This window comes from Populus alba, chromosome 10, assembly GCF_005239225.2.
Source record: "Populus alba chromosome 10, ASM523922v2, whole genome shotgun sequence".
In the NCBI taxonomy this organism is placed as follows: Eukaryota; Viridiplantae; Streptophyta; class Magnoliopsida; order Malpighiales; family Salicaceae; genus Populus; species Populus alba.
In genome coordinates, this window is record NC_133293.1 from 8,233,579 (window position 1) to 8,288,123 (window position 54,545).

Sequence of the window (54,545 nt, forward strand, 5' to 3'; positions counted from 1 at the left end):
CAGTGCAACATAGGAAAGATAAACCTTTTCATGCAACTTTCCGGATTTTGTATTTTTCACATGAACCTATTTTTGTTTTGCAATTCTCTAATATCATAATCTTTTTCACTATTCTTCTACATCTTATAGACTTTCTTTTTGTCTATATATATATATATATAATCTCAAATAAAGTTAAAACCAATCCAAAAATACTTCATTAAATATAAAAAAAGAGAATATTTCTACATTTGTAGAAATGAGTGCATGCAGAAGTTTAAATTAAACACCACTGGAAAAAAAAAAGAAACAAAAAGAAATTTCATGAATTATTAAATTCCATTGCAATTAGGGGCGGAAGCAAGGAGGGCAAGCAGAGCCTGAGTTCCTGCAAGATATATATTTTTTATTATTACGTAATTGAGTTTAAGAAAAAGTTATATATTTTATTTTAAAGAAGGTGGGCCTTAGATTAAGTGTGACATTTTCTTTGAATTTATTCTTGATCTACATGAAAAGAAAACAATATAAAAATATTACTTTGTGAAATAAAAAACAGAAGAACCAATTTACTCTAATATAAATCTAGCAACCAATCAAAAACAAAAATAAAAATACAAATAATGAGCAAAATTTTTCTACAAAAAAATTGAATTAGGGCTACCAATTAATTTATCTTTCATCAAACAAAACAAAGTAATTTAAATTTAAAATCTATTTTTGTTTTATTTTAAAATGTTTGTTAATAATTTGATGAGATTTTTTTTATATAATTCTACCATTTTTGCTTTTTTTTTCTCAGATCTGCTAATTCTACCCATTGTTTTTTTGAATTCTTATTATAGTGATTTTTTTTCTTTTAATTAATTAAATATATTTTATTAGTTTGTTTTGATTATGTTTTGATTTTTTTATGTTGTTTTTAGCAGAGCCACTAAAATTATCATTTTTTTTCTTATGATATATGTTTTGATTTTAAGTTGAACCATGAACAAAATAAAAAGAATTGATATGATAATCGATGATTTTTATTTTATGAAAAAACGCAGTGAGCACAATTAAAATAAATATGTAAGAATCATTCTTTATTATTTTTTATTTATTTTAAACTTTATCAAACATAAATAATTCTTCGTTGTAGCTAATGTTTTTTATATACTTTTTATGTTTATATTTGATAGGTATAATGACCAACAACATTAAAGTGATGAATGCATTATAAAGATTAAATTAATTTTATTGCTTTGATTAAATTTGGTATTGCTCTAAATCTTTTACTTTATACAAAAAATGATTATATGTTTATAGTAAGTTATTTGAATAAAATTAAATTATGCAGGCTTTAATAACTCATATTCAATAAATTAAAACAAATATTATATCTTATTATATTAATTTTAATTTTTTTAATAAATAATTCTAAGCTTCATTCCTGATTGCAATGAATGTAGGACCAACTGATGATGTCGAGCATGAATGTTGGAAATTGGATTCTGAAATCAATGAAAATAATACATGTGAATTAGCTAGCCAGGGCAGCGTATCTCCGTTACATTTGCATATTTTTCTCGAGTGTCTTGTCGTATCTAATTTTATATAAATTGGACATCAGACATATAGGCAGCCCTCTTCACGGGCTTTTTTATAGCCCTATCAACCACATAATTCAAAGAGAGCTGGCCTAGCTAAATACTGCCACAGAGTGGAATTTGATGGCTTTGGCAGGTTCAACTCATTGATGGAGGAGCCTCTGGTACTGTAAGGGAATTTATTTCATTCACACACCTTCCTTCTAACTCAACCCCCACCATATCTTTATCAAACAAGATTATATATCAGAAAAGGAGCTGCCACTTGTAGTCCCGAGCAACAAATTAGGCAAAGGAAACACGCCATGGATTGTTTTGTCGGCAAGAAAAAGAGCGACCAGTGTGAGAAAGGCCTCAGAGGGCTGACAGAGAAGGTGAGGCTTTTCCAAGAGGAAATGAAAGCTATGATGCACGAGAGAGAGAAAGAGGCCAGAGCTTATGAGATAGACATGATGGTTTTCGCATTTAAAGAGGCAGAGTGGAAGCAAGAGAGGAAGAAGCTCAAAGAGGAACTGAAGAGATTGAGAAAGGCAGTGGAAGAGAAAGATGAGAGGATCAGGGTAATGGAGGATAGGTCAGTAGGAGAGAAAAGTGAGAAAAATGGAGAATTCTTCGGGACTCCGAGCTTCCTGGTGGAGCAAATGAGGGAGGAGAGAGTGTGGCGCGACGAGGCTGTGGATAAGTGGAAGAAGCTTTACCTCGCCATCAAGGCCGAGCTTGATGATCTCATTCTGAGGACTCATCGTGGTGCATCTCTCTCCTCTTCTGGACTCGCACGCACACTCACACACACGCACTCACACTCACACACACGCACGCACGCTCATGCACATATATTATTGCATCGGTGTCGGTGTTTTTCGGTGTCTATTAACACTGCTAGATTTTGATTTAACGATCAATTTTACAGTTTCATTTGAATCCAGTTATTTAAGAGTTTATGTCAATTACCGTCATTAGACTATTAGAATTAAATTTAACGATGGGTTTTTCTACTTTATTTAAATTAAACTTATGTCGATGCCGGCGTTTTAGACAGCCTTTGCACGATTGCATGCACTGTGCAAATCTTGGAGATTCAGACATTGACAAACCCTCTAGATTCCCTTTATTTCATGTCATGTTGTCGTAAGAGTGATTCTTGAGGGGTGAACTATATCGTCTTCCTAAGCTCACTCTACATCTAGTGCATGCATGCTCACATACTAATTATTTGTGCTTTTATGCAATTTCTTTCAAATATTCTAGTTTTATCGTTCAATGTAGCAGAAACCTGAAAGTTTAGCGCATAGCATACGCTGCTAGAATTGGCATGCTCCACCAGTTCCTTTTGTCAAACATCCTAAAAAGTTGATTGGAGTTATCCAGCAATGGGCCCAAATTTATGTTTTTGATTCTCTTGATGATAAAGTATTACTGTGTATATGTGGTGACAAGTGGCTGGCATCTTTTCACTTATAAAGTCGTTACTGTTTTGGCACGTCACTGTGATAAAACTTATGGGACTTCCTTTTTCGAAAAAAGAAGTCGAACACTTTCTTTTGCCATCCATAAATACGTGGAAACGTCAAAATCATGCTAGTATACACTAATTAAGAAACTACGACAGCACAGAGAGTATAATCAATGAATGACACTAATTTATGGCTGCAACTCTGTTTTGCAGGAGATGGATTGTACCGGAGAGCAGAGGAAGAGATGATTGAGGAGCTAAAGATGGAAGTGAAGGCCAAGGAGGGATGTATTAAGGAGCTGAAAGCACGATTAGTTTTTGTGGAGAATGAAGAATACAGCAGGGCAAGAGAGGTCGATATTCTGCGGCAAAGCTTGAAGATCATGAGCAGTAGGAAGGCATCCAGCTTCTCTCTTAGCAAACCCAATTCAGCACTTTTGAAACAGGCTAAAAAAGCATAACTAGCTTTGCTAGTACAAACATATAGTCTAATATTGTAAGATTGTGTAATTTTATTTAGTCAACCCAAGTAAAAACCGACCAAACTTTGCATTAGTAAGGAAGTGTTTAAAAATGATAGTAGTAATTTTCAAATGATAGTAGTAATTACTTTTTAAATTTTTGCTTGTAAAAATATATTTTTTATTTTTTAAAAATTATTTTTGACACTAACACATTAAAATAATTTGAAAAAGATTAAAAATATTTTAATATATTAATTTAAAGTAAAAAAAAATTAAAAATTTTCAATTTTTTTTTAATATTTTTAAAACATAGAAGCAAACATGCTCTAAAAAAACTACTATACATTGGATGGCCTACCATCCTCTTCAATTTGGACAATGGAATTCAAATTGGACGATGAAATTCATTTTGTTTAGGACCTCCAGCTGAGGATTAGCCTTGATGAAAAGATCAAAGAATTTGGAGGTAAACCAGGAAAAAAGACGTTGCTGCTGAATAGTATTTTGAAATTTAGATGCACGACATCCAATCAGATATGTTGCCATGAAATGTGATTTGAATTTGAAATAAATCTTTGCTGTACAGGTACATTATTCCCTACCCCACCCCGGATTAAGTCTGTCCATGTATTCTTTTGATGGGTTTCCTATAACACTAGCAGACTGCTAAATGATGCATCCAGACACAATGACCGATATCTGCCGAAGAATTATTTCGGCACTGATTAAAGTAAGGAACGTACATGAATATACTTTGGCTGCTAGCGTTCAGATGTTACTGCCATCTTGGTTGGTTGGGATGCTATCTCTTCCACTGCTTTCTACCCTTTCAAGAGGCTGGTAGTTTGATCTCACGTTCTGGAAAAGCAAAACATAAACAGATGAATATCTGAGCAAGCATGGAGACTGGTGATTATGTAAAGCCTGTGGGAATACTCAACACTAGCAGTTTAATAAATGGACAAAAGACTAAAGAGTGAATCACTCCAACAATGTTGTACTGAATATTTGGAGGATTACAGCTACTGATTGTGTAAAAGCTTTCAGGGGCACAGATACGTGCAACTTTTAATAAGGAGAGAGAATTAATTGGCCACATTTACCACATGTAACCATCAAGGAAATCAAATATATTATTTACTCTAATCAACTGGATGAAAATAATCATTTGACAAAATGGTATGTACCTCAAGCAGTGTGATGTAATAGAAATCCTCCATATGCTGCATAAGCCCACTTCCATCTCGAATTGAACGGAATATATTTATTTCAGTCTGCAGTATTTTCTCAATGAGCTCCTTCTCGCCTTTCATCTGCTCAAAATAATCACAGTCAATGCTCACTAACCATATTGGTATTTCAGACGACTATAAAAATGAGAAACTGAATGCTGCCTGCATGGACGTTGTTTTAGAAACAACTCTTATTATAATTATCACTGTTCTAACAAGATCCTAAAACTCTTTCATCAATATTCAAAACGTATATTCTTCCTCTCAACATGCACTGGGAACCCTTTTGCTAATGAATAGTCAGTTTAGGAACCACTAGTTCAACTTGGGATCCACTATCTTGCATTCAAACAATATAGAAGGGACCAATAATTTGGATTAAACTGCATGTACAAACTAATTAGAGAGGTAGATTTAATAGCCAAAATACTACAACTAATATATAATTTTTTGTAGGTTCTCACAGCAACCAGTTTCTCTTTGTTAATATGAGTTAGATAGATTTCGGTTTCCTACACCTTCACATCGAGGTCAACCATACAAATGATTAAGATGTGGAGCAAAAAAAATGGAGCAAGATTAAGAACAAGAAACATACAAATTCACTGACAACAACATCTGGTGTGGACTCCCCAATGAAATCACCTTGGTAGCCATCTTTCAAAAGCTCCAAATTTACCTGAACAACACATTTTAAACTTGTATATAGCGGTACTCATAAGCTAATCTTAAAAGAAAAATAATCAATAATGGAAACTGTCATGCGTTCGTAACATCCCTTCCATAAGTAATGTCAACCACGGTCGAAGAGTTAGTATTGTCAACTACATGGACATCTTTCATATATATTTGCTTCTTTCTTTTTCTAAAAAAAGAAAAATTAAGAACTCTACTTTTGAGTCAGTGAGAGAGTTTTGAGTCCTGGCCTTTTTTATCAGTTGTGAAGAATTAACTTACAAAGGAGTAAACAATAAGAGTTTAAGGAGAAACTACAACTTTAATCAAATACATCAAACATGCAAATTCACTAATTCCACTTGAGCTAAATTATGAAAGTCTCATCAATAGCTTCCCTTGCATGCCTGAAGCAATCAATCCGCAGTTTTCTAAGGAATGCCTGTTGGGCAACAGCAATGGTAAAGCTGCAGAAAGTTCTCAAGCACGCAAGGGAAATTGGGTCACTGAAAAACTCAAATTAGTATATCTGTGACAAATTCGGTGTTATGAGATGAATTAGGTCCAATGAAAGGAATTGGAATTCAAAAGACAAATCTTGAATTTAAAGAGGATGCCATCTATTCCATTATGGAAGATAACACACTATAGCTATATAAAATGCATATCCAGAGACCAGAGGTTAATTTCACAGCATGCAGCAACTTCCATATGATTTCAGGGAAAGTGTAAAAAAAAAAAATTACCCACCAAAGCATCTTCTAGTTCTCCAGTTGCTAGATACACAGGTTGAGCTACATGGCAATAACCCATCAAGCGAGGAACAGTAGGGACAATGTCTCTGTGGTTCACAACCCTCCAGCTATCTTTAACTTTCTGCAAATGTAAGCATGACCATTTCAAACACTAACCATGGTTTTTTAGTGTCCAAGACAAAAAACAGGAGTAAAAAGACGTATCTTTATAAGTACACTCTTCTTACACGCACATTATGTATCAATGTCACATATGTATATGTTTCACACTTTCCCAAGCATCATGAGCACACAAGTATTATGTCCCAGGCCATGAGACCCAAAGGATATGAATGACACAGCCAGCAATGCATCATTTTTTCCCAGCTTAAATTCAGAAAATATAAAAGCAAGGGAAGGGATTTCTAACGGATAAGCAATTGGGTGAAAAAATTAAACATGTATGTGCATTGAGTTTAAACTGAAGCAGACTAATAACATTAAGAGAGTAAGAAACCAAGAAGAAGCAGGGCCAATTCTCATCAACGTAACCTACCAGATGAATGAGAAGCAATTGGGTGAACAAATTAAACATATATGTGCATTGAGTTTAAACTGAAGCAGAATGTAAAATTGTTCTCTCTTTGATTTTGGAAGGAAGAATTCAGTCCTCTAAATACATGTAATAATCCCTAATTTACTGTCTCTAATCCCTGATTTGTAGTCTATAATAAATACAATAAATACAAGATATTCTGTTACAATTTGGTTGCCATATATTGTTGATATTCTTGCCATAATATACACTGACAATAATATTGAGAGAGTAAGAAACCGAGATGTAGGGCCAGTTCTCATCAATGAGATGAGAAGGCTTTTCTTTTAAGAGCGTCCCAGAATAACAAATAAGGGAGACATATAAATTGATGAGCCTCATCAATTAAGGCTATAGATATCAAGTCAGGAAAAACTCAGTAAGAATAGTGACTGCGACAAAAACAGAAGAATGAGAAAAATACTAGAAGCAAACATAAGGTACATTTCACAGAGCTCTCTTGCAGTTGAGAAAATTGAAAGACCACCCTTGAATGTCAGACATGACACGATAACCTTATGGACAAGTAACTCGACAATTAAACCAAGTCATGAGATGCATCAAAGGGGACGTTGAAGCCACTTGCACATTTTTCTATTTGTGATTTTTTGGAGCTAGAGAGGAGATCCATGCAATTTCTTTGAACTGAAGGGAGATTCATAAAACTTACCCCAGAACATTTGTAACTTAAAACCTACAGTACTTGTCATGAGATCTATGCACTGTATCATGGGAGCTCACAGTCACAGGATAGTAAAGATATCTTATAGAAACCAGCTATAATTGGAAGTCCAACATTCTTCCCGGGTTTTCGTATAATTTTGCTGTAGTTTAAAAAAAAAAAAAAACATCTTCATGCAATAGTTGCCAGAAGATCAATATTAACTCAACTAAGTCTCAATTCCAATCTATTAGGGTCACTACATGGATCTGTCTCCTCCATTCATCTCTGTTATGGAGTCAGTAATCATGGACTAACTTTTTACAAGTTCTTGTGACTCCAGAACATCTTATATCAATTCAGCCCATTCCCCACATGCACAGTGGCAAAAAATTGATGTGAAATAAGAAAAAACAGTTTCCTTTTCAATATGTCATGAAATTACAGGAACATGAAAAGATTATAAAAAAAAAAAATCATATCCTTTCATAGAAGCAGAGAACAAAAGGAAAGACATGCACCAAAGACCAATTTGTAGTAAATATGTCTAATTGAACAAAGAAATCCAGAAAAACAAAATTTGAAAGAAGGAACCAGGTGCAGCTTTTAAGAAATGTGAGCTAGTGTCGTGAACAAGCAAGCAAGCGATATACCCACATGTAAATTATATGAGAAAAAGCGCACGCCCATCATGGTTTGACTTTAAGTTGTGCCAACAGGAAAAGGGAGAACTGCAACCCACCCATAAAAGAAATGTCTTGTGATTGAAAACAATTTTAGCTACAATTAAAAATTTACAGTTACCTGATTATAAACTTCTGCAAACTTTTTGTTACCAACTCTAGGAGATCCAAAGTTATACATAGTCACAGAAATCGCACCACGCCTAACAAAAGTAGAATTCAATGTGTAATTGCATAATCTGTCAAAAGTGTCCATGTGCAAATGCAATGGACTCACCAGGCACTAGTAAGTAAAAGAAGGATGAACTTACTTTACTAGTTGACTCGATGAAAGTTCAAGAGCAAGCAAAGTAGCCAATGCACCGCCCAAACTATGACCAGTTACATAGACATGCCATTTAAATGGTGGCTCAGCTCCATTATCTCTGTCAACAACGATTTAACATTTCAAAGAACAAATCTATAGAAATTTGCAAAGCTATTTTAAACATTACTCTGCTTTGAATGTAATGGGAAAAAAAGAACAGCTAGTGACTACCAGATGATAGATCTGCAAACGTTATCTCACAGACACAAGACAAAATATTGCAAAAATTTGAACCAAATTTCAAGACAAGAAGAATGAAAATCGATTCATTTAAGAGATACAAGGTACAAAATATCAAGAATGTATTTAAGATTACATGTTTAAGTTTTTAATCATACAAGCATATTAAAAAGCATCACCTATTCATGTATAATTTAATTGTGCACAAGCCAAAAACTATGACTTGAAAATACAGTTAAATGCACCTATAAAGATGCATGAACTTGTGCGCTAATGAATCCCCGATGGCAAGAATCCCAGAAAGTTCACTTTAGAAAAAAATCCACACTGGTCACATATGGACTATATTAATTAGCAAAAGGACCTAGTGAAACCAACACTAAATGACTAAAAAATATATTAAGTTTAGTCAGCCTATATTTGTTATTAAAAATGTGAATGCACTCATATCTTAAGCATGATATAACACTGGTTGTTGCCCTAGAAGATTCTTTAGGATTTTAAAAGAGAAGCATAAGATAGTTAAATAGGATTAAAAGCACAACTTACACGTAGCTAATTAATAGTTTAATGATAGAGATGATTCGTATCCTGACTGAATCATAAGCACTTAAAAAACCACTATGAACCTGAAAAATTTGTAGCACAATCAAATACATCATAATCATTGACAGTAGTAAGAGAGAAATTGCACACGTTACTGGATGTATTCCGAATAATTACCAAATATACATATCATTTGCGTACCTGAACTTCTTGTTTAAAATCTCCACCAATCCTTTCAGGATTTAGCCTACAGAAGTAGAATGATGGTTAGCACAGAACTTATGTATAATAATGATAAATAAATTGAGAAATGATAGAGAAACATAGTTCATGCAAATCAATTCTAGAGGCTCATGGATGATATAGTCACATTACAAGATTTTAAAAATAAAAAAAATGCTTCAATAAAATGCGACTAGCAAGTTGAATTTGATTATGCATTGAGGAAATACAATAAAAGTATGCACCATTTAGTCATGGAATTACTGTGCAATCACTTTGTCATTTATCACTCACTCTCCCATTCCCAATGTCTCTTTCTTTTAAAAGTAAAAGAAATTTTGCTGCAAGCAACGGGATTCATCACATGCACAGATCCATGTCCACCAAATAAGTGCAGTGCACTATTCTCACAAAATGCAACTGCAACATAAGTTACACATACAAACAAACTGACCAGAAAGGATTACCAAAGTGAACCAAACAAATCCATGCATTTCTCTGGGTATGTGTGTGAACAAGGCATAATATGCGTAGGTATTTGACATTACCCTGTAGGAACTACCATTAAATCAGTTCGCAAATCCTTCCATCTTACCTGAAGAAATTAACAAAAATAAGCAATTTAAATAGAAAGCTAGATGACCCAACAGCACTGAGAGAAGTATAAAATTTAACATACTTGTTCTGTGCCCCTGAAAGCAACAATTAATCTTTTCCTTGCATTGTCACGCCAAATTGCCACCTGCACTTTCCAACAACTTAGTGATAAATGAAATGTAACCTCGTGGTGTTTCATCACAAATAATGAATCACAAGATTATCACAAGGAAGATGGCTTGTGTCAACGATATAAAAATATCACCTGTGTATCTGTGGATGAGTTGTCTAGAAAGCATATCTTCTCAAATTCAGACTTGATAAAACTTGAATGGCCCAGTGAAGTAGCAAGCATTGCCCAAGCCTCCATAGCACTTTCAGCAGTAGAAAAGAGTACTCTCATTTCCTCAGATTTCTTGTCTTCCAATGCGGTTCCATTCGAAGAGCTAATTAGCTTCTCACCATCAGAAGAACTCTTTCCTGAAACATTTTCTTCCTTATTTAATTTAGAAACAGCAGTAGTCAAAACCATCCATGCTCCCAGAACAGAATCAGTTTGCCTTAACAAATCCTGTGTCGCCTTCTTTATTTCTGGAAGTGAAGATTGAATCTTGCTTATGGTAAGTGGGGCACTTGCTTCATCACTGTCCACCTTCTGACCCTCTGGAATTGCAAGCCCTGACTCAACATAACCCGCTTCGGCAATCTTTTGTGACTGCAATCCAATTCTGTTCAATAAGTCAAACTCATCCCACTTTAATTCCAGAGAAACAGAGAAACCAAGTTTCTGAGCAACAGTTTGGCTGATAACATCAGCAAAGTTCTTCCAAAATTGTTTATCTGATTGCGTAGCTTCCCCAGCTTCTGTGGCACCCAAATTATGTAAGCAGTCATTATCATCCTGGGATAATACCAAGTTACTGTCTCCATCACGGTTCGTGTCAAACACAGGGACTTCTGTGGTACTCTTTATTTCTGAAGGCAAAGGCATGTCCGACACAACAGCAAGGTTGGAATTCGCTGCACCCAAGTCCTTACTGTTTGAAACTTGATCCGTCCAAACGTATGGAACATTAAATGACTTCAACTGCCCAAAAGCATATTCTACAAACTGACGTGCTGGCATGGTTTCTGAGCCAGCAACCATTTTTAGAGCTGATTCAAAACCATTTTTGCGAAGAAAATCTGACACAAAGGGGAGCCTCCACGGCCTTTTTTCTTCATTAATTTCATCAAAAGTCTTGTATTTAACCTGAAACCTTACAAGTAGCAAGCGTCAGTGATACAAATTCAACAACAACAAAAAAAAGTCCATCTTGGCAATAGATGGAATACAAATTAACAAGTGCAACTATAAAGCTCAAGAAAAAACAAGAAGAAAAGAATTTTATTGACTTAAACCACTGAGAAATTTTGGCACAGGAGAGAATCTTGACATGACTTAAAAGCATCAATCTACGTCAACAATGTTTCATTTGTTTTGTTTATTAACCAACAATAGGCTGCCAAGTCTCTGAATAAGGAGAAACAGTACAGAAAAGCTACCTGACTGTTTCTTTTGTTTTGTTTATTTATTTATTGCAGAACTTTCAACAATGTTTCTGTGACTCAAGGAATTCTTTCAAGATTTGGATTTCAAAGTGGAAAACTAAAAAAAGAAGAGAAACAAAAGAAGAACAAGCAAGATTGGGGAAAAAATGCGAGCCACTAACCCAACTCCAAATATATCAGAAATTGTCTCACAGCAAAACCCAAGAAAATATACAAATAGGTGATCAACATATTGCATTAGATAACAACTATCTTGAGTATTACATTGCAACATTGAATACTATGGAGTATTTCATTATTAACCTAGTTGACTAAAAGTTTCTTTCTAGTAACAGTTGAACTGCATTGTCATTATACAAGCGACTGGCAGTCTGCATCAGCAATAACCACCAATTACTAGAATTACAAGCAGAAAGCAGGCAGGCCTTACAGTAAAGAATATCCCCAAATATACCAATGCATTAAATCCATAAAAAAAAAATCTTGGTAGAAAAGTGGCATGCCAAGAACCTCCAATGATTAAGAAAAAAGAATGAGAAGCTCAACAAAAATCTTGCATTTTCAAATTATGCAGAGACTTTATTTGAGTTGTCCTAAGTGCTCAAAGAGAAACCAACACCTTACCCGAAGTAATGGTCCATATATCGATGTCAAACAAAAGGTTCACTGAAAGAAAGTTTAATATCCTCTCAAATGCATTTGAGACAATCCTGTATACTTGATTCAAAGAAATAACTTAGACTGTGATTCAATGCCTCGACAAAAGATTGAGAAATTATGTTGCAAGACACTCTAATTTAAGAAACTATAACAGGCCAAATCATGATATTACTGGCCTAACCTACCAAGAGCATCACGATTAACAAACATGAGTGTGTTGATACTTGATGCCCAACTACCACATGGAGCCATTTTCAGTTGACTAGGTTTTGACCAAACAAAATCAGATCAATTACAGAACACAGCATGAGCAAACATAAGCCATTACCCACACAAAATAAATGCTGAAAGACTGGAATGTTAATACACTTTGGGACTTTGGTTTACATAAACCCAATGGTTTACCAAGACTTGATGGGCAAAGCCAGCAAGGATTAACAACGCATCATTTCAAAGAGCATCAGTCTTTACTCTTGTTATACTGTTTTCACTCTTCCATTTTTTGTCTGTGATACCTTCTATTATACTCTTTCTAGACCTTTACGACCAAGCTTGTAGATATTGCTCACGATCCATAAGGCCTTTTTTAAGCTTGCAACAACCTTCACACTGATTAACTTCTCATTAAATCCATCTTCCATAAAACTGAGTTGAGGGAAAAAAAACACAACAGTGGTCATAGCAACGGCAGTCGTCAAACATTAGATTTCGGAGAAACTTGCAATCCAGAAATGCCTGTTTGTTCAATATGCTTTCATCCGAAGGATTTACCTCCACTGTTTCACCGAACGTAGATTTAGTTAGTGCCCTTTGCCCTACACTATATTTCTTTTTCCCCCTTAAGGACTTTATTTCCTTTTTAAGGACCTCATCTCTTCCAATGCCTTCCTATCATGTTTGACATATTTTCTGCAAAATTATCAGGTGAATAAATTAGCTAGGGTCCCAGACACATGATAGGATGGAAATCAAAGAACAACTTGAAGGAGAACAAGAGATGACATTTTAACCAAATGGCAACACCTAGACAGAAATTATAAATCGAAAGCAAGAAAAGTGAAAAATAAAATGTTAATTTAATGGGAAATGAAACACAACAGGCAGCATTATTACCCTGAACTTGGTGGACCTCCTAGCATCACATAGCAATGGTTGTACACTTTTAAGGTAGATACTCCTTTATCCACGTTGAAACACCATGCATTAAATGATAAATGGTATTATCAAAGTGAAAAGAGGAAGAAATATGAAAGAAAAAAAATAGCAGCAGGAAGACATGTTATATACTCTAAGAGCATGCAGATTCCAAGGAATTGTGTTTTTATGATATAACAAGCAGCAATATAAAAGCATTTTCCCCCACAGAATACACATCGAAGTGCAATTCATGTATAACATAGCTGAAAGGAGGCTGAAGTACTCCAACCTATTGAAAAATTCCAAGATGATTCTTATGTTTGGTCCCATGTTTGGACGTGAGCTTAAATCACTATAATCATAGTCCTTCATGATGTCGGATAAGTAAAATCTATTTTCAATACCCAATTAACTGAAAAACATCATATAGAGTCTTTGGGCTTAGATATTCAAAAACTTCCTTGCATTGACCCATGTTAGGGAAATTCCCATCAAACAAAGATGCAATGGTAGATGGCAACATGACCAAACTCTGAAAAAAAGGAAAATATTTCTATGCCGATTCTCTAGGCACTTCTGCATTGAAATTTAAATTCAGAACGTGATTCCAGATTTGATGCTTTAAAATTTAGTATAGTTGAGCACACTGCTGTCATCAGACTCAGTGCATCAATAAGCTGATAGCTGTTTGAGCCAGATCAAAATGTTTAGGATGTGAAAAGCTGATATGTTTAGAACTAAAGACCACCAGTCTCATAACTAATTGACTAAAAAGCAACACCTGGGACCCAAAGATGGATATTTCCAGGAGTTCCTTTCATAAGGACACTGGAACTCTTATATGCAGCCACGAACCAAATAAGTTATGCGATAATCCTATTATTTTTTAAAAATACTAAAAACATGTTAAATTTCCCAATAACATCAGAGTATTAGGTGAAATAAGTTGTCATGCCTGCATGAATTTTTCCACTGCTAATTGTCTTAAATTTAAACCAGAGCTTGATGAGCCAGCCATGTCGAGGTGGAAGACACATAACAGGCTCAAAAGGGGGGAAATTTCATACAATTCCTTGAAGATTTAAACCGTACTAAAAAAATTCCTTCACTGCATGAACTTACCTCCAACTGCAACTTTCCGCCACCGCCCATCCCTTCCAGTTCAACCACCACCTCATGCAAGTTTCCTGGAAAGGCACAAGCCATTTAATTATTTTGGTAGAAAAAGGTATGCAGTCCATATATCCAACCTTCATCTGCTTACTGCTTTCATACACATCGAATGAACTTGTACTTGTGGAATTAAACTAGCACACTTCAGTTCATGCAATGAAATATCTTTTAGTAAGTCCAATCATCAATCTAACAACAAAAAAGTCATGCTAATTATTATTAAAATTTTACTTGCAGAAAATCACTGATCCAAGTATAATGAAAAGCACGACACCTTTTCCCAAACAGTTCAGTGCATGCACAAGTTTTATTGAATCCTCACCGTCACAGAGGCTTTCCAGACCAATGCTTGTGTTCCCCATGCGCTTGTGTGGAGTTACAAGGTTTGCATCCCAAGCTGCAATCTGAAGCTCAAAAACACATTCAAAAGAATTACTTGTGAGTTGCAACTAAATATAAAAATGATAACTTCCTATTCTGAGCACATCCTTCAATTGTATGCCTCAGATCATGTATTTGTATTGCACAAGATACTTCTGTCCTAATTGGTATGAACAAAATTAGCACCAAAAATGTCATTAATACCAAACCAGTAGTGGAGGTAGCAGACTAAAAACAGGAATAAGATATGATAATTAAAGGAGATAATTGATCATAAGGCACAATCCTTAATAGTATACCCTACTGGAACAAAGAGATCCTGCAAACCAATTATTTAAAAAGAATACCCCAAACAAGGATGACTGTAAGGCATGTTGATAGATGTACGTGAGAAGGTAAATTTAAAGATGCCAAGTCATAATTGGCTGGAAGGGCAACCAATGTAAAGGCACCTGCTGTAAGCCCTCTGTTGAGTGATGAAAGCCATTGGAGAACATTAACTATTTAAGCAAAAGAAGAACCCACGCATTCAATACTGCATGCACCTGACCATTTGGGCAATTTAAACAATGATACCATATACTTTCTAACTAACTATAACCGTGTCAATTATACAGAGAATGTTTTCCCGAAGATCATTGCACTTTGAATACAGCTATCCTTTCCAAGCCATCCTCAACAAGTAACAGGCCTCACATCCACAACAATACAATGTGAAGTACATCCTAGATCTAGAAGCCAGTCTTTACATTCACATAGAAGAGAAAATTAGTTTAAGAGATATCAGACACCTTGTAAAGCCATGTCTTCAAACTATGTACATGTATAGATGGTAGAGATTAGTATTTAACTGCACAAAAAAAGTTGAGGAGCCAGTAATCTAAATTGTAGTACTGGAAGCATTAACTTTTATTTAGGGACAATAAATGGTCAAAGATTTTAGATTTAAAATGAATGAGAATTACTAAAGGACAGATTTCTTTCAATAACTAAAATATAATTATTAAAGAGCAGAAAGGGAGCAACACTCGTACATGGGAAGTATAGAAGAGGGGGGAAAAACTTAAAAATAATAAAGAAAACTCTCTTATTTGAGACAGGTGAAAAATAAGTGGAAGAATCAAAAAACAAATTAACAAGTTAAAAATGTGATCTCAATTAAAAAGCGCTGGTCCTTGATCCATAAGCTTGATCCCTTTAAATGCTGGGTTGTTCCTCTCCTTCCACTCCAATTGCCATATTTTCCTTTCTTATAGGGATCTAGAGATGATTTGTTGTGTAAATTCAGAAACTTGTAAGTGATATTCATGCTCACTTTCAGAGTGACTATAATAAGCATTAGAATTTCAGAGTGACTATAATAAGCATTAGAATTTTTTAGACAAGTATGCTATTGGAATTTGCTCATTTCTGTACTTAAGTCAAAACAGCAGCTAGAAAGAATGATAAAAAGGGTATAGGAACTTGAAATGTGCCCCCAGCACACTCCCAAATGAGAAACAAACTTATAAATTCAGAAGGAATAAGAATTTACCTGAAGATTTTTGGTCGGAGGCAGCTTAATGTTAACGGTGAAGTCCTCGTTCCAAGTTGGCTTCTTTTTCCTGCCATCATTGAATGATTACTTGTATCAAATTGTTTTTAAATTGTTAATAGTTCAAGAGCAAACTTGTAAGATTTTGCTGCTTCTGCTAGATTGCAACTAGCACAGAACCCATAATATGATTGAGAAAGTATATCCTATGGAACAACCTAATGGTTAAAATTTTAGATTTTCAACATGGAGGTCTCAGGTGTAAATCATAGGATGAGTTGGTAGGAATTCGGGCTAACCTGCATCATGTAGTTGAAGGTCCAATGGGCCTTCCAATAAAATGAAAAGGAATAAAAGTGATTGAGAAAGAAAACAACTATTAGTGGCATGATAGCTGTCTCCCAATAGAAATGGACAAAACATAGACCTAATTTTGGGCTTGAGTTTTAAAACAGTTCAGGAAAAATTTCCAGTCCATAAGACTATTCTGCAGTCCTAGCACAAGCATCCTCACAAAACTCAATATAAGCAATGGCTATCACTCTAGCAGACCATAATAGCAAATATAGTACCACCTGGAACCACATTTCTCTGTGTTCCTTCTCCAATAGGGAAGGTATAGCTGCATTAAGTAAGGAGCAAAAAGCCATTTCAATGTGAAAATCAAGGATTGACCAAAATTTTGAAGAAAAAAGGCAATAGGATTGTGAGGCTAACACCAATATGTCATTTACCTCAGTAAATTGTGTTTCTTTTACAGAGGAGATTGTGATTACTGGATTCAGTAAGGCATAAAAAAATTTCAAGACGCAAGTGGTATCAGAGGTTGATGAAAAATCAAAACAATGGCAGATAGGGGTAGTAAACACTAGAACAACACTTCCATTCATCTCAGCAACAAATACCGGACACCAAAAATTAAAACAAGTGCATTAAAAGAAATAAAAATCAAATTGGAATGAAATTCCTAGCAAGTTTAAGCAGACAAAGCGGGGTTCATAAAGATGAAGTAAAACAGAAGAAAATATAGAAAATGGGGCATATACCATATGAAATTTTTTTTCTAACTTTACACTTCAGAGCAGGATTTCTAATAAAATAAGAGCATTAAACGAAATTCAGGTAAATGTTTCCTTTCAAATATTTCCTGCAGAGTTAATGAAATTTATCGTTCATTCTCATTTCCATTAGAATCTCACATCCCCATGAATGCTGCTATGAAAAGTTGTAATTTATACTAATTATTGCCTGGTCTTAAGCAAAGGAGCTCCAGCTCCAATTGCTTAGTTCAAAGGAGAAAGAAGAAAGCATATGCTATAAAGTGCATAAAATTTTCAACATAATGAAAATTTTGAGAAGGATAAAGATTCAGTTTGTGTGTGAGAGAGAGATATGGAAATATCAACAGCTTACCCCCATTTGACCTTGCTTTTGACAACCTGACCATCCAGTTCCATAACCACATAAGGATCACTTGTTCCCTGGAAATACACCCGCAGTTTGATAAGTAAAGCTCTATATATGAAAATCAGAATGTGACTTTGTCAGTTCCTACATATAAACCTTGAATTCAAGGGAGGGGGGAACCAACAGAAAACACCAACTGGTTAGGGCCGTGCTTGTGTGTTTCCAGTTGCAGATGCTTTCCATGTAGGCAAGCATAAAAACTTGCACATAAATCCTATTTCTCAATGCAAAAAGGATAAATTCAATGACGCACCCATGGATCCATGGCTGGCAAATCAAAGCCCTTTTTCAATTTTATGAACAACTGGCCATCATATATCTCGCGTACAAACGACCTGCAGACATATCAATCAGATTTCAAGAAGAAAAAAATAGTATTCTATTTGATTCTATTATTTGCTGCTAAAATAATTTCCAGAAAAAAAAAGGTCTGGCTAGACATAATAGCAAGATGCATCTTCTCTGCAAACAACCAAGTAATGAATGTTTAAGCCTCTAGTATTACTAAAAACAGATGATCACATACTCTGAAAGATACACAGTCTTACAATCTGCAGCATCAACCTCGCGCTTCCCTACGTTTTCCTGATTAAAACAAAACAAACACACCAAATGAACATCAAATTACTCTGATTTTGTTACCCTGAATAGCAAGAGAGCAAAACGAGTGCCTATTGAATTTCAAATTCTTTTTTTTTTCATGTGATTTTGCGGAAATTTTTATATTCAATTAAGACTTAAAATTGAAATTAAAAATGAATTAAGTATTAATTACAGGGAGGCTAGTGTAGGCTTCGAAAGCGAAACCAGCAAGAACTACAGCTAGATTGATATCAAAAGGAGGCCGTTCCATCTCGTTCTCTTTCTCTTCTTGAACGGAAACCTCGTCAATCTCCGTATTATTTGTATTGTTCGCTTTAATAATACTCGACGAGAAAAATCCATGTCCGGTACCTCGGTAATGCTTCTTCTTCAAAGTTAAAACCCTAGCTTTCCAGGAAAATGAAGACGAAAACCGCCGGAAAAAGTTCAAATTTCGACTCATATGCGAAGTAGGAGTGAAACGGTGATAAAATGTGTGGTTTAGGTGGAGAGAAGTTGCCATGGCCATTGGCCAGTGTCTTCTTTTGAGTGACGATGAAAGAAAGAAGAGGTCCGGCGGTAAATTTGGTTTTTGATAGTGGAAGGGCGTCATGATATTTTTCTTTTTTGGTTTGGGTGCATTACCGTGAAGACACGTGTACATAGTTAGACAAGGCAAGAGCAAGAAGGATCGAGAAGAGAAAATTGTGGAACCAAGCTGGCAAACGGTCGTTTTTTCAGCGACCTTCCATTCACACACCAAAATAATTTTTTTATTTTTTTATTTTTATATTCAAAAAGTATTTTTCAAAAAATTTTACTTTTTTCAAATTAAATTTATTTTTATGATTTTAAATTTTTATGATAAAATAATTTTTTAAAAAAACGTATTTTTAAATAAAAAAAATTTATAAAACAAACATTACCATAATTTTAAACATTACATTAATAATTTTACTAAAAATAATAAATACAAGATAATGGATTAATTGCTATACAGGATTGCATTAATACATGTCATCTATGGATTTATTATATGCCATATCATGGTAACTTGGCATCGAGTACCATGTATTTATTAAAAAGATGCACTCATCCATAAGATTTTATATTTTTTTTCAATATATTTTTATTCATTACATCAGTTCGATATAATGTTTTTAAAAAAAAAAATCTAATCGAGCCCAAATTCACTTTAGTATAATATACCATTCGTAGTTTAAGATCTTTTTTATTTGACAATAAGAGGTATTTTGTTTTTGAATCAATTTACATATCAAATAAAAAATTCATATTAATTTTTTTGCAATGACACTGTTAGAAAAATTGATAAATATAAATAGAAAATATTAAGAGAATATTCTTATCGGTATTTACCCAGAAAATTACAATGAAAAAATAATAATTAAAACAAAGCAAAAACAAAATACATATTATTTTTTTACATCAACGGAAGGTTTACTGTGTGTATGTGTGTATTCATAAGAAGAACACCGGTTTTAGATTGTGAATGTGGCCGGTTTAGAGGAGCTTAAATTAAAAAATAATGATCAACCTGCCTGTCAATTCTTGCATTTGCTTCATCGCATCGATGTCTACTTCTAATAAGAAAATTGAAGGAAAAGCAAGAAAGAAGAGAGAACTTTTATTACATCTGAGAGGGGTCCCAAAACAAATGCAAAAGGAACAAAACATTATACTTGTCGACCATGCAAAAAGAAGAGCAATTGCATCAGCAGCATATCAATAACTCGGAATCCGGTTGCTCGGCAGAAAATGTATAACAGAGGTTTTTCTTTCATTTCTTATTCTGACCTATACCAAGCGTGTTCTTCACAGAGTCCATTGCATCCTCAGCCACATGCTTCACCTGCTCTCCAGTCTGTGTACACAAGAAGAAAAATAGATGCGAACAAAATTAATTGATTTTTTTGAAATCACCCTAAAGCCTAAAGGATACAAGGCATGCTCAAGGGTTAAGAGAGAAGATATATATATATATATATATAGTTACCTGCTGCAGGAAACCAGCACTCTGATCCTTCTCTAGCTGGGCAGAATCCCCGGTCGACGGAGCACCAGCTGACGTACTGTCTCTACAGGCTGCATTTGCTGTATCCTGGATGGTTTCAGTCCACTGTTCTACCTTAGCCTGCACCAAAGTCAACGAACAAAATTATATTCCTAGCTACCTTGATAATATTATTCCCTGTGTGCATGCTTCATGTGTTTCTCCTACCTGGGTGTTGCCTTTGGTTTGGCCTGCATTGAAGCTTTGCTGCATGTTAGACATATTTCCTTGGGTAATATGAAAACTTGATTTTCTGATCTGGGATTCAAATGTATCAGTACTGCGCTTGTATACTCACTGTTCTTGCACTCAGTGCATATGTATAGTGACAGGGGAATGAGGAAGAGGAGGTGGTAATTCTCTTAGAGCGGGTTTTCCTGCTTTTGAAGTGGAATTTGAGGGCCTCTCTGCTGGTTTGCTCGGTCAATTGATCCATATGATCCTCTATGAAGAGAGAAATACGGATCTTCACACTTCGGATGGCTATCTGCCATCCATTTTTCACATCCTTAATTTGTCCCCGAGGGGATAGTATCGTAAGATGTTAGATGTTATTTGTTTGATTCCGTGTTTGAAATAATATTTTTAAAAAATTTAAATTTTTTTATTAAAGTTTTTTTTATGTTTTTGAATTGATTTGATATGATGATGTTAAAATTAATTTTTTATAAATTAAAAATATATATTATTTTATATATTTTTTAAAAAAATATATTAAGATGTCTCATAGCAGGAGTGAAGTGGGATTTGTGAAGCAGAAAGGTTTCTATCATTAGCATTCCAATTTGAACTTTCAAATTATATGCGAGCAATTCCTTACTTTTTATATTTCTGGTTATGTCTCTACTTTTCTTAACAAAATTACCTACAAGCAAATAAAATGTATTAAAATATTGATTAATTTCAATTTACAAATGCATCTGCTCATATGATAAAAAGAAAACAAGAAATTAAGGAAAAATTAAACATTAAATATAAAGAAATATTAGATAATAAGATTATGCATCTCTTGTGTTTTTTTTTTTTTCTTTTCTTTTCTCCTATAACATGATCAATAAGGTAGTACCAAAATGAATTGCATTGGATGCATATTTAAAATCTTATAATTCTTTTATTTGGAATCATTTCATTTGTTTAGACAATCCCTACATCTCGTTTTTAGTCCTACGTTGGTTTTAATAAATATATTATTAATTTGTTTATTTATCCTTTTAACAATATCAAGAGCTTGAAATTTGTCTTATTTTCTGATATATATACGAGGCTGGATTGGTAATTTTAAGGTTCTAAGCTCTGGTGGTGTTTTTTTTTTTTTCATTTTTATTGTCTCTATTATATATAAAAACTTTTTGAAAAATAATTCACTTGTATATGTGTAAAGCATTTTGTTCTACTTAAATTTCCAGCCTTGCAATCCTGGAGGCTTGTGTGCATCATGTGAAGGTAAGTGGCAAGCTAAAAACTCTTCCAAGTAGCAATTTAAAAGGCAGTTAAATGACATTTATTAGTTAAGATCTACGCGGTCGGATAAAAAACAATTATAACATTAAAAAAAAAGAAAAGGATATAGATAAATATTTGTTATTGTTATTAAATTAGGGTTAGTGGATTAATTTTGAAATTTTTTTTGTTTAGTATGAGTTTTAAAAAAAAAATTAATGTGATCAGTTTAATTATAGCCTGAATAATTATTAAAGAAAATTAAAAAAAAAATATGAAGTTGAAAAAAAAATTTATCTAATTACTTGCTTAGCTTAGGTTTAAAAATAAAAATTTAAATTCTGCCCCATGGTCCAATTGATAAAGTCAGTCCAAAGACAATTAAAATATCAGTTAGAAAAAAATTAAAAATGAAATAAAAAAAATTACACCCTAATGGAGTGTGAATAAAAAATCGGGTATTGAAACTGCAATATTAGCAAAGTTAGCACAGGGTTACATCAGCAAAAGGGCAATTGAAGTTATTAAGGAGGCGGCAAGAGACTAAATTCCCAGCACGGTCTTCCAATCTCAATTCAAAGAAAATGTTTTTTTGCTGATGTAAATGACGGGCACAGGAAAATGCAAACATCTTTTTAGGAAATCATGAGATTAATTGTCATAAGAAACAAATATATATATATATATATAAGTTTTTTTTTTTAATATATTAAAATAATTTATTTTATTTTTAATATCAACATATTATAATAATCTAAAATTAATTAAAATAAATAAAGAAATTTCGAAACAGAAAAACAAAAACACACGACTAATATTACCCTGTTGAGTGAAAATTACAATCCAGACGTGATAAAGTTCATCAAAATAAAGGAAAGCAAGTGATACATATATAATGTTATTTTTTTGTTCAGGAAAAATTACAAATTCTTTGCATAGAACATGAAGTGTTTCCAGAGAGTTCCTACATTATAAGAACAATATGGCACACTTCACAGCCCTTTCTCAGCTACTTTTATAGTCATAGCATATGAAAAGCAGCCATGGCTAAAGCAGGGGACGTGGGCTGCTGTTTCCGTGGCTTGTTACAAGAAGTCCGCCTAATCCTAGTGCATGAGAGCCACAGCAGCCTCCTGTACTAAGGGCTGACTTACATGCACAAAATGCTCAGCTTCCCTCTCAACCTCCTCCCAACAACGGTCAGCACTCTTCCCTTCCTTCATCTTCTTCACAAATGCCACAAAGCGTCTCCAGTTATCTGGCTGGAATAAGTGAGGGTTCATTCTCAAGTACGTAAACGCACACATCTCCTTATCATCTGAACTTTCATCAATATTCAATGATGATGCTTGCAAAATTTGCTCGTGTGCGTACTCATCATATCTTGGCAGTGCATTTTCCCCGGCAAGAGGAATACCTGCTTCCCGAGTTGCCAGAGCCACTTGCCTCACAAGCTTCTCGGGGGCACAAAGGGCATCCTGTGGCTGTTCATGGTCACGCATTTCTATGCAAGTGAAATTGAATATAGCACCATGCCGGGCTAATATTCGAGCAATAGGAAGGTAACCATCTCTGAATCTTGTGTTATAATATCCTGCCGTGAGTTCTGGGGCATGAGACCGGGTTCCATAGTGCCAATGAATTCCTGCAATCTTCACTGAGATCTTTACACCAATGTTCTCAAAGGTTGCCTTTGCAGATGACAATATTCTCTCACCATGGTCCAAGAGCATCTGAGAGTACCAAGTGAGGAAGAATTCACCGTAGGGACTGGTCCAGCCACCACCTTCTTTTCTGAAAAACTGGGTGTCTTCCGGCCAGTTGTTGTACTCACCAGCATCAGTAGGGCCTGTACTACCCCATTCTGGCTTACCAGCAGCTTCAGCTGCTGCTTTCAAGCTACTCAACATATACTGCATCATGTTACAGATATCAAGTAAGATTCAAGATTACAAGTTGGTGGTTTAATCCCTTAAGAAGTAAAAGAGAAAGTAAATACCTTGTCATAACATTGGAAAGCTCCGATTCCTGGAAATCTCCAGGTTCCATTCTGCTCCGGGTATGAAGGATAACGGAGCTCACCTGCTGGACCCATTCCCACTTGGATTTCCTGGATAGAACAAATTCTAAATAGTTTAGACAACAAACTTCTTTCAAGTCATACTTATGACATCATTGCTCTAACTTGTTGACAATATCAATTCGTTACCAATGATGACAAATTATTCAAGCAAAGACATCAAACCACTAGAATCAATTATTCGAGTACTAATTAAGGGCTCTATCATGCAGGGAAATGACAAAGCAAACCACACGCATAATTAAGCAAAGATGCAGCCCAACAGAGACAGATTACCCTCGAAAAAAGAAAGCTGTAATGGAGCAGAATCAAAACTAATCATATTCAACCCAAAACAGCTTAACACAATCATTATTTATAACTATTGAAAAAGGAAGAAATAGCCGTGATTAAGCAATTACCACAATGGTGTCACCAAGAAGGTGTTTGAAGTTGTCTCTAAAGGCCCGCATAAAATCAGAGTAACATTGCACAGGTGTCCTCCCCTTGAGAACTGGAAGGGTATCGCATCCAAGTGATATATACTCATAATTCCTCCTTCCCCACTGATCAGTGTATGCTAGGTCTTGATCTTTATCAATCTCCTCCACGGCCCATTTGGGTAATGGAATCCTGCATCCAGTAATATAAAAACCAATTTACACTTCCAATACAAGCAGTTCAGGGAACTATCAAAAACAGATTTTACATTCACCTTCCTCAGTTTCACCCTACCGATGCTCATCGGATGGTAATTTTTGTTCATGTCACAGAAAAAAGAAAAAAGAAAAAAGAAAAGGTACTTTTTCAAGTGCCAAGGAATCTAGAAAACTCCACGTTTTCTGACAGATCCCAAGCCAACCGCCCAAGCAAGCTTAGACATATGTGGCCAACAAAAGCGCGTGTATTTCACGCTCATAGGTAAAAGGTAAGGTACACTAAATTCTAAAAAAGAAGGAAATAAAACATACGTGCAAGAATCTCCAACGTTGCCACCACACTGATGAAACGACATAACAGCTTGAACCTTGAGACCATGTCGTTTAGCCATTTCTAACAGCTCGGTATACCCTCCCCAATTATACACACCCGGCGCATCTCTCTCCACTAATCCCCACCAAACATCCACCATCAACCCTTCCACACCTGCACTCTTCAACGCCTGCAAACTAGCATTCATTGCTTTTTTTCTATTCAACGTGTTCCCCATCGTCACACTATCCAATGGCATCATCACATAAACTGGCACTCCCTTCTCCTTCTCTGTCTTCCCCTCTTTATACATCTTCTCTTCTTCTGCTGCCTTACTCTCATCCAACGTCATAAATTCCAATGTTTCTGTCGCGAATGCTCGGCATGCCACTGATAGATCTGGACGGATGCCGTTATTTCCGCTTAGTATTGGAGACCTGCAAGGGCTTGTTGGTTGTGATTTTTGCTCTAACATTTCCGGTTTTATGATTTTGCATCGGATGCTTGGGATTGGAGTTTTCCACGCCGCCGCCGCGGCGCTGGAGTCACTGCTGGTGCTTGCGCTCGTTATTGATTCTGCTTGGATTGGTGTTCCAGCTAGAGCTCCGATCTGAAATGTTATATTCATTGCCATTTCTGTACAAATTATACAACCAAAAAAAAAACCTTCCTTTTCTTTTTGCCTTTTGCTTTTAAGCTACGACGAGAGCCGTTGAATTTTGAATGTGTAGAAAATGAAGAAAGCGAAGTTGGAGGGCGAATTTATTTATAGATACTGCGAGGATAATATTTAAGTCAAACCCTTTTTCGTACCGCAAATGAAACGACACGTGTCCTGTATGCCACGTGGCGGAAATAGAGGCGCGATGCAAGGACACGGCTAAGATTTCTCTTGTACAGGTGGTGATGGACGGTGGGATGCGAATCCGCGTGAAAGTTCTGGATGGCAGCACGGTTTATATTTTTTTTAAAGTGGGGAGGAGCGGATAAGGGAATGGAGAGGCGTGAAGGAACGTGATTGGTCACGTGCTCGTGTCCTGCCTTTTAGGCTTAACGCTTAAGACATGTGTGATAGGGTCTTTTGGGTCTTTTTCTTTTTTTATTTTCTTTTCTGTGGCTGCTTTGACGGGCAAGAAAGGATTTTGAATCTTTGATGCCTTTAGAGGAAAAGCTGATGACAGGTGGCAACCGGTGGAAGGAGGAGGTGGGTGGAAGGACTTAACTGCGACACGTGTTAGGATAAATCCTTGGCAGTGTCTGGCATGTGGCGAGCAGCTATGAGGTAATTTAAAATGTGGCGTTCGTTAGTGTTACTTTATCTGGCAGCCGTGATTGATTGATTGATTGATAAAGAGAGGTGGGGAGACAAGCAGAGGCCTTCATTAGAGAGCAGGGGTTCAGCCCACGAGTACAAGAATAGGCCTTGAAGAAGGCCTTAAGCTCTAAAGTTTGGGCCTCGGGTAGTACAAACAAACCCAATTCAACCAGATGCAGAACTAGATTTTTAGGATAGCAATCAAGCTCAACCGATGAAGGTTAAATTACAAGATCAACATAGAAGTAACTAGATTTGTTGTCTGTGCCCGCAGCTGCGGGCAGAAGTAATTTAGATTTGTTGTTTGCGCTTCCCCGCGGGCTACGGTCTAAGAAAAAAATGTAAAAAAATAACACAGTGAAAAAAAATCAAGTTCCGAGTCATCAGTCCAATTAATAATTAAAATAATATAAAAATAAAAATGCAGTAACAATAAACAAATTGATAAAATAATAAAAAAAAAGTAAAAAAAACCAAGCCTTAGCCAATCCAGATTATCAAATAATCCAATAATAACCTAATAAAAGGTAAACTATAGGAAAATAAAAACAAAGCAGAATTCCAAAAAAAATCAATTTAAAAAAAAAGAAAAAAAAAAAAACAAACCCAAATAAATCTTCTAAACTCGGTTTAATCTTTAAAACTTGTAATTCATTGAATTATGGACTCGGTTCAATGAAGAATCTTAACTCTTAACCAAATTAATTTTGAAAGATGAAATTATTGGGAAAATATTAATAAAAAAAACTTGCAAAAGCAAAAAAAAAAAAAAAAACAACAACAACAACAAAAAGAATAAGAATAAAATTTGAGAGAAAAAACCTAAATTAAAAATATTCTTAAATAAAATAAATAGCAATTAAAATAATGAATACCAAATTGAAAAAATTAAAAAATTACAACGAGTGAAATTAAAAAAACATTTGCAATTTGATAGGTTATTCATGGATTAAAAAAATCATAGGGTGGGATTTAAAAAAAAAATAGAAATAGAGGACTAATCCAATAGAATAAAGTAACAAAAATAAGAAAATACCCCCCAGAAAAATAGAATGATCGAAAATGAGAAAATATCAACTTAAAAAACAAATACCAAACAAACTTGGGTGGACCTTCTAAATCTAGTATAATCACTAAAACTCACAATCTGAGAAATCATGGACCCGAGTTCAATCAAGAAGTTCAATTGTCAACAAATTTATTTTTGAATGATGAAATTGTGAAAAAAAAATTAATAAAAAAAACTTGCAAATAAAAAAAATAACAATAAAAATAATGAGGATAAAATTTAACAGAAAAAAACACAAGGACGATGAAATCTAAAAAAAATAATCACAAACAAAATAAACAGCACTTAACAAAATAAGGATCGGATTTGAAAGATAATAAAATCATAGGGGGTGAAATTGATAAAACAAATTGAAGAGCGCTAACCCAATTGAATAAAATCACATAGAAATAAGAAAAAGAGGCCAAAAAAGGATAAAACATTAGTAAACACCAGTTTAAAAGATGAAAAAAAAAAATACAAACCAAGGTGAACTTTCAAAACCAAGTCTAATTTTTTAAAATCTTGGACCTAAATTAAATTAAAAACTCAATTATCAATTAATTTAATTTTTAATGATGAAATCGGTGAAAAACTATTATTAAACAAAGCTTGCAAAAGGAAAAAAAAAAAGAAAAAAGAAACAACTGGGGGTAAAATATGATAGAAAAAAACCCAAGTATAATGAAATTTGAAAAAAAAAGTTAAAAGGAACACAAATAAAATAAATAGCAACTGAAAGGATAAGAACAAAATCTGAAAGAAAAAAAACAATAAGGGGTGAAATAAAAAAATATTTGTAATTTCATGGACCATTAAGGAATTAAAAAATGACAAGGGTGAAATCGAAAACCACAGTATGCAAACCATAAAACAAAACAAAAGGATAAAAAATTAAAAAAACAAACCACCTTAAAAAAAAAAAACCTCAAGTGAACCCGAACAAACCTTCTGAAACCTGGTCTAACATTAAAACTCACAACCTATAAAATCTTGGATTCGAGCTTAATCAAAAAACTTAATTCTTAACCAACATGATTTTAAACGATGAAGTCTGTGAAAAAATAAAAAAATAAAAAATTGCAAAACCCGAAAAACAACAACAAAAAAAATACAAATGAAAATTGATAGAAAAACAAAACCCCAAGGAGAATGAAATTTGAAAAAAAAAATTTAAATGAATAAAATAAAATAAATAGCAATTGAAAGAATGAGAACATAATTTGAAACATAAAAAAAGACAAGGGGTGAAATAAAAAAAAAATTGTAATTTCATGGATCATTAAGGGATTGAAAAATGATATGGGATGAAATTGAAAAATAATGGTACAAAAATCGCAAAAAATAATAAAACAAAACAAAAAAAGGAAAAAACAACAGGTGAATCCAGGCAAACATTATAAACCTGGTCTAACCTCTAAAACTCGCAATCCGTAAAATCTCGGACCCAGGTTTAATTAAAAAACTTAATTCTCAACGAACATAATTTTAAAGGATGAAGTCCGTGGAAAATAACAAAAAAAAAACTTGCAAAAGCAAAAAAATAGTAACAACCACAATGATGAAATTTGATAGGAAAAAAAAACCCATGAATGATGAAATTTGAAAAAAAATATTATATGATGTCAAAAATGTAGCAATTAAAAGAATAAAGATTAAATTTGAAAAATTAAAAAAAAAATCATGAGGGGTTAAATGGGAAAATATTTGTAATTTGATAGATTATTCATATATTTAAAAATGAGAAATTTTATAGATTATTCATATATTTAAAAATGAGAAATTTTATAATTTGAAAGATTATTTATGTATTAAAAAATAGTAGGGGTGAAATTAAAAAGCATTTATAATTTTATAGCTTATATAAAAAATAGTAATAAAAAGCACAAGGACCAAATATGAAGGAAAACAAATTGCAAAGGATGTTTTAAAATTTCACTGGAGGTGGCGTGAAATTTGAGGAGAAGGAAAAAAAAAAAAAAGAAACGCCATTTGTCTCCAAACAAGCAATGTGTTATGTATATGCGTTGCATCATCGTGTTCAATGCACATACTGCACCACCGTGTTCAAGGCACTGTGATCTATCAAATGCCATCCTAGAAGGTGGTGTTTGGTGATCGGACGACCTCACATATGTTGTTTGAACGACATTAAGGCTGTTCACCTGCTAATGTGTGCTTATTTTTTTTTTGTAATGATATTTAATACATGACTATTACAATAATATCCCCAGGTAATAGCCAAATCAACAACAAAACCAATATAAAATTATCAAAAAACTCTTATGAGAGAATTGTATTGTTTCAACCTCTAAAAGTGTCAAAATAATTGCACTATTCTATAAAAATAAAAGGGCAAAAACACATTTAAGCCAAAAGCTTTAGAATTCTTTATTCCAATGCTATATTTGTAATTACATCGTGCATTAAAAAAATAACAAACATAATCTCACGTAATATGTTAAAGATTTTTGAGTCAGGAAAGATAATATAATCTCCAAAGTTTAGTTCTTTGGTTTTTTGTTAATGACAAATTAATAATTATACTATTACAATGAATGGAAAAATATATCTTGGGCTATAGTAATATTTTCAAATTTTCAATTGTAATCTTGAAATATTTCCCTGGTTATTATACATACAAGGGGAAGCCATGTTTAAATAAGTGATTGTATAAATACTTTGTAATTGACCCTCACATTTCACCCATTTGTGAAATGATATAGGGAAAATATTAAAACTGGCCCCCATCTATAAAGATAGTTTCAATTTTACCTCCAAACAAGTTTTTGTATCAATTTAATCCTTTAAATTTAAGAAATTAGAGGTTAAATCTTTTCATGCGTATATGGTCTTGGATTCCATCCAAACTGTATCTTCGGGTGATATAAATATCATTTATAAAGAATTTAATAATTTCTGTCAAGTAATTTTAATAGAAAGTCTCAATTGAGAAATGAAAATTATTTGAGAACAAGATCTATATATATATTAAAAAAAAATTGCTTATTTCTTATAATAAAATAGAATCCCCTTTTCTTATATCATCTCATTGCTTATAACGAACGAGGCTATAAATGCTATCAGGCACAATACTGGGAATTAGCCTCCAAGGACTCGTTTATAAGACATTTGAATCCACAAGCAATAGAAAATCTACTAGCCTTGGTACCCGCGCTATGCCGCGGGTATTTTTTGTATAAAAATATAAAAAAAAAACAACAAAAATTTAAAAATTTTGGGTTTTTTTTGTAAGGCCATACCCAAGAATCTTGGGTTTGGCTGCAACGCCTGACCTAAAAGTAATATTTATAATATTAATAATAAAATTAAACTTACATGATCCAAGTTTAAGTGAGCTTAATTGCAACACCGGACTTAAGAATTTTGGATGTGGGTCTGGCTATAAGGTCGTGTTATAAAAGTGTGATAATTAAATAAACTAATTTAAAAAAAAAAAACAAAGAAAAAAAAATCAACATGAAGGAAAAAACTAATGAAGAAAAAGAAAAAAAAAAATGAATTAATTGGGTTAACCTTTTAAACCAGGTTATCCGTAAAAACCTGAGATTCGCGTAATGAAAGTTTGATAACTAAATAGAAAAAAAAATGACGGGTTTACCCAGAATTAATTGGGTTAACCCATCAAACCAAGTTAAACCTGTCAAGCTCAGGATACGTATCATGAAAGTATGAAAATCTGATAATTAAATAGAAAGAAAATTAACTTTAACAAACTAAACTAAATGAAAAAAAAATAACTCGTCAAATCAGGTCAAACCCATCAAACTCGAGATCCATATCATGAAAATCTGATAACCAAATAAAAAAAATTTAACATTAACAAACTAAATCAAACAAAAAAAATTCATTAAAAAAAATTAAATTCTATTTAGTTATCAAACTTTCATGACGCAAATCCCAGGTTTTACGGGATAACCTGGTTTAAAGGGTTAACCCAATTAATTTAATTTCTTTTTCTTTTTCTTCATTAGTTTTTCTCTTTCAGTTGATTTTTTTTCTTTGTTTTTTTTTAATTAATCTATTTAATTATCACACTTTTATGACACGACCTTATAGCCAGACCCACATCCAATATTTCTGGGTCCAGTGTTACAGTGTCTTGAGTTTGGCTGCAACACCTGACCTAAAAATAATATTAATAATATTAATAATAACATCAAACTTGCATGACCCAAGTTTAAGTGGGGGTGGCTGCAATACCAGATCCAATAGTCTCGGATGTAGGTCTGGCTGCAAGGTGGTGTCATATAAGTGTGATAATTAAATAGATTGATTAAAAAAAAACTAACAGAAAAAAAAAAACTAATGAAGAAAAAGAAAAAAAATGAATTAACTGGATTAACCCCTCAAATCTGGAATTCGCATCATGAAAGTTTGATAACTAAATAAATGAAAAAATTAACGGGTTTACCTAAAGTTAATTGGGTCAACCCATCAAACCAAGTTAACCCGTCAAGCCAGGATATATGTTATGAAAGTCTGATAATTAAATAGAAAAAAATTAAATACCAACAAACTAAATCAAACAAAAAAAATTCATTTAAAAAATAAAAAAAAAAAATTAAAAACAAAAAAAAAATAAGACAGTTAAATAATATAATATAATATAAATAATAATATATTAATAATGAGTAAAGTGAGGCGTGAAAAAAAAAACTTTACTGATGCTTAGGAATAATATAATATAATATAATATAATAATAATAATATATTAAAAATGAGTACAGTGAGGCTTAAAAGAAACCAAAAAAAAAAAAAAGACTTTAATTCACTGATGCACAGTAGGCGTGGGGAAGCTACAGTGTTTTCCCCACGCGTTTTAGAGTTCTATAATTAGGCCATGTTTGTTTCTGGAAAAAATCACTTTCTAAATTTTTGTGTTTGTTTGTTATTAGAAAAGTTTAGTAAATAAGAAACACTTTTTAATTAAAAAAAAATTTAGTTTGATTTTCAGGAAAGTGTTTTTCTTTTATTTTGGACGGAAAACACTTTTCGGAAATTGTTGAAAAAATTTAGAAATATCATATTATTTGTTGATTATATCAAATTTGATCCTCAAACTTTTGATTGCTATATATATATATATATCATATATATATATATATATAAATATTTTTTTCAATTTCATCATTTAGAATTTAATTTTTATATTAATTTTGGTCCTTATTTTTATAATTATTATTTGATTTTTCCTTATTATTTTTTATTAAAGTTTTTTATCTATCAAATTTAGTACTCATTCTTTTGATTGTTACTTTATTTTATTTGAAATAATTTATGAAATGTAATTATTATTATTTTAATTTCTTCATCTTCTAATTTTTTTTATTTTTTAGATTTGATCTCTATTATTTTGATTATTATTTATTTTATTTGAGATAATTTGATGAATTATTTATTTGTTTAATTTTATTCCTATTCAACTTTTTAATTTGTAAAATTTGTTCCTCGTCATTTTAATAAATTTAAGAAAAATAAAATATTAATAAGTTATTTTCCAACTTATTTTCATGACATAACCAAATACTGAAAAATATTTTCCAACTTATTTTCTAATATACATTACCAAATATCATAAAATACTTTCTTGAAATTAATTTTTCCATAATTCACTTTTATTTTTCAAAAAAAAAAAAAAGTGCTTTGCCAAATACACACAGGGTTTAAAGTAACAGCCTCGTGATGGCAGAAGCAACGACCGAGGTGTCATGCACTTCCTTGTTCAGATTGGCCAGGGGAGATTTGCCGTGGAAACCGTCTTCGCAAGAAGTGGCTTCAACGGCGGCATCATTTGTACCATCTTCTGCAAATTTAGGGTCGCCCTTCTGCAGCGCTTCAATGGCTTCCGGGATGTCGGCCGTTAAAATTGCATCGTAGCTGCTAGCACAAAACCTCAAAGGTCGCCTTAGTCCAGGGCTCCTTTTAAGCTCCTGGTTGATGAATCTCAGTGCTGTGCTTGCTTTAGCCCTCACTATATCGACCATGATGAGGGCTAGCCCCCGGACATCTGCGCCGGAGCTTTTAGGGACAGACTTAAGAGAAGCGACACAGAGGCTGTAGTATGGTGTCTGCTTGCATGTTTGTGCTATCAGATCATTGGCAGCAGACTGGACAGTAATGCACTGGCTTGCTAGCAGAAGGGTGGCGGTGAAGAGTGAAGGAGAAAGAAAGATGAAACTCAGGGACAGAGAATTCTTCATCTTCGCAGGATGCCGTGATGGTGACTGCTATTCTGCCAAGAAGACGCATGCTTTTATAGAGGAGTTTGGCTGCCTCTTCTCTTTTTCCATCTATTATTTATTATACCTTAGGTGTCTGGATTAAATGTTCCAGTTTCACATTCGTTTAATTCACGGCTGTCAATTGCATGCAAAGGTTTATTTAAGGCAAGAACTTAAATTTTGGCCGACTCTCTCGGATGGAAGAACAAATATAATTGGACTTTACCTCCTAGCAAGGCGATGTTATTAATTGTTACCATGTTTGAGCGAGATTTGCAAAAAAAAAATTATTATTATTTATTAAGATTTAGATTTTATTGCTTTAAATTAATTTTATTATATTATTTTGGATTGTTTTGATATATTATCACAACCAAGCATATACCTAAAAATAATTTAGGAAGATCATGACAACATCACTCAAAAAAAGAGACACTTAAAGTTATTGATAAGAGACCAACTTGCCACAACTCTACATGATCATCGAATCATTCTTCCTTTAAGACATAAATTTTTTAAAATTAAATTATGTTAAATGGTAATGGCCTTCTCTTTAATGATTGAAATAGACAAGCCTTTTGATGAAGTAAGGCAATGTTATTATTATGTTTGAGTAGAGATTTTTAGCCTGTATTTTGTTAAAATTTTATTTTTTTTTATTTTAAATTAATTCTTTTAATATTTTAGATCATAATTGATATTAATAATAAATTTTTTAAAATAAAAAATATATTATTTTAATAATTTTTTTAAATAAAAAACATTTTAAAAAATAACCACAAAACACTTTCTATACAATTAAAACCAGCTAACCTGGCAGGATCACGACGACATCAATCAAAAAAAGACAATTAAAGTTATTGATAAAAAAAAAAGCAACTTGCGATAATGAAGATGATCCAATCATTCTTCCTCTAAAATATAATTTTTTTTTAATTGAATTAAATAAATGGTAATGGCCTTCTCTTTATTGATTGAAACAGACAAGCATTTTGATGCAGCGATATGTGAGAGAAAGCAAGATAAAATGAATGAAAGCAAGAAAAACGATGTCGCTTGCTAACAACTGCAGCAGCAGTTATGGCGCCATGGCTCCATTTTACAATCTCTGGTTCTCTGTTCACAGAGCGCTATTCATTTCCACCATAGAGACGAAACTCTCAATTTGGAAAACGACATTCGGCTACAAATTTCATTTTCTCCGGCGACGGTTAGAAACTGAAAGCTTTATTCAGTGTATAACGTAGATAGATACGTGGAAAAACGACCTTTATTCATATTTAAATAGAATTATAAATAACTGAATTGCAGAAAAATAGCAACGATTATCCCATGACTAACAATCTCTTAATCAACTGGGATTCTCATAAAAAATAGATAAAAACAACTGATTTCCTAGTAACTAGGAATTTATTATGAAAACAACCAAATAAAAACTATCTTTATTCATATTTAAATAGAATTACAAATAAATGAAATTGCAGAAAAATAGCAACGACTATCCCATGACTAACAATATCTTAATCAACTGGGATTCTCATAAGAAATAGGTAAAAAACAACTGATTTTCTAATAACTAGGAATTTATTATGAAAACAACCAAATAAAAAACTCTTAACAGTGACAGCCTCTTTGAATGTTTGAAATTATGCTAGTGTTTAGTAACGTGTTTTTTAAAATTTAAAAATTAATTTTTAGATTATTTTAGTATTTTAATATTAAAAGTTAGACTCTGCCGCGGCAAATGCAGTTTGCATTATTGATTACCAGAATCTATATTTTTATATTTTAGATTATTTTAGTATTTTTTTATATTTGCATTATTGATTATTTTTAGATTAGAAGAGGGCTTCCGTCATCATAAATCGTCTTTGTTTTGTATAAAAGAAGAGGAAAAAATGTTGTCTGAAATAATTTTAAGCTATGGCACAAATCAAAGCTTACACCTCAGAGAGTTGCGGACGAGAAGAGGGCCTAATAAACTTCAACTAAGCCTCGAACAATCAATAGTTAAATACCCAGTCCACTTACTACAAGACCTGCTTCATGGCACAAAGCTCAGCAGCTAGCCCTACCGCCGTTGCATTCAAAACGTTGAACATATTACCGTCCGAGTTATATTTCTGATCAATTGCTCAATCCCTCACACATCAGATATCCCGGCAAATGACATGGAACAACTCAGAAACATTAAGTAATACTCTAAAAGGTGACTAATATATTTACTTATATATATATATATTATTATTATATATTATATTATATAACTGTTTTTTTTTTTAGTTTTTTTAATGAATTTTTTTTTTCTATTTAATTATAAACTTTTCATGACGCGAATTCCAGTTTTACGGGTTAACCTAGTTTAAAGGGTTAACCAATTAATTCAAATTTTTTTTTTTTTTATTAGTTTTTTTTCTTCCTGTTGATTTGTTTTTTTTAATTAATCTATTTAATTATCATACTTTTATGACATGATCTTATAGCCAGACTCACATCCAATATTCTTGGGTCTGGTGTTGCAGCTAGGTTCACTTAAACTTGGATCATGCAAGTTTAATGTTATTATTAATATTATAAATATTACTTTTAGGTCATGCATTGCAGCCAAACCCAAGATTCATAGGTATAGCTTTACAAAAAAAACTCAAGATTTTTAAATTTTTGTTTTTTATATATTTTTTATGCAAAGAAAATAACTCACAATATCGCGCGAGTCATGTAACTAGTCTTTAATAAATCTTGAGGTTATCACTACCATAAAAAAAGAAATTTTCTAAAATTTCCCAGAACTACCCCTACATCTGCATACCCATTACAAAGAACCAGAAAAACATTCCTATTAAACTCAACAACATGCCATCAAGACACCAAATAATCCTAGTTCCACAAAAGCCACAGACACACTCCTCGAACCTTCATATTCATCACTCCAAATAGAAGAACATAAGTGATTTAAGCTTATTATTGATGTAGATATTGAAAAGCTTAGCCTGGTTTCATCGTATATTTCTGGGCAACAACGAAGATTTAACCATATCAAGCACCAAATCCACTTGTTTTTCCAAATGAAAAGCCATGCTGGATGAACTTAAAAATGCAAGGAATTGTCAAAGTCTTCATAAAGGTCTTTGTAAATGCCCTTAGCAGCACCACAGTGGTAAAAAATAAAACTTCGGGAGCACTACAAACTTAAGCACAGTATGTGGCAGATGAAAGTATTATGACACCAAAGAAACACATCTATCTTTTATCACATTTAACCACGAACCAGTGTTAATTTACAGACCAGAAAACAGAATTAAATGAAAACTCGTGTTTGCAACATAAGGCCTTCAGGTTCAACACGCCTGAGCTAAAACATGCATCAAACACAAATATTGTTTCAAGTCTCCAGAATAAAACAATCAAAAGAAGATAATTGCAAGAAAGTAATTTCTTCAAAACCTGCCTTCTCCAGTCATTGCACCAAATCATCATAAACCGCCAAAAAATCCCATTTTTTTGCTAAACCTTCTACAGCAATGAAACACAATTTCATACATTATAGTTTATCCGCAATAATAATAATAATAATAATCGATTAGATATATTTAATTAATAGTTAAAGCAGAACACGAGAAATACAAGTTGTGTTTCTTTCCCTCTCCACTCTCCAATGTTCAGAAGCTATAAAAAGCCAGGCCACGGTAAGCAGGTACAAGGAGGGACAGATTAGTTGATGTCGAAGTCGTCGAAATCGTCTTCGAAATAGTTGAAGAAATCGGCGTCGGCGAGCTTCTTTTCCGTGTTGATGACTCCCTCCCCGAGCATCTCCAGTGTGTCCACGTCATCTACGTCCATCGCCACAGTCGATCCTTGCTCCTCCATGTCTGCGAAGAAGTCTACCCGCATCGGTCTCATCTCTCTCTCTGTTACTGCTGGGAAGGGACTCACATCATTCACTGATCGATTTGGGGCTAACAAACAGACGAACAGAAGGGTTTTGTTTATTTTTTTTATTTTAGATTAATGGGAGATTAATGGGGATGGGCTGATACCTAATTAATTTTATGGATTTTAAAATTAATAATTATATAAATTTTTAATGTTTTTAAAATTTATATAATTTTTAGGGAGTAAATTTATAATCCAACTAATTAAATTATACCTCTCAAACTTGATTTTTATATATATAATAAACTAGTTATGCTTATTGTGGGTTAGTATTTTTATTTTTATATAAAAAGAATGTACATGCAAAAACAATTTATATATCTTTGTAGTTTTAAAAAATTAAATTCAATAAAAAAATATATACATATATATAATCAAATAAATTAAAAATTATTTGTGAAAAGAAATAAATAAAAAATCATTAATGATACTTAAAAATAGAACTTAAAAATTCGATAAATAGATACAAATTAAGATATTTGATCTTGAAAGATGTGATATTTACCTATTTTTGTTTGTTAAATTTTTTTATTAAAATATTTTTTATTTAAACAAATAATAATAATAATAATATAAATATAAATTGATTGAATAAAATAAAAGGAAAAAAAAAACACCACACAAGGCAACACATATAATAAATATTATTCAAAAATATATATTTTTTATTTTCATAAATAAAGTTCATTCATATAAAAGATAAAAAAAAAAAACATAAATAAATTATCCAAAAAACCAAAAAGATGCAATCGGGTCAAAGGTTTATGTTGCAATGTTCAAAATTTTGATTTATGTATGTTTATCACTTTTTCTATTTTCATCTTCAATTATTGTTAATGATTTTTTTATTTTATTTTTCAACACACATGATTCTCAATTTATTAGATTATATAAATAGATAAACTTTTCATTTTATATTTATAATTTTTTATATACAAATACACATAAAAAAAAATTGCTTATATAATTTATTTTATTGGAAAAACAATATTTGACCCGCACTAGTTGGTTGGTTAAGTGTAACTCTAAAAAGTGTTTGAGAAATTTTTCATTGTACAGGAATCCTCTATTCATCTTTTCACTGTGGATAGACCATCCAAATTTTTTTTTTTTTCAATTTAATCCTCAAATATTTTTTTTTTTATTGATTTAGTTCTAATTAAAGATTAATTGATTTTGATTTTATATGAAAGAATGAGATTGAAAGAAAAGGAACAAAATAAAAAAGACATCAAACATATGTGGTTTGTTGTAGGTTTTGCAAAAGAAATGCTTTGGTCATTGAATTTTAAAAATCATGTAAATTATATAACTTTAGTGCCCTAATATGTTCCAATTAAATTTTGTTATAAAAAATTATTTTTGTTATTTTTTAGTTCATTGTTGAAATTGGAGTGAGAGAGGCTGTTGAATTCAAGTGGTAAAGAAAAAAAAGTATCATTAACATTGATTTAGACAGCCAAAATAAACAATATTGGTGTCTAATGATTTCATTTGATGAGAGAGTTCATATTAGTGTTGTTTTACTTTTAAAGTTCGTGAAAAAACAAATCAAAACTCGAGTTGATATTTTATTTCGGGTTGATTTTGATTTTTTTTTTTGAGTTTTTTTATATCGTTAATAGATTTATCACAATTCTTAATGTTTTTTACAAGAGTTTATGGTAAAAAAATGGGTTTTTTTGGGTAAAAACAATTGAGCCTTGATTTTATGGCCATCATGTTGGTTGGAACTTGCATAAATTAGACTATACATTATCTGATTTTTTGTTTTAAAAAACATTTAATGTTGATGACATGTCATCCATTCCAGTTGCAAACAAAAAAATTAAGTGTCTAGTTGCGTGAACTGTAAAAAAAGGCCAGACTAGACGGGCTAGCCGCTAGCCTAACCTTTACTCTTTTTTTTCTAATTATTTTTTATGGTTTTTTTTTTCTCTAATTGTTTTTAATATATGTTTAAATTAGTACACCTTCTCTCTTTCATTTTGTTTGGAGAGCCTATTTCAAATGACAATTATTTTTTTAGTTACGTATTTAGATTGAAAGAGTTTTTCTTATTTATCTATATATTTTTTTTAATTTTTTGTATGGATGAAATTTATTTTTGAAAATAATAATTTTTATTTTTAGATAATATTTCGAATATATGCAGCCTGGCATGTTGTTTTTTTCCCTCTTTAATTTTATTTAATCAATTTAATTTGTATTTCTATTTCCATTATTGCGTGCTTAAATAAAAAATTATCCTAATAAACAAATTTAGCAAACACAACTAGGTAAGTATTCCATCTTTTAAAATTAAATATCTTGATCTACTCATGTCACTCGATTTTTCAAGTTTTATTTTTAGATATTGTTAATGAATTTTTATTTATTTATTTAATTACATGTATGCATAAAAAAAAACTTATTCAAACTAAAATTTTTTTAAATTATAAAAATATATTGAAAAAAATCTAATTATATAATTTGTTTTATAAAAAAATAAAAATATTTGATGCATGATGAAGCGTTGATCAGATAACTAGTTTCATGCTAAAGAGGGTTAAGAGTTCCTTATGTTTAGAAGAATGAAGATTTCATTGTAAGAATAACAAAAAAATAAAGTTGCAATAAATTGATTTTTTTATATAATAACCTTACTAACATAGATTTATTTATTTATGTACCCCCAATTAAATGGGTTTTACAATCTAGTGCTTGCTTAGCTTAGAGATTGAGCTATGGTTATAATTATGGCCGTAATGGCATAAAAGTTATGGGTAATATAAAGAGAAAACCTAGAAAACTCTCGATTTTTCAAGATTAGCTTTTTAGTTGAAAAGAAAAAAAATAATTTCGTAGCGTTTGATTACAAAAAAATAATTCTAAAACTGTCTTAAAGACTCTCTTTTTTTATGTTTTTATTTAATTTTTTTAATTAAACAAGTTTTTATTCTTAATATTTATGTATCTTCTATCACAGGACGTAATCAAACAGTTCCAGAACAATTACTTGATAATATAGAGTTGTAAAACCTTTACATATAATCTTTCCTATCCCAATATCATTAGTAGAGCCATAGAGATAAAGAGGGTATTTGAGAGTTTAATAATTAATTTTTTATAAATGTTTTTTGTTTGAAAATATATTAAAATAATATATATTTTTTAATTTTTAAAATTTATTTTGACATCAATACATTAATATGATTAAAAAAATATAAAAAAATTAATTTGAATTTTTTTTAAAAGTTTTTAATAAAAAACTAGTTAAAACTCCATCTTAAACACCCCTAATCTTGTAACGGTGGGTGGATTCGATGATTAGTTGACTAGAAATCTAGTTTAGGTAAAATTTATTTTTTAATGGGGTAAAACATTAAATCAATCAAACTCAGGTAATTTAGTGAGTTAACCTAGACATATCTAAATGAGATCCAAAAAAATTAATTTTCGCCCAAAAGAATTGCTTCAAGGACCCAATAACCCAAATCCTTAACCAAGGCGCGAGCCCAACTGTTAATAATTTTGAAGCCGTTGATATGTTGTTTTTGACAATGTTTTTATTTTTTATATTTTAAAAAAAATTGAAAAAAATTATTTTTTTTAAATTAAGAATTTTTTAATGTGTTTAGACTAAAGACAACAATAGCAACAGGAGAGAGGAGAGACGACATCGTTTAACGCATTGGTTAAGTTTCGTTTATGTTTATGTAGGCAAAGAAAATGGAGATTTATTATATCTGATGGTGTGCGAGGGGATAAAGAGAACGTGGCAAATGGAGGGAGGACCTGTAGCGATTGGAAATGGAGTCCTTTGCTAGTGGGTGCGGCAGAGGTACTGGTCCTGTCTTGTTAACAACGAAACCCTGGTCTAACCCCTCCTCTCAAAAACCTCTCATCTCATTATGGAAATTGAAGAAACCCTATTTCTTCTTTTACTCTCATTGTTATAGCACCACTACCAGGTGTAGTAGCAATAATCGCTGGGACCCGAATGCTGAAACGCGAAGGTTCAATTTTAAGTTCAAGTTTCGAGACAAAAACGGTGATTCAGTACAAGTAGAAGAAGATGAAAAGGGTGGTTCTACGAGAAAGGGGAAGAAAAGGAAGCGGAGGTGGTGGTCGGACCAAGACGAAGAGCCTCCCGGTATCTTGGAGGAAGCTATTGACAGTTTGTGGGTTCTTCAGGTAATTCTTATCCTTAATTTGTAACTACCAAAATGTTTGTCTGTCTTTGTACGAGTAGTCATGTTAGCTGTACCAACGATTTTATTGGCTGACACCTACTACCTCGTCAGTTGCTAAATAATGTGACTACTAGTATCTAGGCAATCCTGATTTCTCAAACTCCAGTTCAATGTTAGTGACTAGCTTTTCCTCAGACAAGAAGACATCATCATGAAGTTAGTTCGAGGTTTTGCAACTTATGAATGGATTGTTGAGTCTGTACTCTGTAGTTGCGAAGTTTTGGAGATGAAAATTAATGTAATTCAACTATCAGAGTATTGACAGTAACGTAATTCTAATAGTTGAGCTCTTTGGTCAGTGCAGCTAGCCAAATCCTACGGTTGGATGTTTCCACCCATCGTCATAACTTCCCTGCTTGCTACTGGCCCGAAAGCCTTTCTCATGGTATTAGCACTGTCAGTTGGACAGTCAGCACTGACTTTTGCATTTCAGAAGTTACTAGGGAAGACTCAAAGCAAGCCGAAACGCAAGGTCCGAAAGAGGAGGAAAACAACTGGCAGCACCGTAAATGATGCTGATATTGGTGATGAAGAACAAGACAAGGAGGGAGCTGTAAAGGGAAGAATGGGGTATCGGTCTTGGGTTGTTGATGATAATGGTTCCTTTAATAAAGATAACCAAGATGCTCCCAACTTTGGTGGTTGGGATGAGTTTGATGCTACAGCACCTCAAAGGAAACGTCAGCCTCGAAAGAAACCATTGGCGAATGGCAAGTGGAGCATGAGTGGGAGAAAAAGTGACACACCCTTGCTGTTGAGATTGTTAATTGCTGTTTTCCCATTTTTAGGTTCCTGGACAAAGATGCTTTAATGTTTTTCATCATTCGAATTAACCTCGAATGATGCAAGCCTTTGGTTTTGGTTATGCCTGCAAACAAGAAGGGTGAGTTACAAAAATTCAAAGGGCGGGTTTGTTTCTGTTCATACCGGAATGCTTTCCCTGCAATTTGAACCAGCTGAAGCCAAGATGGGAAGGTCAAAGAATCAACAGTTACAGAGATAATATATAACAGCTTCTCGTTGAGATGATGGAGATTCCTCCATCGGATACTATAGTTGTCTTTCATTCATTTTGATTCCACATATAGTGTCAACCTGAGTTTATTTTTTTTGGAATAAACTTGTCATTGAATGTCATCGTTGCTCGAGGCGGATAAATTTCTTCCTCCGAAGTTTCTTTTCTTGTAGTTATTAAGCTGCTTTTGAGCTTTACTTTCTTTTCACATTGAGAAACTGGGAGTGCCATCTTAAGAGTTGAGGATTGTTGCAGTCCGTACAAATTGCTCTCCTCTCATATTTTCTCTACAATTTTAATTCTCATCATGACAATAAAAATTATATTATCAAAGAGTCAAGAGGAAACGAGTAAGTGAATAACTGTGTGCCAAAATATTTCAACCATCACGTGAATAACTATGATTGAGTTCAAAATTTCTAAAGAACAGGGAAAGAGCACACCAGGGCATCAAAGTTTCAACCAAATGTCAGCCATGACCAATTAAAGACAGGTATCTTGTTTGGACTCGGCAGAAACTAGAAATCTCAGAAGTGAAACTCTCTCTTTTCATTTTCATAGGCAACTAAATAAAGGCTGTTTTTACATCCTGTTTTAGTATACTGAAGATGAAGTTTGCTTGAGCGAAACTAACACCAGCAAGGATCAATGAAGCACCAAAAGAATGAATTGACCCCACTTGAGAACGAACTATGCAGTCTTTAACCCAAAATTAATGTCAAAACACAAGAATCTTGCAAATAGCTGCCCCCTATTCACGTAGCAAGTAGATTCAGAGTCTTGGAGGCAGCCACAGAAACCCCCCTCATCCTTCGGAAAAGATTTAGGCAGTGGATGTTCTGGAATCACACCAAGAATGGGGGGAGAGAGATGCTGGCATAAAGAATCGCGACAAACCATATCAATAGCTGTATGAGCAGGTGTCTCATACCGAGCGACTGTAACAGCCAAGCCAGGACCATCAGATAGCTGAAAAACTGATTGAATCTTGCTGTGGAACAGGATTAACACGCGGGTTAGGCACAGATGGTATAGTTCATAGATGTTGTAGAAGCAGAAGTGATTACCCTTTCCCAAATGTGGGTTCTCCATATAAAACAGCACGTTTATTGTCTTTCAATGCACCAGCCAATATTTCACTTGCGCTTGCAGTTCCCTTGTTCACCTAATTGAAATTCAGAGCAGAGTGAGTGGTTCCTGATCAAAGGTTTGGTGATGAAAACATGGAAATCAAGCACATAACTATAAAATCCCAGAAAAGTAAAGCTCTTTGCCCAAACACACACAGAGAAACAATGATGATGTGGTAGAAACTTAATACCACGGGAGAACAAATAGTAAGAATGAAGAAATTTGCAGAAGCTTAATCACATGCAAAACAGTTCTTTTATATTGCAACCATATGATATTGGAAATTGAAAGAGTGAGAGTTTGTGACCGCTCATACACAGAGAAGACATCAGATTGAATCATTAGAGCCTTCAAGACAACTGGGAGTTCATAAAACTGCTCAAGTTACGTACTCGAAGTATCAACAAATGTTACGACGTGATCCCTGGATTCAGTATAAGAAAGCATACCAGAACAGCAAGGGTTTCTGAGGCTGCAATTGCACCACTTTCATCTGTTTCATATATACATATATATCTAAACCCACGGCTAGTATACCATGTTTTTCATTAAATAGAAGAAAGTATTGGATGATCCGTGATCACATTTGTTATGTTAGTTCATGGTTCCAATAATCTTTATATAGTAAAACCCCCCAAAAAGAAGAAAAAGACGGCTAAGTATTCAATCTCCCTCCATCCCACCCACCTGCGCAAAAATTATGTCCAAACATAGTTCAAAATTCAATGTACAAGTATAAGATAAGAGAAAATCAAACATTTCCATTAATATCGAGATACACTTCAAACAAATATGACTATAAACACTTCCAGTAATCACTGGAAGCAGCACTGAAATGCTTGAAGGAGAATGTGACGACAATGCCCAACACTTCTCTTTTCCAGGAACGTAGCAGACCCAAAAATATACTGTTAATTGTAAGCAATAGATGTATATCTATATCTTTTTCCAGTGTAAGTAATAAAAACAGGTTCTGGTGTCCAGTCAAGCTGCGGCACTGCAACTCCTGCATTGCACCGCCGGCTATTTTACTTTGTTTACACTTACAGTAACAATTTTCTCAAGATCATGGTTCCCACATGAAACATACTAGGGGGGAATGTAAACACTTGCTGAAGGAATAAATGTCTGATCTTAGACAACGAGTCTAGAAAATGAAATGATACTGGGCTGAGTAGAGAAAAAAAATGTAAACACTTGCAAGCATATAAATATGCAGACACATACACGCCCATCTAGTCCTTTTCTTCTGGATAAAAACCAAGGTGCTGTATTTATGGATTTGACAATGAAGATATATCACCGAAATTTCAGGTGACCAATAAACATAATTCACGAAGCGTATAGAGGAAGAGACAACAAGCACAGATCTTGAAATAAAAGAAAACATAAACCATGAACATAAAATGTGTATTTCTGTGATTTCCCAGAGTTCATTTTAAAAGCACCAGAACTAGGACTATATTTTAAAGATTTTTCGAAGAGAAAAATTAGTTTTAATCAAGGCATAAATTAATTTTAAGAATACTCTTGATCATGAAAATAAAGATTCCGCAAGTGCAATAAGCCTTTCGTCTCCTAATTACTAAAAAGCAAGTTTAATCACGATTTTCTGTCTCTGTTTCTGTTTTTTTCGTCCTTGCAGAGGTAACTCTTTAGGAGATAAAACAGGTATCAAGCGAGGTTTTTCTATCATGACACGTGGAAGTCGAAAGAGAGCAACTTACTATTTAGCGATAATAGTCTATGTAAAATAACGATTCTATTTTGAATAAAAAACAATTTATTTTTTGTTATCTATCATTCTCAATTGTTGCTTTTTCTTTACTCTCCTTTTCTTCTTCCAAATCTAAGCCCCAATTTTTATTACGTTAGATTAGATAAAATTTGATTTTTAAAAAAAATTAATTTTTTTATGTTTTAAAATTATTTTAATCTTCTAGTATTAAAAATAATTTAAAAAAAAAAAATATATATTATTTTGATATATTTTCATGTAAAAAAAAAATTAAAAAACAACCATCATTATATTTTTTAAACATTCTCTAAGTGAGTTTTCGGAAATTCAGTTGGTTTTCTATAAATTTAATTATCTTTTTATATTTTTTAAATTATCTAAAATTAAAAATATTTTTTTATAAAATAAAATATATTTTTAAATAAAAAACATTTCAAATAAATCAATTTCTAAAAACCCGGACTTTACTTTAAAGCAAATGGTGCTAGCGAATACATTGCTTACACATTTGAATTCATGATTGCGAGCACTTCACTTGGAGCATCGGAAGCACCACGTTAATTTCCAAAGTCACCAAGGAGGAGCCGCCGTGGATAGCAAATAATCAAATATGAATTAATTTGACGACTTTTTTTTTTTTTTGGAGTATTCATCTCATCTTTGCAGGGTCAACAAAGCAACTTTCAAAGTCTTCTTAACAGGACAAGCCCTGTTTATGACACTGATGCATACCAACCGTCACTTTGATTTTTCTTTTCCGCAGAAGACAGGTCGTTTAGGTCTTGCCTTGGATTCAAGTCTAAAATTTAAATTGGACCGGCAACCTTCGTGGAAAGGTCAATTTATAATTGCCCTCCTTCTCTGACGTTGAGCAGCTTGACCGTCGTGGGATTCCCAAGAATACATACAGCCTCGATGACACTGAGCGGTTCGTCCGTGCCCATTTCCTTTTCGAATGCCACACGCTCTAGCGTTTTCTTCAAGTTTATTTTTATATTTTTAAAAATTAATTTTTTATTTTTTAATATTTTTATATTATTTTAATATGCTGATATAAAAATGATTTAAAAATATATTATTTTAATATATATAAAAAAAACATTTTAAAAAGTAATCACTACCACATTTTCTATATCAGCAGATTAAAATCATCGAAAATATATATAAAAAAATAATAATTTAAAATGAAAAACTTATTTTTTTATGAAATTCTAATTGAAGTGTATGCCACTTACATTTAGACTATGAAAATGATTTTTTTTTTTTTATTTTTAATGAAGTTCTATGAATTATTTAAAAGATATAGAGTTTGTTTGGAATTATGTTTAAAATTGTGTTTTTTAAAAAATAATTTTTTTATTAAAAATAATTTTATTATTATTATTTTGTATCAAAAATTATTTTTTTTTATCTTTTAATGTATTTATTAAAAAAAAAAAAACCTCTGCAGTTATCTAAAACAAGCAATTGTCAGTAAGACAATAGCGAGAGATTGCTTATTTTTGTTAAAAAGCTGGTTTTCTATGGTATGATATGTGGTATCAGAAAAGATGATTATTTTTGCTCGGCCATATCATGCTTTAAAAAAAAATATTTGTTTTTAAATATTTTTGAATTGTTTTAATATATCAATATCAAATATAAATTTTTAAAAATAAAAATATTATTTTAATATATTTCTAAATAAAAAATATTTAAAAAATCATCACTAACCTAACAATTACTTAAAAAGGCAAAAAGGAAAAAGAAAGGTCACATTTATAAGTAATGGCTTCTTTTGTGCGCACCTAGAAAGATATAAAGTTGGGGATAGCATGGCATGCTGGAGAAAGCAGCAAAGGTAGATCCAGCTACGCCCGCATTTTGTGACTGCTGCTAGTGTGAACTTGTCAAACATCACATAGACTATTTAAGGTGTGTAAATTAAATTAATATAATCACTAGGATTGATTCAGGACCGCTCATCGTGTACAGTAAATTCTTTTTTACTTTCCAAAGTATTTAATTAAAAATTTATTTTTAACGTAAAAATACAAATATAAACGATTTTAATATAGATAATTATCCTCATCTGATTTCACGATTAACATACATGAACCTTTTTTTTTTTTTTTTGGCTTGCCACGTGAATATCCTATAGCATTAAGCATTTAGAGCTTGTTTGGTAAGTGTAATTGATTATTTTTTAAATAATTTTTTATATTAAAATATATATTAATAATATTTTTTATTTTTAAAAAATTATTTTTGATATTAGTATATAAAAATAATTTAAAACATTAAAAACATATTAATTTAAAATAAATAAAATTTAATTTTTTATAAAAATATTTTTAAAATATAAAAATAAATAAACCCTAAACAAAGGTCAATTCCTCCACAATTAGCGGACCAAATATTACTCCTATCACAAATTGAACAACCACCTCATTACCTAACAAACATGGTACACTAATCTTAAAAAATGTAATTTAAATTAGTCATATTATAAGTTTATTTTTTAAAAATTATTAGTTTTAAATTTTATAATAATTAAAGCCATTAATAATATAATGGTTATAGAATTTATAAAATTAGTTGGGCTGCATATAAATTACTTTAAATATCCACCTTTTAATCTTAAAAAAATATATATATCTGTTTATTTTTATATTTTTAAAATATTTTTAAAAACAATTAATATTTTTATTTTTAATATATTTTCATATCAAAAAACCAACCCAATTCAAACAACAATAAATAGATTCGTGTTAAGATATGGTGTGCAGATTCAAAGTACCTTTACCAGTTCCAACAATATAGCATCACAAGATGATGATGCTGCAGCTGCAAGCCAGAAATTCATAACGAGAATCTAAGCACATGCTGAGCATTTGCCCACAGAAAAAAGAAAAAATCACCACACTTGATTTATTTTTCTTTTGTTTGTCGTTGCTTGAAAAAACCCAAAACAATTCCCGTTGCTTCTGGAAACCATTGGACACATGCATCATATGAAAACAAGATTAAAAAAAAAAAAAAAAAAAAACAAAAGCATCCCCACAATGACCATCCCTTTGCCAAGTGACTTCCAAATCCCAATACCTCTCCACCACCGCAAGACATTTACAATAAGAACATGATTTTCAATAGAGAAACAAATTGATCTAGTCCAAGTCTTCCTTATCTCCGTACTACATTTATCTTACAATAAAAAGATAACAATATTTTCATCGGCATATTCAAACACACACTGACCCTAAGAAAAGGGGAAAAAAAATATGAGGCCCCTCTTACACGTTTGCATTAGGGGTTCTAGAAGTAGGCTCAACTCTCTTCAACTGGAAACCATGCTTGTTAGACTCGTCATCATGGTAAATGTAAGCAAACCCGCCATGCCGGGTCATATCCATACCAGCCATCTCATCCTCAGATGAGATCCTCAAGAGCTTGAGCTTGCGAAGAACAAAGAACAATGGACCCATGGTAGCACTAACCCATCCGATAATCACCACAATCTGTATTAAATGAGCACCCAAGAGCTTTCCACCACCGCCCATGAACAACCCATATGGACGATTCGGTTTGTTCGGGTAAACCTCCCTTACATACTTCTCGGTGGCAAATAAGGCGGTGAAGATGACACCCCAAGTGCCGCATCCACCGTGTAACTGGGCGGCCTCTAACGGGTCATCAAACTTGAGGATCTCAGCCAATTTGTTGCAGCCAATCAACACTAAAGAAGCAACAAACCCGCATATTATAGCAGCCCATGGTTCAACCACGGAGCACCCAGCAGTAATAGCAGCAAACCCACCAAGCAAACCATTACAAACATCAGTAACATTCCAATGACCAGACAGAATTCTTTTACCGAAAAGAGTGGTCAAAGCAGCTGTGCAACCAGCTAGGGTTGTTGTAACAGCAGTTCTGCCAATTGCGCTCCATTGACCATAATAGCCACCAGCAGTGTAAGCACTCAAGATCTTAGTGAATGATCCAGGATTAAACCCATACCAACCAAACCAAAGCAAGAAAGTGCCAAGAACCACGAGGGAGGCACTGTGACCACGCAAAGCAATAGCCTTGCCTGAATGGTCAAAACGTCCGATTCTTGGACCTTCAATTAGAGCGCCCCAAAGACCAGCAATCCCACCCACCATATGGACCACACCAGACCCTGCAAAATCAATAACCCCCGTACCAAACAACAAATCCCCGTCTGTTCTTGTCGGGCTAGCCCACCCATCACCGGACCAGAACCAGTGGGACACAACAGGGTAAACAAACCCAGTCAAGAAAGAAGAGTAAATCAAATAAGCAACAAACTGGGTTCTTTCAGCTATTGAACCACTGGTTATCCCAGCAGCCGCTATAGCAAAAGCCCACTGATAAAGAAAGTAGCTGTAATCAAAAGAAGAAGAAGGGAAATTCTTAAGACCAAAGTTGTGTTTGCCAATGAACCCATTGGAGGGAGTCCCGAAGGCAAACGCAAAACCAAAGAGGTAATAGAAGAGGCCACCGGCAGCAGCGTCAAGAACATTTGTGAGCATGATGTTCATGGTGTTTTTGGCACGTACGGAGCCTGCACAGAGCATGGCGAAGCCAAGTTGCATGGAGAACACGAGGTAGGCAGAGAAGAGGAGATATGTGTTGTCCACGGCATATTGGGTGGCGGAGAAGTTGTCAGCCGCGGTTTTGAATTGGGAGCAGATGAAATCAGCAGCCCCGGTGGAGTTAGCGACGCTGGGGCCCAGTAACCGGGCAAGATCGCCCGCTGAGCAGGTCATGGAAGCCATGATTTTGGAGTGAAGGATGTCAGAGTCTCTGGCGAATAGAGATGGAGAGAGGGGGGCAGAGGGGTAGGAGATGGAGAGTTATATAGCAGAACTCTAAGGTTGTTGTTCAAGATCCTTATATATAGGGGAGAAAATGTGGAAAAACAATTAGATCCGATAAGTCTTTTGAAAGGTCCCGTTTAGAATATACCCTAGCAGTTGTACCGTCTCAACTCTTTATTCGGAACAATACTCATATTATGAGTTGAGGAAGTTGAATCTAATATATATTATTTTAAGATTTTTAAAAAATGTTAAAACAAGAAAGAAATATTAAATATTAAATATCAAACTTAATCTCATCTTAAGTTTTAATTGAGTTGTATGTAAATTTATTAAATCACTTACATTTTACCGAGTTAATTTTCAACCTGGTTGAATAAATAAATAAATTAAACATAAATAAAAGCAAGACTTCTAAATTATAATAAGTTTAATAATACTGGAAAATACTGCTACAGTTTTAAATTGAATTTACTGTGGTAATTTATTCATATTAATTTCATGTTACTGTTTCCACTAATAACTTCTGAATTATTTACCATTTTGATTGACATTATGTGTGTGTTTATATTCTTCATCTAATATACAAAAATCGAGCTTCGATCTCTTATTTACCATTTATTTTTTATCTGATAAAAATAATGATAGGTTTGTGATAATAAATCGCATTATCTTTTATTTTGCAGGTGTCATCTCTCACAGGCACCAAAAAGGAAAAAAAACTATGAATTTCAATGAATAATTAGTGATATTTTATTATTATTTTTTAATATACTATAAAGAAAAGAAATTTGATGATGATAAAATGTAAATAAAAATATTTTATAATTAATTTTTTATGAGTTATAGATTTATTTTTCCTAAGCACCATGAAATTGGCACAATAGACGCTTTTAAGTTGTAATTATTTTAAAAAAAAAAAAAAAACAATTCAATTCTTTCCGTATTGTCCGATAAGTCAGATCTTGGCTGTGATTTTGGGACGAAAATTTGAATATTCGGCCGAGAAAATGAGGCGGGCAATTCCCTGCCCTGAAAAAATTATTTCATAAACTCCTCTTGATTGTCATCCACGAAGCTATAAGATAAAATAATTTTTTCATGAATACATATCAACTTGAATATAAATTATTTGCTTAAAAATTGACAAAAAAAATTAAAAAATTATTTCAAGAATACCTTATTATTGACGTGTTTAGGGAATTCACTCCAATCACAACGGTCCAGTTAAAGAAAAACAGTCTCTAATCTATGCCATTTTTCTTGATTTCACCCCAAATCTTAAAGAGAAAAACTATAATTTCATCATAAACTCATACTTATTAATTTGAAACTTGACTCGATAGTAAAAATATTTATTTTTTTAAGAAAATAAAGTTGTTTTTATTTATTTATTTTAAAAAAAACAAAGCTTGAATCTATTTCCGCCTCGGGTTGATGGTTAAGAAAGACGCCGGAATCTGAAGAATCTCTTACGCATTCAAGAAAAAAATACCACCGGCTAAAATGCTGTGACGTCGATCGATAATCACACTACAAGAGACCCTCTCCGTACATATAAAAAATAAAATAAAATAACTCATAAATTCATAAACAAAAAATAAAGAATAAAAGTTAGGTAAATAATATGCCAAAATGGTTTAATTAATTATGTTTTTAACTATAAAGTGTTTATAGATATTACTAGTTGTTTTTTTAAAATATTTTTCTCTTAAAAAATATATAAAAATAATATTTTATTTATTTTTAAAAAATATTTTTAATATGAGTATATCAAAAAAATTTAAAAATATTAAAATAAAATTAAAATAAAAAGAATTATTTTTAAAATACAAAATTAAACGGGTTATAATTATCATCAAGATCTAAAAAGTCTTCAAGACGCGAATAATTAATTATTGATTTATACCTTGTAATTAACTAACGACACGCTATCAAGTGTGCGCTGATTAGAATCTCTGAGGAATAAAACAGCTGTTATCGCTGTTTGTTTATTGCTTATCATGGACTTGCAATAAAAATAAAATAAAAGGAGAGATTACGGAATCAAATCTTGAGATTTATCTGTATTTGTTTATTTTAAAAAAATTGATTAAAAAAATATATTTTCTAATCATAGAAAATTTTAATTTAATTCTTAAAAAAGTTATTTCTAATTGATTTTAAGAAAAAATACTTTTTTTAAAACAGTAAAAAATTAAAAAATATCTTTTTATTTATTAATTATATAAAATTTAATTTTTTATTCTTTTAATTGTTATATATTTTATTTTCAATCTTTTTTATTTTAATTGTTTCTCTTATAATTTGATTTAACTTGATTTGTTTATACAAATCTTGATTATTTTTTTTATTTATTTTATTTGAAATAATATATAAAATTAATTTTTTAAAATTTTATTATTTTAAATTTTTTATTTGTTAGATCTGGTTTTAAGATTTTTTTTATTGCTATTTGTTTTATTTAAAATAATTTATAAAATTATTTTTTTTTTCAATTTCATCACTTAATTTTTTTATCTATCAAGTTTGGTCCCTATTCTTTTAATAAATTTTAAAAAATATTATTAATTTATTTTTCAGCTTATTTTTCATGATATAGTCTGAAAAATATTTTTTAATTTATTTTTTATATTATTGTCAAATATTAAAAAATAATTTATTTTTCATAAAAAAAATACTTCCTAAAATAAAATTAATTTTAAACCAATAAACGGGAATCCATTTGAAACCGGAGGCCACGGATAGAATTGAAGATAGGTAGAATTAGAACTCCGTAAACAGACCAATAATATTTATAAAACGAATCTCTCGTGTGTATCAGCCGCACAAAACTTTTTTTTCTTCCTACACGAGGTTAATGGTTTGCATGTTTGGATTCACTACGTAAATCAATACCAAATTAGTTTTATGGTCTAGTTGGAGAGAATGTTAAGGTAATGCAATATAAATTATGTTTTATAAAAATTTAATTTATTTTTATATTTTAGATTGTTTTGCTATGTTGATTTTAAATATAATATTTTAAAAATAAAAAAATATTATTTTGAGTATATTTTAGCATGAAAAATAATTTAAAAAAACAACCGCAGTTATATTTTAAAAAATATCTTAAATTATCTATGTAAAAAATGAAGAGTCGACAAGAATCTTGTTTCTTGTAGCCTAGCTTGAAGTCCCCAATAATAGCTAAAGAGGTGATAAAACTTTTTTTTTTCTCAAACATAAAAACAATCTTCTTAGATTAAAAAATAATTCAAAGTAAAACAATCGTAATCTACTCTAAAATAAAACAAATCATGGCTAGCACCTGCCAATGAAAAGGAAAATGGGATTAATTATTTGGTTTTCCCTTTATTTTTATATTTATTGACACTTTCAACTATCCTCATCAACACAAAACAACGTCACACTGCCAAGAAAAATAAACAAGAAAGCTGCAAAGTCAACGGATGGGAATTATATAATACTCTTTTAAGCATTCTTGACAAGGTTACACTGTTCCGTACGAAATGTAAACATAACCAAAGTCAATGATTGTGTGTGGTATCAAGAATTTCAATGGGCACCTGCACCGTTTTCATACTAGTTTGCAGCGCAACTTGCTCAAAATACAAGCTGAAATCCTGCGTACGGCCTTTTATATTCATATATCAGAGTCAACCGTATGACATTTGCGCTGCTGAAGACTTTAGAAACACAGAGGTATGGTCTCAAAAAACAAGGGATTTGAAGCTTTTATATGAGATAATTAAAACAGTCCACGGCCCCCTCGCCTGATCGCTGTAGACAGGAAGATACAGTGGGCGCCATGATGACAGATCAAATCCATTAAAAAACAATGAATCCATCGTCTGCGCCATCCATGGAAGTAGATGCATTAATGGGGTGATGATTCTTGCAAGCAAGCATCCTAAACAGCGTTGCGTTCACAAAACAGTCAACGTTAAAAGTCCACTCACAATTGTAAGCATTCACCGGTGAGAATCTGAATGGAGGCTGCATTTGGAATCTCGACCAGTGACCGGATTTAGATGTCTTGCTGACAGCTTAATTTTGAA

The 54,545-nt window shown here is 32.4% G+C and overlaps 8 protein-coding genes across 10 annotated transcripts; 2 read left to right on the plus strand and 6 right to left on the minus strand.

Annotated features, from left to right (window-relative positions):
- The first annotated feature begins 1,598 nt into the window (after positions 1–1,598).
- Positions 1,599–3,576, plus strand: LOC118048944 (uncharacterized). 2 transcript variants are annotated; one of them, XM_035058794.2, is made up of 2 exons: positions 1,599–2,312; positions 3,235–3,576. In XM_035058794.2, exons 1-2 carry the CDS (start codon positions 1,874–1,876, stop codon positions 3,480–3,482), a joined length of 687 nt encoding a protein of 228 aa, XP_034914685.1. In that variant the 5' UTR covers positions 1,599–1,873; the 3' UTR covers positions 3,483–3,576. The 2 variants fall into 2 exon arrangements, with proteins under 2 accessions (XP_034914685.1, XP_034914684.1); XM_035058793.2 differs by having other exon boundaries at positions 1,601–2,315.
- A 448-nt stretch (positions 3,577–4,024) lies between these two features.
- Positions 4,025–19,098, minus strand: LOC118048943 (uncharacterized). Of its 2 annotated transcripts, XM_035058791.2 has the most exons (18): positions 18,656–19,095; positions 18,407–18,465; positions 18,134–18,215; positions 17,827–17,894; positions 16,414–16,483; positions 14,821–14,902; positions 14,448–14,512; positions 10,243–11,229; positions 10,060–10,122; positions 9,929–9,975; positions 9,360–9,405; positions 9,162–9,241; positions 8,377–8,490; positions 8,187–8,268; positions 6,143–6,268; positions 5,316–5,396; positions 4,673–4,798; positions 4,025–4,343 (listed from the first exon to the last, which is right to left on the minus strand). In XM_035058791.2, the coding sequence occupies exons 1-18, from the start codon at positions 19,073–19,075 to the stop codon at positions 4,254–4,256; spliced, it is 2,688 nt and encodes an 895-aa protein (XP_034914682.1). In that variant the 5' UTR covers positions 19,076–19,095; the 3' UTR covers positions 4,025–4,253. The 2 variants fall into 2 exon arrangements, with proteins under 2 accessions (XP_034914682.1, XP_034914683.1); XM_035058792.2 differs by lacking the exons at positions 4,025–4,343; positions 4,673–4,798; positions 5,316–5,396 and adding an exon at positions 8,040–8,113 and having other exon boundaries at positions 18,656–19,098.
- Positions 19,099–20,260: 1,162 nt separating this feature from the next.
- Positions 20,261–20,755, minus strand: LOC118048914 (late embryogenesis abundant protein 1). Its single transcript, XM_073411755.1, has 3 exons — positions 20,702–20,755; positions 20,477–20,614; positions 20,261–20,344 (listed from the first exon to the last, which is right to left on the minus strand). Exons 1-3 carry the CDS (start codon positions 20,753–20,755, stop codon positions 20,261–20,263), a joined length of 276 nt encoding a protein of 91 aa, XP_073267856.1.
- Positions 20,756–22,765: 2,010 nt separating this feature from the next.
- LOC118048942 (beta-amylase 1, chloroplastic) lies at positions 22,766–25,747 on the minus strand. The gene is made up of 4 exons (XM_035058790.2): positions 25,004–25,747; positions 24,455–24,665; positions 23,973–24,083; positions 22,766–23,886 (listed from the first exon to the last, which is right to left on the minus strand). The coding sequence occupies exons 1-4, from the start codon at positions 25,636–25,638 to the stop codon at positions 23,080–23,082; spliced, it is 1,764 nt and encodes a 587-aa protein (XP_034914681.1). The 5' UTR covers positions 25,639–25,747; the 3' UTR covers positions 22,766–23,079.
- Positions 25,748–33,020: 7,273 nt separating this feature from the next.
- LOC118048941 (cell wall / vacuolar inhibitor of fructosidase 1) lies at positions 33,021–33,675 on the minus strand. The gene has a single exon (XM_035058789.2). The coding sequence runs from the start codon at positions 33,589–33,591 to the stop codon at positions 33,055–33,057; it is 537 nt and encodes a 178-aa protein (XP_034914680.1). The 5' UTR covers positions 33,592–33,675; the 3' UTR covers positions 33,021–33,054.
- A 3,498-nt stretch (positions 33,676–37,173) lies between these two features.
- On the minus strand, positions 37,174–37,617 carry LOC118048940 (small acidic protein 1-like). Its single transcript, XM_035058788.2, has one exon. The coding sequence runs from the start codon at positions 37,510–37,512 to the stop codon at positions 37,324–37,326; it is 189 nt and encodes a 62-aa protein (XP_034914679.1). The 5' UTR covers positions 37,513–37,617; the 3' UTR covers positions 37,174–37,323.
- A 3,646-nt stretch (positions 37,618–41,263) lies between these two features.
- On the plus strand, positions 41,264–42,917 carry LOC118048938 (uncharacterized). The gene is made up of 2 exons (XM_035058787.2): positions 41,264–41,721; positions 42,085–42,917. Exons 1-2 carry the CDS (start codon positions 41,338–41,340, stop codon positions 42,589–42,591), a joined length of 891 nt encoding a protein of 296 aa, XP_034914678.1. The 5' UTR covers positions 41,264–41,337; the 3' UTR covers positions 42,592–42,917.
- A 5,634-nt stretch (positions 42,918–48,551) lies between these two features.
- On the minus strand, positions 48,552–50,629 carry LOC118048937 (ammonium transporter 1 member 1). The gene has a single exon (XM_035058785.1). The coding sequence runs from the start codon at positions 50,440–50,442 to the stop codon at positions 48,937–48,939; it is 1,506 nt and encodes a 501-aa protein (XP_034914676.1). The 5' UTR covers positions 50,443–50,629; the 3' UTR covers positions 48,552–48,936.
- Between the last annotated feature and the right edge of the window lie 3,916 nt (positions 50,630–54,545).

Bases quoted from the DNA above. Each gene is read 5' to 3' on its own strand.
- LOC118048943 (XM_035058791.2), bottom strand. From the start codon at position 19,075: ATGACGCCCTTCCACTATCAAAAACCAAATTTACCGCCGGACCTCTTC. The intron at 11,230-14,447 runs GTAAGTTCATGC...GTAAGGTTTCAG, and splicing joins GCGGAAAGTTGCAGTTGGAG to GTTAAATACAAGACTTTTGA. The intron at 4,344-4,672 runs GTACATACCATT...TTGCTTTTCCAG, and splicing joins ATTACATCACACTGCTTGAG to AACGTGAGATCAAACTACCA.
- LOC118048914 (XM_073411755.1), bottom strand. From the start codon at position 20,755: ATGTCTAACATGCAGCAAAGCTTCAATGCAGGCCAAACCAAAGGCAAC. The intron at 20,615-20,701 runs GTAGGAGAAACA...ACTTTGGTGCAG, and splicing joins AAACCAAAGGCAACACCCAG to GCTAAGGTAGAACAGTGGAC. The intron at 20,345-20,476 runs GTAACTATATAT...TTGTGTACACAG, and splicing joins GTGCTGGTTTCCTGCAGCAG to ACTGGAGAGCAGGTGAAGCA.
- LOC118048942 (XM_035058790.2), bottom strand. From the start codon at position 25,638: ATGGCAATGAATATAACATTTCAGATCGGAGCTCTAGCTGGAACACCA. The intron at 24,666-25,003 runs GTATGTTTTATT...TACTGGATGCAG, and splicing joins AACGTTGGAGATTCTTGCAC to GATTCCATTACCCAAATGGG. The intron at 23,887-23,972 runs GTATTTACTTTC...AACATGATGCAG, and splicing joins CTTTCCAATGTTATGACAAG to TATATGTTGAGTAGCTTGAA.
- LOC118048938 (XM_035058787.2), top strand. From the start codon at position 41,338: ATGGAGTCCTTTGCTAGTGGGTGCGGCAGAGGTACTGGTCCTGTCTTG. The intron at 41,722-42,084 runs GTAATTCTTATC...TGGTCAGTGCAG, and splicing joins ACAGTTTGTGGGTTCTTCAG to CTAGCCAAATCCTACGGTTG.
- LOC118048937 (XM_035058785.1), bottom strand. From the start codon at position 50,442: ATGGCTTCCATGACCTGCTCAGCGGGCGATCTTGCCCGGTTACTGGGC.
- LOC118048944 (XM_035058793.2), top strand. From the start codon at position 1,874: ATGGATTGTTTTGTCGGCAAGAAAAAGAGCGACCAGTGTGAGAAAGGC. The intron at 2,316-3,234 runs GTGCATCTCTCT...TCTGTTTTGCAG, and splicing joins CATTCTGAGGACTCATCGTG to GAGATGGATTGTACCGGAGA.
- LOC118048940 (XM_035058788.2), bottom strand. From the start codon at position 37,512: ATGAGACCGATGCGGGTAGACTTCTTCGCAGACATGGAGGAGCAAGGA.
- LOC118048941 (XM_035058789.2), bottom strand. From the start codon at position 33,591: ATGAAGAATTCTCTGTCCCTGAGTTTCATCTTTCTTTCTCCTTCACTC.